Consider the following 66999-nt stretch of genomic DNA (forward strand, 5'->3'; position numbering starts at 1 on the left):
AGGGGCTGTCACTGCCGGCTCCATCTCCTCCAGTGGGGCTGGGAACATCTCTTCCAGCTCGGGAGGACTGTGCCAAGAGGCCACTGGCATTCCTGGCCCTGTATAGGCTGTGGATGTGCTGCTAGCCCCATAACTAACCCTGAGCCTTCGTCATCAGTCCCTACAGGCAGCGTCATCAGTCCCTACAGGCAGCGTGTTGCTGCAGGGGTACCATGGGTGGGAGTTTGTCCCATGCCCTTTGCATGGGAATGGACTGAGGATGAAATTGAAACAGGAAAAGGTCACAACACTGGTCAGGGGCTGGGACTCCTGGTCCTGCTCGTCGGGGAGCCGAGTCCTCAGGGACCCCAGGAGCTGCCATCTCTCCAGCCTCACTCACAGCCCATTCCCCTCTCTCTCTGTGCCTCCACTTCCCCCTTCTCCTGGCAAGATGTGTCATTCCCCTGCCCTGAACCCTGTCTGGGTTTACTGTGCTTATGCAGGTTATTTTGGAGGGACTGTTCAGCACCAGGGTCTGCATGCTGGCATGGAGACCCCAAACCCAACAGGCCTCCTGCCAACACTACTGGGGACTCACGGCTTCCCCTTGGCCGGGCTGCTGGAGCAGCAGAGACCTGCTGGTGTGGACTGGCCACTGAGTCCCAGGCAGGCACAGGGTGGATTTGAGCTGCTCATGCTGTGCCCAGCACCCAACACAAGCCCTCCGGGGGTCACTAAATCCCCAAGGATGGGGACTTGGAAGGCACTGATCCTGGTTTCAGCTCAGCCCTCCGCCAGCGAGCAGTGGCTCCGTCCAGCTGTGGTGCGGAGCCTCTAATGGCATTGCCCCCATGGACTGAGCCAGAGCCGCCACCAGCCCTCCTGCTGCTGCCAGGCCAGTTTTGTTTCCCCAGACTTTTGAGTTTTCCACCTCTCCCCTCCCAGGTCTCCTCTGATGGGACCCAGCTGGGTGTTTATGAGAGTCCCTGCATGGACCTGCACTCGGCTCTGTCTCCTGCCCCAGCTCTCCCAGTTCGGTGGCAATTTAAGATCCGGTGCCCGGAGCCACTTTGCAATGGCCCCTCCAGCGATGGACGTTCCTGTGCCCTCATCCAAGCCCCGCAGCACACCAGCGGTAACTCCCCCTGCACGGTGAGGGGTCCTGTCTCCAGGGTATTTGAGTGGGCTCATCTCTGCCATGGTGGCCTTGCCCTAAGGCTGCGTCTGCCCGGGACATCCCCGGGGCTGGGAGCCTCTGCGGGGATGAGGCAGGATCTGGCTCTTTCCTGCAGCCCACCTGACAGCTGCCAGCACCCACTCATGGCCCCACCATGCTCCCCCCATCCTGGGCCTGGGATCTTGATCTTGCCTAGCCCGTGGCTCTCTGAAAGAGTCAGAGAGTGGACTTTGCTGGGCACAACCCTGGAAAAAAGCCGGGAGCCTTCTAGGGCGTGTCCATCCTGGCTCCTGCAGCCCCGAGCCCCAAGCCCTTCCTGCCCTGAGCGCTGTGGCCCCGGGATGCTGCTGGTAAAGCTGCCTCAGATCTTCAGGGTCCACAAGGTGTGGCTGGGGGAAGGGGGCTCTGCTGCCAGGATTCTTTCCCCAGTTCCCTCATTCGAGGTGGGAAATCATCTGGACTCCCCACCCAGCCTTGCTCCAGCTGGGAGATTACTCCCAGCCCACCCTGCCTCAGTTTCCCCACCCACCATAACCCCACTCATAACCCCACAGCAGATCCTGGGCTGCCCCACCCCCTCGGGATGTTCCCTGACCAGCCCTAATGTCCCCACAGATCTTCTGGGAGAGTGGGATCATGTCAGGATAGCGGCACTCCAAGAACTCAGCCCATGGCTGTGCCCTCAGCTCCTTCTAGATGAAGAACGAGACCGTTGCATCTGGGCACACTTCCTGCTGACCTGGTGGGGATGGGACAGGGAGATGAGGATGGGAATAGGAGTGGTGATGGGTGTGGGAATACAGGATAGTGACAGGGATGAGGATGGAGATGGGATGGGGACAGGGACAAGGACGGGAGTGACGAAAGGATGGAGATGGGAATGGGGGCAAGGGACAGCCATGGAGATGGGGACAGGGCTGGGAAGAGGGCTGGGGGTGAAGAGGGGATGTAGATGGAGATGGGGACAAGGAGGAAGACAGGGACAGAGGTCAGGAGAGGGAACTGGGATGGAGCTCACCCCAAAACATTCTCTGCCCTCATAGGTATTTCCTGTGGCACTTCCTGGTGCTTTCCTCCTCCCTAGAGCTCTGCCAGGAGCCCCACCCTCAGCCCCTGCTCATCTACCTGCTGCTCTGCCTCTACCCCTTCCTCTCCAGCTGCACCCACACCTTCAGCTCCATGTCAGCACCCGCCCGCCACATCTGCCGCTTCTGCAATCACAGAGCCCTCGATCCCTCTAGCCTGGGGGAGCTCTGTGAAGAGGGGCTGGCACAGGGGTGCAGATGGGGCAGGGAGCCTCAGGCCCCTCGATGTTTGCCTACAGTGCCTCCACGATGGTGAACCACTGAGTCAGCAGCTTTTGGCACTGATACTTTGCTTTGAACTCCTTTGTCTGCACTGGCCTCTCCTGCTACTCCTGGTATGTTTGGGGTAAGGAAATTGGGGCTGGAGGTTTCCTCCTTCTCAGCTGTGGGGTCCTCTTGGTGGTTCCCATTGCTTAGGCCCAAAGCCAAGGTGCCAAGCCTCTGGAACATGTCTGTGTGTCTCTGTGACTGTGCCTGTGTGTCCATGTCTTGCTGCAGCATGGCCACTGCTCGGTATCAGCCCCAGGGGCTGCATGCACAGGGCTGGAGGCAGAACTGAGGGTTTTGGGCTCAGGGAAAGGTGTGGAGGACTGGCAGAGGCTGCAAGTGGTGGGAGCAGAGGTTGATGGGGTTCTCCCCAGTGCCCTGGCTGAGCATGGGCCTGTGGTCTTGTCCCACAGGACTCCAGGGGCTGTGGCAGGAGGTGAACTGGGAGATGGGTGCAGGAGGTGGGTGGTGAGGCCCTGGCACAGGTTGCCCAGAGAAGCTGTGGCTGCTCCATCCCTGGAAGTGTCCAAGGCCAGGTTGGATGGGGCTTGGAGCAACTTGGGATAGTGGAAGGTGCTCCTGCCCATGGCAGGGAGAGGTGGAACAAGATGAGCTTTCAGGTCTCTTCCAATACAAACCAGCTGTGATTCCATGAATTTGGGGCAGGGATGATACATCACCCTACATGGGGACTCAGCAGTGTGTGCACATGTGTGTGTGTGTGTGTGTCAGGGTTAATGAGTAATTAGGGTGGTTTGTGACAGAAGCCCCATAGCTGGGTAGGGTGCAGGACCCTGGGGTGCACAGAGAAGCCCTGCTGTCCCCCATAACCCCACGCTTGGGAGAAGCAGCTTTAAAATAAACTGGAATAATGGTGGTGCAGCACTGGGTTCCTCATTGCCAGGGACAGGATCCAGGTGTGGTGACATCACCGTGGAGCCTGGGAGGGGACAAGGAGGGGAGCAGAGGTCCTCAGCCGTGTGGAGTGGGGGGGACATGGGGCACGTCCACTGAAGCCTCCCACCCCTCCACCCCCCCAGCCCGGGAAGGAACTGGCTCCACAATATGCATTTATTTCTTTCCAGGGCTAACAGAGAGGGTGTAAAGAGGGGGGTGAGGGGTGCTCAGAGCTCAGCCCCTGCCCCGCAGCTCGGCCAGAGGGCGGCGGGGGCTACACGAAGCCGTAGTAGTGCCGATACGCCTCCTGCAAACCGACCTGGTCGGCCAGCTCGTCACAGTCGGGGTTGAGCTCGCACACCTCACGCTTCGCCTCCAGCGGGTCCGGCGGGGCTGCATAGACGCTGCTGAGACAGACGGGGGACTCAGGGGAGTGTTGGGGGGTCCCATGGGGGCTGGAGGCTCCTGGAGAGGGGCGGAGCCAGCGGGGACCCCCTCAGTGTCACCCGGGGGCTGTGAGCCCTGGCCCAGGATCGAGCACTACCTGCCATAGCCGTAATTCCGTTTCTGCCTCTGGACCACCTGGGCACTGGCACGCCTGGAGATGAAAGCTGAGGGGACAGCGCAGTGAGTCAGGGGGGTTGTGCCCCCCCGTCCCTGGGACAGCGGGGGCAACATGGCCGTGGTCACTCACCTTCAGAGCTGGGAGAGTCGTCGGCGCTGGTAGAGCGATCGGCAGCTAGAGGTGACAAGGAGCAGTGGGTGGGCTCGGGAAGGTCCCGTGCAAGCTCCTGCCCTCACTTCTCTCCTTTGGAGGCTCAGACCCATCACTGAGACTCCCCAGCCTGTCAAAGGGCAGCCCATCTCTCTGCTCCAGCCCCGTACCCCCGCAGCCCCAGGGCTCAGCAAATCTCTCCCCAGTCCCTTCGCTCCCTCCAGAGCCTTTCCCGGGGCACGGCCCACCCCCAGCCCCATCATCCCCGGACACACGGGTACCTCTGCGGCAGACACCGAGGGTGAGCAGGGCCAGCAGGGTCAGCAGCACGAGGGGCTTCATGGTGCCTCCCTGCACTGGGCTTGCTGCACCCCTGGCTCCCCGAGTGGATTTATAGGGTGCTGCAGCCCCAGCGAGGGGAGGCCACAGCCCCACCAGGGTTATTTCCAGCACATCCGCCGTGGCCGGAGCTGCCGGAACAGATGGTAATTGTGGTTTGGGATGAACTTGGTCCCCTCGTGCCTGGCCAGAGCCCACAAAGGGAGGGAAACACGGCCCCAGGCCAAGGGGGATTTCCTGGTGGGCCCAGCCCTGCCGGCCTGGCAGCACCCTGTGACCCCTGGGACAGGCAATGGGGCACTGGGAAACTCAGTCCCCCACTACCCTGTCCCCCTTCCCACTGCTGGATCCCAGCAGGCTGCTGCCATACCAGTACACTTTCCTGACAAAACCTGTGGGGTTTTCCTCCCTGTGCAGGGCCAGTGGGGACTTGTTGGCCCATTTTTTGGGGACTGGCACATGCTCCTCTTCTGGTAGTGTTGTGCTGTGTCCCAGGAGGAGGGCGAGCAGGCAGGCGCCTGTACCCTTGGTCTCATGCAGCTCCCCCATGCCACATCCTACAGGCTGCATGGTCAGAGCAGCAGCTGGTCTCAAAAGCAGGACCTGAGAGAGGTCCAGCATCTCTAAAAACCCCCAAACGGGGCTTTTCCAGAACAAAATTAGTGGTTCTGGCCCTGTGCAGGGGAGTGGGACAGCTGGACCAGCAGAACTTCTCACATCTATCCATCCTTTCACATACTCCTCCCCCAGACCCCAGCAGTGTCTGGGTGCTCACCCACCCCCAGTTTGCTCCTGTTTAACTCCAGGAGGGCTCTGAGCTGTGAGATTCCTTGGGGCTGCTGGGTGGGATTCCTATTTGGGATCCTGACTGCTTTGTTTCCTATAAATCCCAGCCCTGTCTTGAAAAGCGGAACTGGAGGCTTTGGGGTGGAGGAGGAGAAGGAGAGAAATGCTGACCCTAGAGCCTGTCAGACAAACCCATAAAGTATAGAGTAAGTGGGCCAAGTGAGCCAAGCCACGAACAACAGCCACAATTTATTCAGATTCCAGCGCGGCGAGGGGAAACTGCAGCAGCCGCTCCGTCCAGGGCTCTAATTGCAAAGAGGCCAGGGCGTGGTGCGAGCGGCCGCTGCTGCTCTGGGTTTGTCCCAGGGCACGGCCTCTCCCTGGGGCTGTCCCAGACAGGTGACCTGGAACCTGCTGCCCTCAGTGGCTGCCCCTTCCGTCCTCGGGGGACTTTCCTCATTCCCTGCCCAGCCTCAAGGGATGACCTTTCCTCCACGCTGAAGACACTTTGTCGTTTGTGGGGCTTCACCAGGCAGATCCCGGGAGCCCTCACTTTCCCAGTCAGGCAAACTTCCAGTGAGGCCATAACAGACAACTCCGGATGGGTAAAATCAGTCTGGTTCCAGGAGGTTCCAGAGGGAAACATTAAACCCCCTGTGCCATGAGCCCATGGAACTGAGGCAAGGCCGTTCCAAACCCTGCATGCCAACAGCACATGCCCAGATCCCTCGTGCTGCTGGAAGGGGAGCAGGGCTGGAGAATAACTTGGGAAAACAAAATAAACGGCAAGGAGGGACTTGGAGGAGCAGCTGCTGCCACGTCCGTGAGCACATGGAGACTGAACGAACCGGCAAACACGGGCAAGAACGTCGGCTGCCTCACAGGCTGTGGCAGCTGGAACCTGCCCTGGGCTGCATGTGCTCCTGCTCCCAGGCTCCTCAGGCCTGGCCATAGCCCAGCTTGGGGCACAAGGCACTGTTTTTTGTCTAACATGCAGCTAAAATACCTACAAGGCCCAAAATGTGGCTTTAGTAGCTGGAATCAGGGCTGTCACAGCAGGGAGGGACCAGACGAGCGTACAGACACACTCTTGGGACTCTCCTCCTTGTCGAGCAGAGCAAGGAATAGGGAAATGCCATCTGTTTCCAAAGATCCCAATGTATTTTTGTTTCTTCACCAAATCTGATCAGATTGTGCCAGCTTTTCCAGTCCCTGATGGGGCAGTTCTGAGTTTGGGGGGCTGAGCACATCCCACCTGGCAGACTCCCCACGGCCTCACTGGGGCTCCTGGAATGTCGTGACGAGCTCTCGCTGCTCTTTACCAATTGCCTGGAAGGGAAACAACACGCAGAGCTCAGCAGGATGCGGCTCCCCACCCTGCCAGGCTCAGGGCTGAGTGTATCACACACACTGCTGTCCCCTGCACACACAGAACACAACCCCCTCCTCTCTGGTGGGAACAGCTCATATCCCACTCAGTGCAAAGGGAAAAGCACCTGAGACATCCAGAGAAAATGCCCAGGCCTCCAGTTTCAGCAGGACTTGGCTGCTGGGGAGGCCTTGGAGAAGTGGAGGGTTTAAATGTCGTTCACCAGCTGGGCACCATCGAGCCTCCCTTGGGCTGGTGCTGTGAGGAGAAGGGTTTTATCTGTTTTTACCTGCCACGCTTGTTTGCGAGCCTGGATGAGCTGCTGCAGCTCTGCAATCTTGTCCCGCCCTGCCAGCACGGACTCGGCCACCTTCCTGTTCTCCTCCTCCTTCTCCCTGAGCACCTTGCGCAGGTAGGAGCGGTGCTTCAGCCTGTAGGGCACCAGGGCACTTCGGACATCCTCCTCTGGGATCCCACTGGGGCGCCTGGGGACACACCGGCACCTGGAGCAGCCAGAGAGCAGCGATCCCACCCAGCGGTGCATCCCCCACCCCCAATCTGACCCCGAGCTGCTGCCAGACTGGAGTAGCTCCGCAGCTCCTCCGGCACCAGGAGTCAAGGACAGCCAGAGTGGGAACCCCCTGGGAGGGAATGAGGAGTTTCCCAGACCCAACCAGGAGCAGAGGCCTGGAGCAGGCAGGATGTGATTCACCTCCCCAACAGAAACACAACCCCCTGATGCTGCTGGTTCACAGCCCCGGCCCATTTCCAGGGTGGTATCTGCAGCACCTGCCGAGGCATTGGGCCAGAGACCCAGAGAAGCTCTGCTGTTGGACAGGAGCTGAGCCCAAAACATCCTATCAGCCCTTCGGACCAGCCAGAATTGCGTTTTCCGCAGAGGCACTGACCTCCCTGTGCTGAGGAAGCTCACAGAGATGGATCTCTGACCCAGAGAGGCACAGATTTAACTAATTTTTGGGTGTTTTAGGCCCAGTGATGTTGCTGTGGAGATACAGCAGGCTTCAGACCCTCCCTGCAGCATCCAAATGTCACCCAGGAACCCCACATTGCCCCTGAAGGAACATGGATCCCTCTGCTCCCCATCTGTACCACGCCGGTTCCTCCTGGTCCTTCGCTTCCTCCACGATCTTATCCAGTGAGTTAAAAAGCCCCTCCAGATTCCCTTCGTTCTTTATCTCATGGATCTCCTCCTGCAAAGGAAGGACATGAGAGGCATTCAGCAGGACCCAAACACAGGGTCCACTTGTGAGCCCTCGTTGGGCATGGAACCAGGGAATGGTCTGGGTCAGAAGGAATCTTAGAGCTCATCCAGTTTCACCCCCTGCCATGGGCAGGGACACCTTCCACTAGCCCAGGTTGCTCCAAGCCCATCCAACCTGGCCTTGAACACTTCCAGGGATGGGGCAGCCACAGCTTATCTGAGCAACCTGTGCCAGGGCCTCCCCACGCTCACAGGGAATGATTTCTTCCCAATATTCCATCTAACCCTGCCCTCTGGCAGTGGGAACCATTCCCCCTTGTCCTGGCACTTCCAGCCTTTGTCCAAAGTCTCTCCAGCTTTGCCCTGGATGAGGGCTCCATCCTGGGAATCATCAGGGATTGAGTCTCCATCCCTGGAGGGATTTAACAGACGTATGGATGTGGCACATGGGGATACGGGTGATGGCCCTGGCAGTGCTGGGGGAGCAGCTGGACCTAATGGTCTTCAGGCTCTTTTCTAACCTTAATGATTCTACAGCTCTTTCAGGGGAAGACAGAGAAGTTTGGGGAGCTGCCTCAGCTTTCTACTTTTGCCATTCAAGAAACGCATTTGCTTCCTTTAAAACCGACGCGTTCAGTGCTTTTTTCACAGGGAGTTTGAAGTCCCTTTGGAGGCTCCAATCCCCTCCGCGGCCCCCCTGGGCCCGCTCCCCCCTTCACCTTGATGGACGACTGCAGCTGAGAGATAAACTGATCGTAGATGCTCCTAGTCAGCTGGGGCTGCACCTTGTAGAAGCAGCGGTAGCAGCTGGCGAATCTCTGGTAGCTGCAAGAGCGAGGGGTCAGGGTCAGGGGCAGTGCCGGGGCCGGAGTCCCGGCAGGCGCCTCCCGGCCGTCCGCCGCTCCCGCCTCACCTCCCGGCGGTCACTAGCTTCTCCAGGAACGTGTCCACCACGGTGGAGAACACGTGGGCGCGGCCTGGGGCCGCGGGCACGGCCAGGCCGGCGCCGCCATCGCCATCGCCCTCAGCTGCCGCCACCGCCGCCGCGCCTCCATCGCCGCCCGCTGCCGCCATGGCCGCCCTCTCGCACCGCCGCCGCCGCCTATTGGCTGCTGCCCCCGCCCCCGCCGCTCCCATTGGTCGGGGCGCGGGGCCCCGCCCCCGCCGGCTGCCAGCGCGGGAAGGGGAGCGCGCCCGGGGCAGAGGGCGGGCCCTCTGGCCTGTGGGCGGGGCCCGGCGGTGGGCGGGGCCCGGCGGTGGGCGGTGCCTCCCCATGCCCGGCCCGAGCGGCTCATACCCAAAACGTGTCAAAACCACCCCAATAAAATCACAGAATCACAGAATCAGCTAGGTTAGAAATGGCCTCATCAAGTCCAACCTTTGACCTAACACCACCTTGTCAACGAGACTGTGGAACCGAGTGCCACATCCAGTCTGTTCTTAAACACCTCCAAGGACAGTGACTCTACCACCTCCCTAGGCAGCCCATTGCAGTGTCTGGTCACTCTCTGTAAAGAATTTCCTCCTAATATCCGACCTAAACCTCTCCTGGCACAGCTTAAGGCTGTGCCCTCCTCTCCTACTGCTGGTTGCCTGGGAGAAGAGATGGACCCTCACCTGGCTACAACCTCCTTTCAGCTCTGGGCCTTGAACCAGAGCAGCAAATCCTTCCTCTCTCTCCCAACCACCCTGGAAACACCCTCTTTCCCTGCTCCTGGGTACTCAATCTTTTAATTTAAAACGATCAAGCCTGAAGAATTCAGCGGGAGAAGTAGCCAAGTTCAGCCCAGAGAGAGAGAGAGAGAGAGAGAGAGAAAGTGACATTTCCCTTTGCAAGAGCCAACCAGAACCAACCCTGTGTCATCAGGGGGGGTCTGAGCTGATGTTTCAGGTGCTCCATGTACTCTGGCCTCTCTTTCCATTGTGCAGCCACTGTCACCACTTTCTCAGGCAGGTCAGGTTCCTCCTAGTCCTACTCCAAAGGCAGAGGGCAAAATCCGAGTAAGCACAGCTGTGACACAACAGAAAGCAGCAGAGTCTCCCCTGGCACAAGCATTCACACACTTTTAAACTCAGACTTGGGTCTCAGAAGTTTATTAGTTGTCAAGATCTTTGCTGGTTATGGGAGAAACATTAAGCTCACGAGTGTCTCCCCACGCTGGTGCCACCACCCCTCCACGCTACACACCAGGACTGGCCCCGCTGCCCTTGGCAGGGTCCGACTGTCATTGTTCCTGTTAATATCGGTGTTAGTCCCGCTGTGGTGTGAGAGCAGGGACACCGTCCCCTTGGGTCCCTCCCTGTGAGCTGGGGTGATGCTGTTCTGTTTTTCAGAGCAGAATCTCCTATTACAGCAAGAGCTGACTAGTGTAAACCTTTAACCACCAAACAGGCAACAGGGCAGGTGCAGAAGGTGCTGCTGCAATAGCTTTGCCTGCAGTCCCGGCACCTGCTGCCTTACTGAGCACTGCAGGAAACAAAGGTGGGATGAAGAGGCCTTTGATGACTCACCCAAAGCCCCATCACAGCACTGCACCTTAGAACTCTGTCCTTCAGCAGAGAAGCGTCTCCCACCACAGCACTCGTTCCACCTCCAGCAGACACAGTGGCAAGTCTAGTCCCTGCCGGGCGGAACCACGATGTTAGGATGAAGGGCAGAGCCACGCCCAATGAGTCCCAGGGGAAGAGACAGCCCAGAGGAGCCCAGCAGCAGCCACAGGTCAGCAAGATCAACACTTTGACCAGAATTCCTGGTCACAGCAGCAAGAGGAATGGAGGCAGTGCATGTCTGTGACCAGAGGTGGATTCCACACCTCCTGGACACGGTGAACTGGGACGAGCGCCATGTGTGGGCTGGCAGCATGAGAGGCAAATCCCAACCGCCCAGAGCAGCACAGTGCAGTCAAACAATCCCTTCCCTCACCCTCCCCGAAGAGCAGCCTCTGGTTTTATCCCCCAGAAGCTTTTACCTGGTAAAATATACAGACCATAGCTCAGGATTCTGATCCAGCAAGTGTGCAAAGCATTGTCCTTGCCCTTCCCAAACAGGATGAGCAGGATTTAAACTCTCAAAGTATTAGTGAACTATCACTTCTTATTCAATATGAACATACCAGTCAGGTTTGAACTGGATCAAAAGCCAGCACAAGGTTTTCCTTCCCCACCTTGCATCCAGTTGTAGCTCAAACCACATTCAGTTCTCATCCAGCTGCTGGTAGCACCACAATCGGACACTTCCAAACTGCATTTCTTTGTGCTTAAACTAACTAAAGGTGGGAAGTGGCCACAGCCACCCTGAACATGCAGGACTGACACATCGAACAAGGCCACAGACAACCACTCAGTTCCCCAGAAATCAGAATAAGCTTCCCTAAAATAAAAAAAATTAAATATCAACAGATTAAAAACACAGGTTAGGTGTCAAAACCGCCATCAGCTAATTCCAAACAGTCAGCTGAGCTCCTGACTTGTCTTTGGCCTGCCTGCTGTTTGGAGGATGAGAGACAGGGAACATTTTCGAAGAACATACAAAACAAGTATGTACAGATCTATTCAAAACGCAGGAAATCAGGTCTGAAATGGTTCCGGGTTACTCTTGTCTCACACCTTCTTGAAATAAATGTGGGTAATTGGAGAAGTCATTTGTCTATTCTCTGCTTCCACCTTTCCACAGCATAACTGCCAGCAAAGCCATCCCACTGGAGGACCCTGCTGCAGGCTGTCGGACTCCCCTCCTCAGAAGTTTGGCAAAGATTAAAATAATTTAAAGAGAATAAACTGGCTTTTTGCTTCAGCCAGTAAGTCTTTAATTAAAAAAAAAAGGAATTAATAACCTGCCAGGATGTGTTCACACACACCTGGAATGGACTGTCCCAGGCAAACAGCATTGCCAAAGGTCGCAGTTTGATGGTTTTAAGCAAAACCAGCAACAGAGACTTGTATGACACTCAAACCTAAAGAGGTGAAGTGCAGTTGCTCCTGCGTCTGCCTTGTGCTGCGACACCAGCCAGAGACAAAGGCACAGCAGCTGCGTCTCCTCCTGGGCTCTCCCCCGTGACAGTCCGAGCTCAGAGGGTTCACAAAGGTTCTCTCCCACCAGCTGCCTCTACCAGTGCCTCGAGTCCACCAGCTCCGGGCGGAGGCTCAGCTTCTTCAGCGTCTCGTACCCCACTACGATGACGATGGTGGAAGGAGTGGCTGAGATGATGCGGGCGGAGAGGCCTTTAGTCAGCCCCCAGGGACCTTCCTCTGCAATGAGCTGTTTGAAGGTGAGGATGATGGAGCTCTTGCCTTCCACCTGCAATGCCAGAACAGACATTCACAGAGCTGCCAGACTGCACACTGGGGCTCTGCTGCAACTGAAGACTCTGGAGACTACAGATCTGCCACTCCAACAACCTTTCCAAAGGGAAAGCCCATAGAGCAGGCCAGGCCAGCCCTGCCAGCCCCACTCCCTGGGATGCTCCTGCTATCACTGAGAGCTAATTAAGCGGGTGATACCCAGGATGAAAGGCCCAGGGAGAGCAGAGGAGCAGCTCACCTGAAACCACAGAGATCAGAGCGCCAAGGCCGAGCCCCACCCCACAGACATGCCAGGCAGGCTGAGCTCTTACCTGGACCCGAGCCCTGACCACGTCCATGGGGTTGGTGAGTGTGGAAGCTGTTGCAGCTGCAAGCGGCCCCGATATTGCCTGCAGGAGGAGGTGGGGACAGTCTTTAGGAGTCAAGCTTGAAAGCTGCTCTGGGAACAGGAGAGAGAGGAAAGTTTCAGACTTTCAGTGGCTGCTTATCAGTTCTTTAACTCCACTCCCTAATTCCAACTGGTTTGCAGTGGGCAGAATCCTGATTTACAGCCTGACATCTCCTCCCATGGAATCTCCAAGCGGTGCTTGCTTCCTACAACAATCAGAAAGCCAGCACAGTGCAGGGAGCAGGACTCATCACCCAGGTAGCCATGGGACATTCCCAGTGCTCTGTCCCACAGTGTCCCATCAGCTCCCACACTGGCTCTCAGGCCTATGGGGCAAACCAGTCAGAATGAGCTTCCATCTTCCCAAAACAGGGTATGGAAACACCTATCCCCTTTAGAATGTGGGGGAAGCCTTTAGACAAGGTTCTATTGGAAGGTGTCTGCAAAGATTCACACAGGAAGCTGTCACCACCAAGCACACTGTCCAGGAGACATCCCTAGTATTCCACTGTGAAACCCTAAGGAGAAAAGCGCCATGTAGTGCTCATTCCAGATATCCTCACTCTGCTCCTGCTGCTGGGCCAATGGGATTTGAATCTCTCACACTTGTATTGCTGAAGTTGTACAGAAGACAGTCCAAAAGCCCCGTTATTTTTTGATAATGTGGAGGCTTGTGCCTGTCTGACAGGAGGGAAGGAAGCGGCTCTTTGACCTGGAATGACGACTGGAATCGGGGCCAGCAGTGCACTTTGAGCCCAAGGAGAGTTCAGTGACCCCTGGTGCTGCTCCGTCCAGGGACACAGGATTGGGAAATGTAGCCAAAGCAGAGGCTCATTGACAGCTGGGGCTTTCGCTTCCCAACATCTTTATGTCCACTGAGAAGACCAGGGAAGAGCAAACACCTGCCAGCAGAGAGCTCCAGTCTCTCCATATCAACTGCCCTCCTTTGAGGTCTTTTGGCATGACAATCTTATAATTAATATAGTGGATTTTGGTCTTATAAATTGTTGATGTGGAGAGCGAAGGGAGTGCTCCCCACAAAGTTCAGACTGGACCAACATCCCAAGCTGCCACTGCCTTTTAAATGCAGCAGGGATGCGGAACCAAAGCTCCCTGTAGCTACCATAACTCTGGAAAGCAAATGTGATGTTCAAGACACCTGGATTTTGAAGAACGGGTGATCTCCAAGATAAACTTTAAGCCCAGCACAGCAGAACCTAAGCTACTCATTACCATCACTTTTGGGCAGAAATTAGGTAAATACAAGCCTAAAAACCACAGCAGCAAAGCTGCACTGCAGAAATCTAAAGGATCATCACAGGGGGAAATAACCCTTAGCTGGCCAATACCTTTAGTCTTTGGGAACACCCTAAGGAGTACCATTGCTGAGCCACAGAAAGAGAACATTCTACTAAGTGCAGTTTTTCATCACAAGACTTGGTGCCGGTTTTAAAGCTACACAAACTGAAGCAAGACCTGACAGACACAAACCCACAGAAGACTTCGCCTTTGTCTCTGCCTGTTGTTTGCCTTTGCCATGAGACTTGGGGCTCTCAAAGGCCTTTTGCCACTTCTGAGATCCCTGATTCCCTGTGAACTGAAAGATGGATTATACTTACACGGTGGCTCCAAAACTCTGCCCAACAACAAATGAGGGCCTTCCTCATTTGCAGGAAGCATTATTTGGGATTGGGGGTAGAGAAAGTTAAAGCAGACACATCAAGCCCCTCTTGCCTAGAGCTATCCAGCTTCAAGTCATCTGGCGCTCACACCCCTCATCTTTATCTCTGCATTGAAACACTGCTGCTCTGTTAAACTTCCACCCAACACCTGGAGAATTTCTTCACAGCAGATATAGCTCTCTCTGTTTCATGACAGGTTCTGCTCGCACCCCAAGAGAGAGAAAGCAAATTATGCTGGATTCAGAGTGTCAGAGTTGATCTGAGGGGCTTTTGGGTTGCCTGGGATAAGATACATTACAAGCCTCCTTTCACTTACCAGCATAGAAGTGGTAGAAGGGCCACCAGACTGCACTGTTGGGAATATAAGTGAGCAGCGAGGCCACGTAGCCTCTGTAGAAGCCTCTAAAACCATCGGCCTTGAAAATCTGTACAATGATGTCCTTGGTTTGACCAAAGACCAGAAGCCGTTTACCATCGTGGCTCTGCACCTTGAACCTGCCCATGCTTTCCCCTTTCCTCTGCATCATGAGGTGCTGGGAGACAACATCGATGGGCACTGTGATGCTCTGGGCCACCAGGGAGGCTGAGCCGCCGGCCACCAGCGACTTCACGGCGTTGTTGTTGTTGTAGCGCGATACGTACTTCCGAGTGAGCTCGTATGTTGTCACATAGCACTGCCCCGAGATCAGCGTGAAGGTGTTCACCAAAAAGCCACGGTAGAGCCCGGCCGTCCCTTCTGTCCGCAGGATTTTCACAAAGGCATCGAAAGTCCCGTTGTAGAGGCTCTTGCCCTTCTGAACCTGCAGCCGCGTCCGGATGAGTGTGAAGGGGTAAACGCTCACCCGGATCATCATAGTCATGCAAATCCCAAACACGTAGAATTTCCTCTTGTCCAGGTGCTCCCACTCAATGATAGGGATGTTGCGTTTGTCCTCCATGGCTCCTCGGGGTGGGGGAGGAGAGGTCCAGATCTCCCTCAAAGGTAAAGAGCAGATCCAGGCCTAGCCCTCCAGCCTTGACTGACCAGATAGGAAGTGCCAGCACCTGAAATGAGAGACACCTTGGGTAGAGGACGAAACCCCCGTTTGCTACAGCTGCCCACATCACCTCAGACTGTGCTGACTGTCCTCAAGCACACGAGCCCTCACACAGCACTGTGCCAGCAGAGCAGAGGGACTGTAACCTCGGGAGGCAGGACCCTACCACGTGGCTGGTGGTGACACCTTCTCATGTGGCTCCAGCAGCAGCTCGCACACATAGCAGCTCCCACCACAGCCCACACTGCTCTGTGGCAAAGCAAAGCTCCCAGGCTTTGGGAAGCAGGTTGAGAGCCAGGGGATGAGCACCACTCTAGCAGCACACTCACCTGTCAACGGACACACAGGATCACGGATTGCCAACCAAAGCAGCTTCTCCCCAGTCATTCCGGGTCTGTGATGCTCCCAGCTGTCAGGACATCATTTCAGTTCCAGGCTCTGTACAAAGAAGGAAGCGATAAGTTTCAGTTTGTGTTCCCAGATTCCCTGCACAAATCAGACACGTTTCTTCGGGCATTTCCATTCTGATCTTCCTAAAGCTGGAGGATGATGCAAACCAGGGAAGGGGGATGAGAAAGTTGTGAAAAGAGGAACAACAGCAGGAAAACAAGGCCAATGCAAGGAGCCATGTAGACTCTCCACGTTGATGACCAATACCCTGAAAAGAAAGGGTTAAATCACAGCCTAGGCTCTCTCTGTTGAGCTGCTTGTCAGCTACAGAGCAAAGTTCATCCTCCCGTCCAACACTGCTCCTGGTCTGATAACCCCCCCTCCCCAGACTGCCCCCCCTTCCACCACTGGCCATGCTCAGAGTGCCAGAGGCAGGGGGAGGAGGAGGGAGGTGCTGGCTCAGCCTCCTCCAGCAGACCCTTCCCCTCAGGAAGCCCTAATTCTCTGGAACCCCCACACAGGGCCAGGCAGCAAGAGAAGGGCAGCTCAGAGAGTCACGCAACACGACAGTGATCGTTTCGCTGCCTGCAAGGGTTTTCTTTCCACATCAGAAAAAGTGCCTTGGGGTGTTAGGGAGTAACAGATCACTAAACTTTGCGGAAGGGCTTGACTACAGCTGGATCACAGCTTACATTCCAGGTGCTGGCAAATGGGGTTTTGCCTGTGTGCCCAGGCACGAGCTGAGCTGTCAGAGAGCAGAGCTGCAGTAAGGAGTGGGAACTGGAATGAGGGGCCCACAACCTGACACCTAAAAGCAGATTGACCAAGTGAGAACTCAAAGGGAGGGGCAGTGACCACCACACAGTGCCTAAAGGGGCTCCAAGAGAAGCGGAAAGGGACTTTGGACAAGCTCTTGGGTGACAGGACAAGGAGGAATGGCTTCCCACTGCCATAGGGTAGGGTTACATGGGATATGGGGAAGAAATTCTTCCCTGTGAGGGTGGTGAAGCCCTGGCACAGGTTACCCAGAGAAGCTGTGGCTGCCTCATCCCTGGGAGTGTCCAAGGCCATGCTGGATGGGACTTGAAGCAACCTGGTCTAGTGGAAGGTGTCCTGTAGGATAAGATGAGGTGTAAGGTTCCTTTAAACTCAAACCAGTCCGTGATTCTGTGAGAAATGTCTCCCCACTGCAGTCTCTGTGGAGAGCTCACAGGGTCCAGAGCCCCTCGGTTAAAAAGGCAGTAACAAAACAACTGGAAATTATTTTCCTCTGGCACGGAGAAGAAACTACAGTTATGAAATTACAGCAGGGCAGGGGTGGATGTACCATTAACTGACCATTTCGTTGCCTGTCTGCCAAGAAAATATTTGCTGAACAGCAGCAAACAGCATTACAGGCTGCCACAGACAGGGCAGTTAAAAATACCTAAGGGTACCGGGTCCAACACTTTTACCAATACAAAGAGAACTACTCTTCATCCTTACAAGCAATTGCCTTGGCAGATAAGGTACAACAAACACCATGGCCTGGCTAAAACAAAGTCAGGATTGCTTTAATTACAATTACAGCATTACTGGGTTCACTAAGAGTGCCATGATTAATTCACAAAGCTTCCTGCCCAGGAATTATCTGCAAACAGAACCTATGAAAACAGGACTTGGTTCTTGTTAAGTAAGTTAAGTTAGTCTCACTAACTCAATATTTTATTAAAGAAAAAAATAAAGTCTGGTCAATGCAATTTCCTGGTGAAGCCTGAGGGTTTAGTCCATACTCCAAATTCCTCTGCCATCCAAGGACAGAAACAAGCTCCCCATGGGAAAGTGAAGGACTGCCGGCAAAAAACATTCTCATTGCTGCAATAAGGAAAACAAAATAATAATAATGAAGTATCCTTGATTTTTATGTAGTTTCATGTACTCTGGTGCTTTGGGTTTAGAATTTCAGCCATAACCCCTTGAGGAAATAGCTGCATTTTCTCTGGACTCATTACAAATAACTCCTCTCACTGGGGATCTGAATTAGAAAGACAAAGTCCTAGGGCCCATGGACACCAAAAGCCCCTCCTGTGTGGAAGAGGGAAGGCATGGTGGCATCCCCAGGGATGACCAGCACAGCCACAATTCTTGTTCTGCCAACACGAAAGTTTCTCTCAGAGCATTTAATTCTTACAGAAATTTAGACCAGGGCCTTGCTCAGGGCAGGGATCCAGGGATCCCGTCACATCCATTCAACAACTCTTGGATGATCTTTCAAGTAAATTCTCCCAAGAACTCACCTGCTCTCCAAACCAAAGCACCAGTGCACCAGGTTCCCTCCCAGCTCCCACAGCCAATTCTGCACTTCACCTCTGGAACAGTCCAGACTACCCCTCACTGGTCCCTTCTCACCCTGCACAGAACAGCATTTTTTGAACTTCTGCCTGGAAATCCAAGCAGGGGATACCCAGCAGGCTGTCCCCTGCCCTCTGGTTAGTCTGGGCACAGCCTCAGCCTCCTGAACACAGAACTCAATTTAGCACAATGCTCCAGTTAAGGTCCTTTTAAACGTTGCCCTGTCAGTCCAGTCCCCAAAACCGCTCTGGCTGCAGCTGAAGCTAAAGATGATTCCCTGGCAAACAGAAACAGGGCCTTTGTGTCCCTTGGCCAGGGCTGTGTCCTGCCCAGCATGTTAATGCCTCAGCACCCCCTGGGAACCATCCGGAGCGAGCCCCAGCTGCTCACCAGGGTTGCCTGTGGAGATGCTCCCAAGCGGGAAAGCACGAGATCCACAATCCCACTGCGAGGCTCCAATCCGGAGCCCTTTCCCTGTGCCATGACACCAGCCCCAGCTGGCAGCTCCCCTAGCAAAGTCCTTAAGCGTTCACTTCTTAAATTCACTCCGGGGTGGGAGCAGTGACAAAGCCGAGGAGGGGGCAGTGTTCTGAATACAAACCCGGGGGGAGCTCTGGATACAAACCGAGGGGGGAAAACTGTGGATATAACCCCAGGGGAGGGAAACTGTGGATATAAACCCCGCGGGGGGGGGCTGGATACAAACCTGGGGGGAAGAAAGGATCCGGCTGGCCCCAGCCTCGCCCAGAACTCGCAGCCTCCCGGAGCAGCTGTCGCTCAGTAACCGCTGCGGCACAGACACTTCCTTCTCCAGCACCCCCAGCCCTGCACTCAGGAGTCCCCCCCCACGCTCCTACCCCCCGGGCGAAGGCCCCAGCGCTGGTCCTTCGTCTACAAAAGCTCGGCCGTGCGAATAGGAGCAGAGCTGGGCCTGGGGACCCGCTCAAGGTCACTGCGCGGGCCACACTCGTCCCCAGCCCCGTGTCCCGGGAGTGTCCCCGCCTGGCCCTGGGGCGGCTTCGCTCCCGCAGCCCCGGGGGGGGTCCAGCCACTGCCCCGGGGGGTTCCAGCCCCTGTCCCGGGGCTCCTCCAAAGTCGAGGGGGTCCCGCAGTACCCGGTCCCCTCCCACACCACCCGCGCCCCCCCGATCTCCCTCTGCCCCCCCGTTCCCCACCTGCAGCTCCGCCGTCCCTCCCCACAGCCCCCCCACACCCCCTCGGGGCCTCGCTCAGCCGCCGCCGCCGCCACCACCCACGCCGGCCCCGCACCGGGCAGAGCCACCACGGTCAGACGGCTCTCCCCGGCTCCGCAGGCCCGGCCCCACCGCCCCCTCACCTTCGGCAGCGGGCGGGACCCCCCGCTCGACCGCCAGCACGGCCCGCTCCGGCCTCGCAGCCCCATGGCCGCCCTCCGGCCGGAAGTCACCGGTGGCGTCAGCGCCCGGGCGCCGCCGCCATCTTGGGCAAGGGCTGAGGCCGCGCCGGAAGTACCATGTCCCGGGCCCGCAGTAAAGATGGCGGCGCCGCCCCAGGAGGTGGGAGGGGTGCGCAGGGAGGGGACGCGCGCGCCTTAAAGGGACCGCGCCCAATTCACTGCTCTTAAAGGGTCAGCGCCTGTCAGCCTGCTGCGCGTGGGGCCTGTGCTTCCTGGGGGGAATTCTGGAAGGGCCGGAGGCACGGCGGCAACAGGGGACAACAGCAGGGATGCACGCAAAGGGAGGGAGCGGTGGGCGGGTGTAAGAGAGCCCTCCCTCCCCGTCCTCATGTCATCGCCCCTCATTTCACCCCTTATTTCACGTGCCCACCTCGCACACCTGCACGCATATCCCACATGCTCTGCACACGCATGTGCACATGTGTGCATATGTGTCACGCCCTGCACGTGCCCGAGCTGCACGTGAACACGTGTCCCCCTCACCACACACGTGTCCCTCAAACACGCCTCACACATCCCCCCACGTTGCCCGAAAGGCCTGGGCTGGCGCTGAGCCCGGCGCTCCTCCCTCCCCAGACCCAGCAGTGCCATGCGTTGAGTTTTCCTTTTTTAATAAAAAAAGCAAAGGGCGGGAAAATTTACAGCTGGTTTGGCTTAGAAAGGGCGGATCAAAGGCGTTGGAAATGGGGGGGCAGCTGGGGAGGACTGAGGGGGCTCCACCGCCCCAGGGCCATGCAGTGTCCAGGAAGGGGGTCTGGCAGTGCAGGGTGGGTGCCCGTGGGGTTGGCCCATGGAGCCTGGCAGGCTCAGCCTTCCCTGTGTTGAGGTTTTAATGGATCCTGGGGGTATTTCTCTGGGTGACACCAGTGACAGCATCTGCCATGTCCATCCATCCATTCCCACCCCACATCCTGGCCCCACAGCCATGTTCCTTCTCTGTGCCATGTCCTTTCCCTGTCCTCCTGACCTGCCCTTGCCCCCTGCCCTCTCCCTCTCCCACCACCTTGCCCCATCCTGCCCCTGCTGCTCCTAGGGCCCACCCCACCCCCTGCCCCAGCATGTCACCTTATGCTAAAACACGTGTATTAAATAAAAAAAAACAAAACCAAAAAAACCCCAACACAAACCAAAACAAGCCCCCACCCCCCCCCAAAAAAAAAATCAAACCCCCTTCACATTCACATCCCCTCCCTCCCACCCTCCCCAGGGTGTCCCCTGACAGTGTCACGCCGTGTTCTGCCCCGGCACGTGGAGCCGGTTGTTGTCCACATCGATGTCCCCATCGAGTTGGAGGCAGCAAGCATGGGAGCCTTCGTCCTCCTCCTCCTCCTCAGCGGCAGCTCCGGGCGCCGGGGGCTCTCCAGTGCCCCCGTTGAGGGGCACCTTCTCCCGGTGGCGGGACGGGGGGCTGTGGGGAGCGCTGCAGCCCCGCACCTTGCTGCGGGCCTTGAGCTGGTCGCGGTAGGCGAGCAGGGCCAGGCAGGCAGCCGCGGTCACTGTCACCACCAGCAGCACCGTCACCGTCACAAACTGCGACCAATATGACACGGGGGTGCCAATGGCCGAGGACCCCCAGGCCAGCTCCTCCTCATCCAGCCCATCCCCCAGGGCCACCTCAGCAGAGCCTTTGAGCTGATAGTGAGCCACGGTCCAGGTGTAGCCGTTCTCCATGGCCTGGCACTTGTAGATGCCGGCTGTCCCTGGCTGCATGATGACCACCAGCGTGTGGTCAGGCAGTTGCATCATGTTCTCCTGGGCACTGCTGGGCTGCTGCCAGCTGTAGGTGGCCAGTGCAGAGTGGCGAGGGCACAGCAGGTGGACGATGGTGTTTGGCTGGGGGTTGAGCACTGCGGGTGTTGAGAGTGGGGTGAGGCAGAGCACCCTGTGTGACCCATACCACCCCATGGGCCACATCCCACCCTGTGTGCCCCATCCCACCCCATGGGCCCAATCCCACTCTCTGTGCTCCATCCCGCTCCATGTGCCCCATCCCGCTCCACGTGCCCCATCCCACCCATGCCACCCATCCCACTCTGTGTGATCCGTTCCATCCCATGTGCCCCATCCCATTCTGTGTGCCCCATCCCAACCCATGCGCCCCACCCTGCCACGCTCCCGTACTCAACCCTGTATGGTGGAATCCTCTGGTGGCCCCCAGGCCCGGGGCATGGCCACGCTCCTCCCACGGTGGCATGTGGTGGCCGGGCTCCCCGTCTCGATGTCCTGCAGCCACATGCTCCTGCAGCCGGGAGAGCGGGGTCAGCACCCCAGTCCCCTCTGCATCCTCCTTCCCATCCTCATCCTGGTGCTCACCTGTCCTCAGTGGCCATGTGGGTGGGCTGGCAGGAGCCCTCGGGGCTATGCCAGGCGCAGTAGGGGTCCCGTGCCAGCACACACTCGGCGCAGCTCCGGTGCAGGCTGCAGTTGGCCAGTGGGACCTGGAGGACACCTCTGGAGTAGCCCACATAGATGGTGCCCTGTGGAGAGAGAGGTGTGTGGCTGAGCCACCCCCCAGCCCCCACGCCAGGGTTGGGGTGGCTGTTGGTTGGTCCCATTTCTTACCTTCCCTGGGGCCAGCAGCAGGTTCTTCACTGGCTCCGGCGTCCGGAAGAGCTCAATGCTCTCCACGATGTGGGGACCCTCGGGCAGCTCCACTGCCTTATGCAGGAGACCCTTCGCTGCGGGGCACAGGGGACATCACCAGGGCTTTGGAGCCAAGGGAAGGGTCAAAGGGGTGGCCCTGTGTGCACCCCCCATAAACCCACCTGTGGCCAGGAACAGGACACGGTAGGTGGTCCCTGAGATGCCACGAGTCTCATCCACTGCAATGCGTGTGTAGGTGACATCTGACTTCACCAGGAGTGGCCTCCCCTGGATGGGTGACACCTTCTCATCCATCAGGAAATGGTCTTTCATGAAGGTGAGGGCTTTGTCTGAGGAGGGAGCCACGGAGCACTGCAGGGAGAGAGGGGTCAGTGCTCTGAAACTGAGGGGAAACTGAGGCACAGGGAGGGGAGGGTGTGCTGTGTCACAGCGCTGCCCTGTGCCAGCATCCTGCTTGCAGTGTGAGCACACTGGGCAAACTGTGACACACAAACCCCTTCCCTTGGGAACCAGCATTGTCCCTGGAAGGGTCGAGTCCCCCAAGGTGGGCAGTACTCACACTGCCAGGCCGGGGACTCATGTCAGGGCCACTGTAGACAGTCCAACGGGAGCTCTCCTTGTTCAGCTCCTTGTACTTGCCCTCGAAGACCTTCTCCAGATCCTTCTGGCTGTAGGCACAGACGGCGGCGCTGCCCGCCCTGCCTGCCTGCCTGTGGGGACATCCAGGTGGGCACCAGAAGGCTGCAGGACCCCAGGCACCCATCACACCCCTGGGCACTCACCACTGCGAGGTGAAGACGGCATAGAAGTCGGCGCCGCCACCATGGCGGGGCAGGGCAAAGGCATGGTGGATGACGTTGAAGGGGAAGTGGCCGGGCTGGGAGCACACGAGCTGTGCCTTCAGGAATGTCGTCCACTTCTTCTGCAACACCTTGTCCCCCCCCACATCGCTCTGTGGGAGTCAGAGGGTGCTCAGGAACAGGAGCTGGATACCCCCATTTATCCCCTGTCATTGTCCCCCATCATCCTGCCCTGTCTTCATCCCTTGTCATCATCCCCCATCACTGTACCCTCCATGGTTCCTGTCATCTTTATGATCCCCCATCATCATCCCCTGTCATCGTCCCCCATCATCGTCCAACTATTGTCCCTCATCATCACCATCTCCATCATTGTCCGTGTCTTTCTCCCCTGTCATCACGCCCCATCATTGTGCCCCCATCGTTCCCCACCATCACCCCTCATCATTGTCCCCTGTCATTTTCCCTCATCATCATCATCTTCCCCCATCTCTGTACCCTCATCGTCCCCTGTCGTCATCCCCTGCCATCGTCCCCTGCCATCACCCCTGCACCTACCTTGCAGACACGGGCCACCCGCGGCACCAGGAGCCGCTCGAAGAAGTCGAACTCTTCGGCCGTCTCCTCGAAGAAGAAGTAGACCTTGTCGTCCCCAGGGATGCTGAAGGAGGCCACGAAGGCAGCGTCATCTACAGGCATAGCCGGGGCAGGTGGGTGAGGAGCTGGAGTCGAGGGGGCTGCAGGCACCCCCGGCACAGGTGTGTCCTTCCCAGGACCGACCCTCTGCTCACCTGAGAGCCAGCGCAGGAAGGCGTCTGTCTTGAGCAGGGTGCGGGTGCCCAGCGAGCGGGAGATGATGGGCTCGTTGCCCTGGAAGTTGTTCATGGTGCCAGTGTAGAGCTCACCATCTGCTCGGGGACAGGGCAGAGGGGTGAGCCATGTGGGGACACTGTCACCCTCCGCTCCATCCCAGGGGTGTGCCCACCCGTGGGGCCACTGGCCCCGTACTCACCCACCAGCAGGGCCGTGTAGTTGTGCTGGGGGTCAAAGGGGCACTGGCCCTTCCCATCCAGGAAGGGTTGTCCTCTGCTGCTGGACACCAATGTGAAGTTCTCCAGGTGCTGTGGGAAGGGGAGAAAAATCAGCCAAAGGAGCGAAAACAACCTCAAATCTGCAGGGAATGGATGTGGAATCCCTTGCAGACATGGGGTGGCCTGTGTCTTCAAGGTGAGTGCAGGGATGATGACAGGGGACGACGGGGGGTACCCAGCTCCTGTCACCTTTCCCCACTTTCCTGTTGGGGAGTGATGGTCCCCATCACGTCCTCAGCCAGGGGGAAACTGAGGCAGGGACAGGGAGCCTGGTGTCACCTGAGGGGACCAGAACCCAAAATCAGAGTTTCCCTGCCAGGGGAAGAGTCACTGGCAGCTGAGTGAGAATCACTGGGTGCTCCTTTATGGAATACAAAGATGCCCCTTGTGGGGGGACACCCAGCACTCCCCATCCCGGGGACACCTCGTGATGTAATTCACTCCTGGGGCTGTATTTTGTGGGTCCTCAACAAACACAACCTGCCCAGAGACCCCCCCAGGCCCTGTCTTGGGAGGGACACTCACGATGTAGGTGCATGCAGGGCTGAAGGCATAGGTCCCACAGACGTAGAGGTGAGTCTGGTTCAGGGCCACCAGGACTCGGATGAAGTTGAAGCACTCGGTCTGGGGGGGAAGAGCAAAGTGGAGGCTGAGCACCCCGGCAGCTCTGTGGGACCCCCTGAGCCCCCACAGAGCCATCTCACCTCTTGGCTCTTCTTCTTAAAAGCACACTCAGAGGTTTTCTCAGCCGTGGGTCCCCACATTATCTGCAAAAGGAATGGAAATGGTCCTGGGCTGTTGAGCCCAGCCCCAGTAGGGGAACTGAGGGAGGAGGGGAACCCCTCCGCTTCCCCGAAAGTGACGGCTGCTCACCGAGGCTCTTGCACGGATGCTGCCGGGGGTGACAGTGAGGGCCAGCACCCGGTCACGTGCCCCCACATACAGCTCCTCCTCACTCTCATCCAGGAGGAAGATGTCATAGTGTGAGACGTTGTCCTGGCTGAAGTGGGTGAGGGTCCGCCGTGGGTCCTCTGGCAGGAACAAAGGGGGTGACGGGGGCCAGGGGACACACACACCTCCCACGCCCACCATCACCCCCGGGCGGATGTGGTAGCAGCTGCCACCATGGCTTGTGTCACCTCTAATGCAGGAAATGGGGTGCAGTGCTTGCCCCGCAGCTCCCACATCACAGTCTCCACTTCCCACATCCAGGTCCCCACCTCCCCCTGCCTTCTCCAGGTCCTGCTGCAAGAGCTGGATGTCTCAGACCCCAGAAATGGGGTGCGTTTTCCCCCAGGCTGTGCCTGTGATGCTTTGGGGCCAAGGCCAAGGGCAGTGCTCCATTTGGGGGATGCACTGCCCTGGGATGCCAGCCTGGGCGGGGGTCACAAGCCCCCTGGGTGGCCCCAGACACAGACAGGGACTGCAGCTTCTTATTTGCCCCCACCAGGCACCGAAACGGGGGGGGGATTTTGTAATTCTGATCATGGCTGTGTGGGAAATGGGAAGTGACAGCTGGAAGGGCACAGCCCCGCCATGGGGCACAGACCCTCCTGCTGCCCAACCATCACCCCACAGCCCCCCAAACCCCTACTTTGCCACCTGCCTTTCAGCTGGACACACTGTGCCTTGTCCCTTTTCCTCTCCTAAGGGTGACCCTGAGCAGACCCTCAGTGCCAAGTGAGTGACAAAATGGCTCTGCTGGGTCTGGCACCCTGGGGTGAGTCCCCAGCTCCCCCTCCCACAGTTGCTGGGGTGCCAACCAGCCTAATCAGATCCCCTCACCCACTGCATCACCTGTGGTCACTGGCACAGTCCCCAGCCCCACATGGGGGTGAGGAGAGGGGTGATGAGGCTGTGATGGGGAGCAGCCCACAGCTCCTGATTCTGGATACTCAACCCTGCGGATGGACACTCCCCCAGGCCAATGCTGTGTGTCCCCCTCCCCAGCTGTCCCAGCCCTTCCCAGCCCTCCCCCTCCTCCCCGGTGTCCTACTCACCGCTGGGGAAGGTGATGCGGGGCAGGGGCTCGGTGCACAGCATGGCAGCCGGCACCACCACCCCGCAGAGCAGGCGGAGGGCGGCGGGCATGGCGGGGGGCGGCAGGGATGTGCCCCGAGAGGGTCCCAGCACCATCCCTGTGGGGAGGGAGAGGGTGAGGGCACGCGCTGCTGGGCTGCGTGGCGCCTCAAACCAGCGGAAACAAGACGGGGAAGCAGCACCCGGAACAGAGGGGGAGGATGAGGGGGTGCCTCAGTGCCTCGAGCCTCGTGTAGCCCCCCAGTACGGGTGAGAATTTCCCACTGCTGCACCAGTACAGTCAGAGATGTCCCCTTGCCCTATGGGGCTCCTGCACCAGGACCGCCCGCACAGGGGTGTCCAGATGCTCCAACCTTTGCCCCCGCAGAGCCCCACGGTGCCCATCCCTGTCAGGGGTTCCTCTGTCCAGCTCCATCATTGGCCAGAGGATCCACAAAAAGGAGCGGGGAATACACGGGGTACCCCCCTGTTGCAGCTCTTTCTGCAGCAGAAGCGATGGGGAAAGAGCTGCATCTCAAGAACCTCACAGCCCCCAGGACCCCTTGCTCGTGGCCACTGTGTGCCCAGCGAGCAGCATTACCTCTCCGGCGGGCGCCAGCAGAGCGGCTCACCTCCACCCCTGGAGCACCGGCACCCGGCGGGAGCCTGAGCCCTGGGGGCTGCGGGCACAGGACCCCCGCGGGCCCATGCCCCGCGTCCAGCTGAAGTGTGGTCCCGCTGCTGGACCCCCAGTGCGGCTCGTGCTGGGCTCGCTGTAGCCCAGCCCAGCCCCGCGTGGCCCTGCCAGGACTGTGGGAACCTGAAAGTCCTGCTGGAAGAGGACGAGCCTCGGCAGGTTGGGGCAGAGGGTGCCTGCGCCCGCCTCCCTGGCCTCGCACCCCCACGGGGACGGCAGCGAAGCCTGGTGGAGGCAGCTGGGATGGGAACTCGGGGTGCTCTGCTCCTCCAGCTACGTGCCCAGTGGGTGGCAGGGGGTACATGGGGTGCCCAGATGCCTGGATTCACTTCATACTTTGGGAAAATCTTTGGAGTGAGAAAAATAATGGCATTTTTCCTGTGGGCTGTGAAGATCGACAGCGGGCCTGAGCATCACCCTGAAAAACAGCCCCCCAGGGCTGAGTATTGCTCCCCACAAACTGCCCCCTGGGGCCAAGCATCACCCCCACAAGTAGCCCCCCAGGGCCGAGCATTACCCCCATAAACAGCTCCAGGGACCAGGAATCCATCGCCCCCATGAACAGCTCCATGGGGCTATTACCCCCACAAACAGCTTGCCACGCCTGAGCACTGCTCCCACAAACAATCCCTTGGGGCGAAGCATTGCCCCCACAGACAGCCCCCCCAGGCCCAAGCATTTCCCCCACAAAGCTCCTGCAGCTGTCCCAGGAACCTGCCTCTCTGGGGTCTCCATCCTCCACTCCAAGCTGCAGGCAAGAAACCCACCAAAGCCAAATCCCTGGGGTCCCCTGAACAGCACAGCCACACCTGAGGTGCTGCAATGTCCCTCTCCAGCTGAGGCTGAGGAGCATCCTGCTCTGTTGGGGCCTCCTTACCTGCCTCCCCCGGTGCCCACACCGGCCCGCCGGGACACGGAGCCCCGGGAGGGCAGTGCTGTCCCCACCACCTTGCTTGGCTGGGACAGAAGCTCCTTGTGAGCACAGAAAGTAGGTTACTCTGCCCCGGATTTCCCACTTGGCGAAGGGCTGGCTGAGGGACGGGGCCACACGGAGCCTTGGACCGGCCGCATTGTTTTGCCCTGGGCCAGAGCCATCGGGGCCGCAGAGGGGGAGGAGGGAGTGGGAAAGGGAGCAGAGGCTCCTCGGTAAGGCTGAAGGCTCGGGGAGGGGGCTGGGGGAAACACCCAGTGTTCTCCCAGTGTTCCCCAGCACAAGCCAGTGCTGACAGGATGTGAGGCAGGAGCAGCCTCAAGACTGCTTTGTCAGACTGGGAAACCGAATCCCTTCATAGCCCTGAACCTTCTCTTTTCTGGGTCCCCTGGCCACAGTGGTCTGGGGATGTCATGGGTGTTGTCATTACAGCCTCCCCGTATGGGATTTGGCACATGGGAGCAAGTGTCACCAAGGGCCTCTCAACACTGGGGTGGTTTAGTTTACCCCTCATGCTTATGGGCTGACCACGGCCGTGGCTCTGTGGATCTCAGCCCTGCTTGGATCTCTTCTTGGAGGATTCCCTGTAAGCCAGGGGCAGAGCCAGGCCCAGCCCATGTGCTCAGCAAGGTGAGCTGTGACAGTGTGGGGCAGCTGTGCAGCTGGTGGCACTGATCTCCTGGCTGCCCAGACCTTCCCAGTGCCTCAGTTTCTCACAGCAGGGTCCTTCTCTCCTGCTGGTCTCCAATTCCCTGCCCATGTCACCTCCCAGGAGCATCCCTGTGGCATGGGGGCTGGTGCAGAGATGCTCCCAACACCCAGAAGGGGCTGGGACAGCTCAGCTTGGAGGAGGCTCCTTTGATCCACCCCCCTCCCAGACCTGGAGCAGGGTGTGTGTGTTTAGGGAGATGGAAAGCAAGGGAGGAGGAGGGGTGGACTAGAGACATGAGAAGATGAAAGGGAGGAATCTGGGGGGTGAGAGTGCAAGGGGAGATGGGAGAGGATTCGTGGGGGGGGTGATACAAAGGGTGGGGAGAGCTGGGGGGGTGCAGGTTAGAGAGAGAAGGATGCACAGGAAGGAGCTGGGGGTAAGAGGGGGTGTGAAGGGGTGCACAGGACCTGGGGGAGGCAGAGAGGGGAATGTAGAAGGGATGTGAGGGCAGAGTGCAGGGGAGTCCGGGAGGGTGCGAGGGGGGGCGGGGGACTCTCTCCGGGGCCAGGATCTCAGCCCCTTTGTCGCTGTCTGGCAGCATCAGCCCTGGGGGTCCCCAAAGCCCAGCCCCTTTATGGCCACTGCCCCCGCCCCGCTCGGCCCCCAGCCCCTGCGGAGCCCCCCCGGACACTCCCGGCCGCCCCGGCCGCCCCCGGCCCCGGTCCCGGTGCGGAGGTACCGACCTGCGGCGGGCGGGCGGGAGCAGCATCCCCCGGCCCCGCATCCGGCTCACGTCGCCATGGCTACGGCAGTACCTCGGCCGGCCGCGGCCCCCCCGCGCCGACAGACCGACGGACACCCCGACAGACGGACACGGGGCTGCACAGCTCGAACCCGCCCCGCATCGACAGAGCGACGCACACCCTGACAGACGCACCCCACGCCCCGTGTGGGCAGGGTGGGTGCCCACCAGCACACGCGTGGGCACCCCCCTCACCACCCCACGCGCACCACTGACACCCTCATCCCCTTGAGGTGCAGGGACACGCCTCTGCCCCCACACGTGTCCCGTGCAACCCCTCTCCTGACACACTCCTGTGCCACCATAACTACATTGGGGCCCTTCACCCCAGTTTTGCTCTCTGCTATCGGCAACAAGTCCCTGCACCCCCATCTCAACACCTCCAAATCCACACTCCATCCCTGCGCCCCCATTTTTGCACCTCATGCCAGCACTCCGATATCCACATCCTGTCCCTGTAACCCCACCCTTGTCTCAGCCCCCCCATTCCCACTCACCCATCCCAGACGAGTGCTGCTGGCTCTGGCTTCCTGCACTACCCGCCTTTGGGGTGTCCCAGAAGGGGGTTTGGGGCACAGCAGTGGCACCAGGCCTCCAGTGTGTCCCCCCCCAACAGCACCCACAAATTTTGGTTGATGACACTTTGCCCCTTGGAACTTCCCTTTCCAGGAAATCTGACCCTGCTGGTGCCAGCAGATCCCACTTCTGCTTTGGAACTTGCCCCCTTCTCCTTCCCAGAAGTGTGAGAGTGGGGTGCCCTGAGCCCCAAAAGAGGATCCTCAGTCCCCACTTCCTCCCTCTGCAGCCATCGTCCCGACACGACTCCGCAAGTGACTTTGCCCCCAGACCCCACTGCACAAGCACACACGAGGCACTGGGAGGTGCCAGTCTCTGCACAAGCTGGGGTGCAGTACCAGCACCCCCAAAAACAGCAAGCCTGGAACAGGCCCATCGATGGGGGTACCTGCCCTGCTGGGGCTGGGGAGCAGAGCCAAGTGCCCCCCCAGTGGCTCCCTGGTTCCCGTGGTGTTCGGGAGCCTTTCCCAGGGAAATGTAAGGAGCTTGTGCCTCGTGCCTGCCAGCACTGGAGGCTTATCTGGAGTCTGGTGTAGGGACCTCTCCCACCTCACGGCTGAGCCACAGGCCCTGAGCCCTCCCTGGTTCCCTCAGGGGGGTAGGGGTCCCACAACATGCAGCACCTTGGGGTGCAGCCTCAGGGAGTGGCAGCAGGCACAAGCTCAAATCTTAACTCCCCTTTGGGATTAGTGGGGCAGCCTGACCTTAATCCCCCCCAGTACGCAGGGGCCTGGAGGGGCCGGCATGGGACTGGCGGGGCCCCCAGCACTTGCTTGGCCATGCCCCGGCTGGTAAACTGGTGGCTGCCAGACACTGGGGTCAGTCCCAGCTCTACCCCATCCCAGTGATTGCTCCAAGGCTCCCTGTGCTAGACTTTCCCCCAAAAAACCTGGTGGTCCTCAGTGTGTACCCAAACCCGGGTGCTCCCACCCAACCACGCACCCCAGGGCACCTCTGCAGAGACTGTGACACTCAGTGCACAAGTGAGCAAGGCCAGGCCATGGCTCCTGCTCTGGGCTCCCATCTGCCTCCTAACAGACTCTGGGAGAACCTGGAGCAGGGCTCAGCCCCATGGGACTGAGAAGCAGGAGAAACCCCACATTGACTCAGTGCTTTTGCTGGAATGGGGCTGGAGCTCTGTCACGGGCTCTGTCACAGTCCCCATAGGGGTGTGTGAGGTCTCTGTGGGCTGTACATGCTCCCCACGGGGCTGTGCAAGGTCCTTGTGGGGTATGTATGGTCCCCATGTGGCTCTGTAAGCTCCTCATAGTGTGTCTATCATCCCTATGGGGCTCTGCACTGTCCCTGTCCCTGTCTGTGCAGGGACCCCACAGGTCTCCAGCTCAGCCCTTCCCCAGTGTGACCCAGCCCAGGGGTGTCGGGACACTGGGGTCCCGTGGGGGGTGCAGGAAGGACCCGGGGCATTATTTCCTTGTTGCATTTCCCCATGGCAGTTCCCCATGGCAGTTCCTGTGTCTCCTGGCTTGTCTCCTCCTGACAGCATGGCCAGGCAGCAGCACAAGGTCCCGGCTTCTCCGTGGGGCTTCTCCCTGCCGTTCCAGAACCTGCTATTCTTGGCACAACCTCATAACTTTTGGGGCCTGGCAATGCCAGGCTAAGAGCTGGGATGGATCTCCATGGAGGGGATGGGCTGCAGCATTCTGGGGGTACCTGCCCCAGGCATGCCTGAGCTGGCAGAGACAGGGGGCCAACGGGGCACAGGCAGGGGGCCAGTGTGTCCCCTGCCAACCTGTGAGAACCCACCTCTGAGAACTCCTTGTACCCCTCTCCTGGGAGGGGACATGGCATCTCACTGCATCCCCACAAGCCCACCTGAAGCTGGGAGGTGGCAGCCATGCCCCAGAGACCCCCTGACACCCCCTACCCTTGTGAGCCTCAGCCCTGCTGCACCCAAACCCGGGATGATGTGGCCCCGTGTGGCTCGGGGGGACCCAGGTGTCCGAGCGCTGGGGTAGGGGGTACCCCCAGGATGGGCACCCCAGGCACCTACCTGGCTGTGCCTGCGCCCCGGCCGCCCGCCCGCGTCCCCTCACATCGCGGCTCCCCAGCGCTGTGCCTGGTAAAGCCGATTATGTGCCGGCTTTAAGGCTCTCCTTCTCCCCGGCATCGCCTCCCACCTCGCTCCAGTGCCTGGCACGGCCTGGGGGCAAAGGGGATCCCCCTGGCTGAGTGTGGGGGTCATCCCTACGGTAGGAGGAAACCTTCAGTCAGGGGCTTGCTCAGGTTCTGCCCCCTCCCCAGGCCATCCCATCCTGGGAAATATCTGGTCCCCAAAACCCCAAGGTACGGCAGGTCTGAGCCCTCACCGCAAATTCCATCTCCTCCCCACCAGTCCCTCTCCTGGGGCTGCCCGAGATCTCAGCATCCCACCCTTGGATAAGTCAGGGTGTGGGGGGCCACCTGCTTCCCCCCATCCACAGTACCTGCTGAGCCCCCACCCTGGCTGTGGGGCTAAAAGAGATCCTGGGGGGATTCCTGTGCAGCACCTCCAAATTCCCCCTGGGCAGTAATGATGACAGCACACAGCGTGGGAAGGGTTTGGCTGTATTTTGACTTTGGAAGGAGATACAGGCAGTAATACAGAAGCTTTGCAAGCATGAATACAATACACGGCCTCCCCAGATCCCGCTGGAGCGGGGGGTTTGTCCTGGGACCCTGATCCTGCCCTCCCCTGCACTTGAGGCTGGGGGGGCTGCAGGCATTCTTCAATCAAGGCAAGAAGCCAAGATCTCTGTCAATGGCTGGATGGACTTCTGCAGAGGGGGAAGCTGCTCCTGCCAGATCCCAAACTCCCCCTTGCTCAAACAAAACACCTTCCTTGGTGCCTTCCTGGCAAACCAGCCCTGCCTGGACTAAGCATCCTTCACCTCATCCCTGAAACAGTTCCTGAACTCTGGCCACCAGAGACGAGTCCAACTAACCACAGTCGAGAAAAACTGGGGTGAACCCTGTCAGATGCAGTGGCCCCCAAAGAGAGGGACCTGGAGGGTCCTCCTGGTGCTGAGCCTGCAGGAGCAAGGTCCATCACCCCAGCTGCCAAATCCATCTGGTCCTGGGATGCAGCTCTGGTGGGTTTTCACTTCCCCTACTCCATTTCCACTTGATGCCATGCGGGGTCCAGCGGCGTTCCCAGCCTGGCCCCTGCCTCGGCTAAGGCACAACTCGGCTGCTTAAAAAAAAAGAAAGGGAACCCAAAGGGCACAAGGTGCCTGGGATAGGGAATATGGGGAATACAGCACGTGGAGCGCTGGGAGTGCAGGCAGGCAGGGGGCTGGGGAGGGGCAATGGCCACGGAGATACATGGGCATTGCCTGCAAGCTGCCAGGAGCCCCCACGCCAGCACCACCGGGAATCATAACTCAAAAAAAAAAAAAAAAAGAAAAAAGGGAATTTTGGCTTCAGATCCCAAGAAAAAGGGTTGTAAAGGCACTGTGCTCCACTCGAGACAAGACAGCAGCCCCGGTGGGGATGGCTGCACTTCTCCCAGTCCTATGTAAAAAGCTTTGGCAAAAAAGGTACGATCTAAAGAGCATTTCAGCTGTGATCTCCTCCTGCATGGCTGCTCCGTAAACACGATTCCTTGCTGTCTTTGGCTGAAGTTTTAAAAAAATTGTGAAGCTGAGGAGCTTTTTTTTGGTTTGGATTTTTTTTATATAGAAATAGATTTTTTCTTTACAAAAAAAAAATCAAAGCATCTTTTAGCACTTTTAATATATATATATATATAAAATTCCTGCTATAGAAAACAAAAATCCCCAAACTTGGGTTTCGATATCTTTTTTTTTTAAGGGAGAAAAAAATCTTTCTTTTGCTTTGGGGGAAAAAAAAACACCTAGCTGGAGACGGGCAGGAACCACAGGAATGCGCCACAGGGTTACATGATGCTGCAGTTCTGCACAGCCTGAGCCTGGGAGGGAGAAGGAAAAAGAAGAGGGTTAAGAAAAATCCAGTGTCACTGTTTGCTCTGGCTGTGAAGTGTCAAGTGGGATCCTCCGCACGCCTGCAGTGTCTGGACTGTGCGTGCCCAGGGCTCGCCTCCTCCCTGGCCCTTGGGGTGCAATAAATAAACCCCCCCAGGCTGGGGTGTTCATAGTGGACAGGATGGGATGGGACAGGATGGGATGGTGGGGGGAGCCACTATGGCCACATCCCTTTCCAATCCCTCTCAGAATCTCCGGTCCCTTACAAAGAGGCTTGTGCAAGGCCAAAGAGGAAGAGCAAAAGCAGGGTGAAGGACAGGAGGGAGGGGATGAGACCCCTACAGCGCTGCCCTGTTGAGAACGGACAGCCTGGACCCGGGGTCTGGGAATGGCACTGACCTGCCTGCGGGGACTGGAGTTCCCCAGGAGGTAGTTCCTGGTCACCAGGCTGTCCCCGAGGCCAATGCCAGAGTCGCCCATGCTGCGGTAGCTGCGGGTGACGGTCACGCTGGAGGTGGAGGAGCCCGAGGACATGGTGTTGATGCCGGCGTTCTGGGTGCCTGACTTGTCAGCGGGCTGACCACACGTGCCGCACACGATCGTGCGGGAGCGCAGGTTGTATTCACCGGGGTCCCCAGAGCCGCTGCAGCTCCCCTAGACATGAGGGGGGACAAACAAAATGACCTTGAGCCCCTGCCCAAGTATCCTCTGCACTGAACCCCTGCTCTGAGGATGATGGTGTGACCCCGGGGGGACCTCTTCATGTTAGTCCTCGAAGAGGGTCCGCACTCGCCCATCCTCTTCATCGTGTGGTTTAAAAACAATAAAACAGAATTGTTATTTTTGTATTTCTAATCCCAAGTGACTGGGGCTGGTGTGATGCCAGTGGGTGACCTGCCCCGCTGCCCTGTCCTCACACCCCAGGCTCTCAGCACACCTGAACTGTGCTCCTCTGAAAGCATCCTCTTTTTCACCGCCTGGTGAGCTGGCAGCTGTCCACAGGGAAACTTGCTCTTGGAAAAGATTCAGCCTTCAGATGAATGGGCAGCACTGCCTGCAGGAGCTTGGCTCCTCTGTCCAGGGATAATCAATGTAGAAGAGAATCACAGAATCATGGAATGGCTTCGGTTGGAATGGACCTTGAAGCTCATCTCGTTCCACCCCCTGCCACAGACAGGGACACCTTCCACTAGACCAGGTTGCTCCAAGCTTTGTCCAACCTGGCCTTGAACACTTGCAGGGATGGAGCAGCCACAGCTTCTCTGGGCAACATGAGCCAGTGTCTCACAGCCCTCATAGAGAATTTCTTCCCAATATCCCATCTAACCCTGCCCTCTGTCAGTGGGAAGCCATTTTGCCTTGTCCAAGGTCCCTCTCCATCTTTCTTGGAGCCCCTTTAGGCACTGGAAGGGGTTCTAAGGTCTCTCAGGAGCCTTCTCTTCTCCAGGCTGAACACCTCCAGCTCTCCCAGCCTGTCTCCAGAGCAGAGGGGCTCCAGCCCTCAGAGCATCTTCACGGTTACTTCTGGATTTGCTCCAGCAGCTTCATGTCCTTCTTCTGTTGGGGGCCGAGAACTGGACTCTGCACTGCAGGTGGGTCTCACAAGGGCAGAGCAGAGTAGGACAATGCAGTAGCTCAACTCGCTGATACAGCAGCACTCTTCATATCCAGAGAACTCAAAGGAAAGAGGATGATGGATTCCACATTCTGCTCCTGCAGAGACCCTGGGGCAGCATCCAGCAGATCTCTTGCCACCTCTTCATGCATGATTCCTGTGGGCATCTCATGTGCAGGACACACACATCCTGTGCGATGGGCTGGTGGGGGCTCCTGGGCTGCAGCCAGGGATGTTTCTTTGGGAGAATTGGCTGCAGCTCTGTTCCTGGCATGCTGCCTACTCTCTGCCTGCTGCCTGTTCCTCTGTCTGCTGCCTGCTCTGCTCGCTGATCCTCCTGGTGCATATTTCAGCTCCATGAGGGTAATAATGGGCTGAGAAGAAGGACAAAGCCACCCCTGGATTTGTTCCAGCACCCTTGTGAAGCACAGAGGACGGAGCAGCTGCTGCCGAGAAGTGTCATCCATCAACTTTTGTCCATCCCGTCCTCCCGGTGACACGGGGTACCAGCTCAGCCTCCCTCCGGCTCCTCCAACACCTTTCACGGCATGTCAAGGTTGCTTAGGGTTGGAGGCACCTTTCAGCAGGGCTTTAAGACCTTTTTTGGTGAGCAGAGATCTCCTCCAGGTGCCAGAGGTCTGTTGCCTTCTCTCAAGTTGTTGTTTCCACAACAGACTCCCTGCTACCTTCTCCCATACGCCTGACCCTGCATGATGCTGAGCTGCCTCCCACCTTGACTGGGACCAGAACTGCATCCCCCATTGCCCCCCTGGGATTACTGGCATTCCCAGTGCCCTACTTACGTGGTGATGGCGGTGGTGGATGCTCATTTCATCATCGTCCTCATCCTCATCATCGTTGATGATCACAGTGCGGACCAGTTTCCGCATGGCTACCTCCTGTGGGGGACAGGAAGGGAGTTGGGGGGTTCAGTGCCTGCTGACTCCCCATGCCCCAGCCCAATCGTGCCATCGGCTCTCACCTCCCCGTTGGAGTTGATGAGGGCGGTGCGCAGGCTGTCCCCGGAGCCCCAGCTGCTCTGGGCTTTCCACACCACGTTGCTGGGGGGGCTGTGGGTCGCTCCAGCTCCTGAGGCCCAGATCTGGGGAGAAAAGCAATAGGAAAGTAACCTCTCAGATCTGCAGAGCACAGAGCCCAGGAACATGGGTCTGTCACTGCAAAAAGCACACCCCAACTGCTCTGCATCACCAGCGGCCCAGCAGGACTTGCGATCTCGGCTGGATCCTCCACTGGGCAGTGACTCACCGTGACCACCTGGCCAGCCTTCAGGGTGAACTTCGGGGGGAAGCGGTAGGTGATGGGGGGATCATCCCCATTCTGCCGCTTGATCTGCCAGTTCCCCATTGCCTGGTCCTTCGAGAGAGAGAGAGAGCAGTGACCCTCAGAACCCCAGTTCCTCCCCAGCTTGTCCCATTCACCTGCCCATGGAGCAGGGCTGAACTTCACCCCAGGGATCCCCCTCAAGGAAACTCACCTCGTTGGACTTGTTCCTGAGACGGACAAACTTGCCCTCCAAGTCCACCTCCTCCACTCCGACCCGGCCGCTGGTCCGGGCATGGTGGGAGAAGCTGGTCCGGCTCTCACCATCCTCCAACTTCCGCTTCTTGGAGGAGCCTGGGGTGGACAAGTGGCTTCGGGATGCACCTTTGTGGGAGGAAGGGCTGGGGGACAGCCTCAGCCTGGTAGGGGTAGAAGGGGAGATGAAGCCAGTGAGGACATGAGGGCTGGGACCCACATAGCTCAGAGGTGGGTGCAGCGCCTCATGCTCACCGCTCCTCCTCGCCCTCCAGCAGCTTGCGGTAGGCGTTGATCTCCATATCTAGAGCCAGCTTGATGTCCAGCAGCTCCTGGTACTCATCCAGCTGCTGCTGCATGCGTGCCCGCATCTCGGCCATCTCCCGCTCCTTCTCGGAGAGCAGGCGCCGGTTGGTCTCACGTTCCCTGGCCAGAATATCCTCCAAATCATGTAGCTTCGCTTCCTTGGCAGCCAACTGTGGGGAGGGAAGGTGAGAGTGGCCACTCCATCCAGGACCATGCCTAGAAGGGGATCATCCCCAGGAGAGGACCATCTCCAGGGCAGATGCCCCAAGGAAGCCCCGCTCACCTGCTTCTGCAGCTGGCTCACTTCTGAGGAGAGGTTGTCGATGCGGATGCGGGTCTGCTGCAGCTCCTCATGGGCAGCACCCACCATGTTGCTGTTCCTCTCAGCCGACTGCTTGGCGTTCTCCAGCTGGGGGACAGGACAGGGAGATCAGCATCCCCAGCACCCGCTGCCCACCAGTGCTCTGTGCAGCCGGGGGGAGAGGAGGGTATTGTGGGGGGGCTTCTCACCTTCGCCCCATAGGTCTTCTCCAGTTCCTCCTTGTAAAGCCTGATCTGGGCTTCGTGCTGGCTCCGCAGCTCCTGCAGGGCCTCGGACAGCTTGCTCTCAAACTCCCGCTGCCGCCCATTGTCGATCTCCACCAGCCGGGTCTCGTGGCGGCGCTTGGTCTCCCGCAGCTCCTGGGGACAGGTCAGGGGACAGTGTCACCTCAGGAAGGGGACACAACTGCGCAGAGCAGGGGTTCTCCCAAGTGACCCCAGCACCGTGGCAGCACGTTGCAGCTCACCTCGCTGTAGATGTTTTTCTGGAATTCAAGCTCTTCCTTCAGTGTCTGCAGCCGGTTCTCGGCATCCACGCGGCGCAGCATCTCGTCCTGCAGCTGCTTCTTGGCTTCGTTCAAGGCACTTTCCAGCTGGCAGGGAATTGAGAAGGAACATCACAGTGGGCTCTGGACACCCCAGCATCCGGTATGGCTGGGGACCCACCATCCAACTGCATCTGCCCCACAGCCCCCTGGCACAGCAGGGACCTGGCAGCCCCCAGGTAGAGGGGGACAGACGGGTCTCTGGGGAAGCTGGAGACAGGGCTGCCACTGCTCACCTTGGCCACCTGTCCCCTCAGATCACGCACTTCAGTCTCCAGATTCCTCTTCTCGCCCAGGGCTGTGGAGAGCGCGGCTTCCTTGGAATTAAGCAAAGCCTCCACATCCTTGAGGCGCGCCTGGGCAGTGAGCAGGTCCCCTTCCTTCTTGGCATTCCTGCGGGGCAAAGGATGGCACAGGTTATCTGCATGGCAGGGAGAATCATAGTCATCAGGAAATGATAGAACGGTTTGGGCTCAAAGGGACCTTAGAACTCATCCAGTCCCACCCCCCCTGCCATAGGCAGGGACACCTTCCACTATCCCAGGTTGCTCAAGCCCCATCCAACCTGGCCTTGGACACTTCCAGGGATGGGGCAGTCACAGCTTCTCTGGGCAGGGGCCCTGTGCCAGGGCCTCATCATCCTCACAGCCAGAAATTTCTTCCCAAGATCCCATCTAACCCTGCCCTCTAGCAGTGGGAAGCCATTCCCCCTTGTCCTGTCACTCCAGCCCCTTGTCCAAAGTCCTTCTCCAGTTTTTAAGGGCCCTTTAGGTACTGGAAGGTGCTCTAAGGTCATGTCAAGCTTCTCATCCACCAACACCTCCAAGTCCTTCTCCTCATGGTTGCTATCAGAAACTCCCCCCTGAACTGTAACTCAAGCACACAGAGAATCATGTCCACAGCCCTCTGATCACCCCCAAAAGAGTTGCAGGATCACCCCTAACACCCACTCGCCAAGGAGACTGGCAGGCCCCAGCCATCCAGCCCCAGTGTGGATACTGGAAAGCAGGAAGGGCTGGGGAGGACTGGGGGAACAAGAGGTGTCTCAGGATGCAGCCCCTGTGTGTGATACGCACACCCACAGCACAGCTGCACCATGAGAGACCGGTGCTGACCAGGTTGGGGCCAGAGTGGCACAATGTGACACGGTGGGACATGATGCAGCGTGGTGGGGACACCAGAGCACGTTGTGGTGTGACACAGTGGGGCACGGTGGGACACGGTGCAGCATGGTGTGGTGTGGCAGAGCATGTGATATTGTCATGTGTGGCACAGTGTGGTGTGGCACAGTGTGGCATCATGTGACACAGGGCTGGATGGCACAGCAGCAGCTGGGGAGGAGCTGGAGATGCCCTGTAGCCAGCACTGCCCTACTGAGGCGAGTGGGCAGAGGAGCTTGTGGCACCCTGCCAGTGCCAGGAGGCTGGTGCCTCTCCTGGAGCAGATGGGGGGCACCGGCTGATAAGCAGGGGCCGGGGGCTGCACTGGGGTAGCCAGACCTCACCACGAGCTCAGCTGTTGCTTGGTGGGTGCAGAGCTGTGGCACCTCAGCCACCCAGCACAGGGCTGTGGACAGGTCTCCCGACCTCCAACATCACCGTCCAGACTCCCACGCCATCCTGGCTCCCACTGCCCTCCTCACTTTTCCAGCCCTCTGACAGCAGGTCAAGGCCATTCCTTACAGTCCCGATGTGTGACCAGGGAATCTGATCTCACTGTACCACCAAAATGCAGCCTGGTGCTATTTTGGTAGGTCCTATAAAAAGAAAAGATCCAAACGGCCCCCAGCAGCCACCAACCCCAGAGTGTGATTGTCATCCCACCTCCCTCAAAATGGGGTGTGGGACAGGTGGAGGTGGGATGTGCCCCGGGACCAGTTGTGGAGCCCCTGGGCTGTGGGTGAGCACTGGCCAAGCACTGGCTGCTCGCCAGCCCCAGGGCACATTCCTGGGGTGGGGAGTGCACACCCACGCCATGAGATCATGGGTCACAAATACCAGGGAGCGGGCGGCGGCACCACTGGCACTCAGCCCGTCCCAGGGCAAGGTCCAGAACACCAGGAATGGGACCTCAGGACCACCAGGAATGGGACCCCAGGACCAGCAGAGAAAGCGTTCCCTGACTCGCAGGGATGTGGGAAGATCCTGCCTTGGCCAATAGCAGATTTTCCTGCATTTCTTTCTGTTTCCTGACCTGAGCCAGCACGGAAAAGTCATTCTGTTATTTTGCAGACTAAACCAAAGGTTTCAAAATCCCAGGCTACTGTTTTTAAGCATAAACTCCACTTTGTATCTCAGGATGAATTCTATATTAAAAGAGCAGGAATTCAGTTTGAGGAAGGACAGTTTAAAAAAATCACTATTCCTACATGTACAGTAACAAAATTCAGAACCACTTTAAGTGTCGCTGTCAGGAAAAGCAGAGCCCAAGAGCCTCTGGGAATCCAGAAGCAGCTTGAAGACTTTCTTGGAAGTGTGTGAAGATCCATCTTCTGCCTTTGTTTCCATTTCTGAAAGTTCCTTTCCCAGCCCAGAACACTTTCTGTTGTGGTGCAAAGGGCTCAGTGTAACATGCTGGATCTGTGATAAATTATATGATGTTTTTGTGGTCAGATTTTCATATCATATTTAATGATGTGCACAGAGTATGATTTCATAGTCCATGAATTCCATAAAATAGCCTGGTTTGTGCCTAAATAGCATTTAAGCAATCTTGAGAATTTGGAATTTAGCCTGCAGTGGAATAACTGACCAAGAAATGGTGCTGGTCCCCGTTTTCCAGAGAACTACAGTCCCACTTGCTGGAGCTGCTGCTGGAGCTCTGTGCTGGGTCCTTCCTGCACAACCCACTCCTTTCATACCACTGACTCATAGGACAAGAATGCCAACTGGGAGCAGCTCCGAGGCTCCAAGGCTCACTGCAACCAGTGTTTGAGGGGAGTGTTCCCACGTGGCCGTGACTCGTCCCCACAGTCAGTGTGGCCACTCTGGCACTGCCGGCGGGGTCCAATCCTGCCGTCCCTGATGGAGTGAACTGCCCTGTGACTCCAGGAAGGGCTTGTCCTGGGCGTTTTGCTGCTGCAGCTCTTTGCTCGCCGTGTTGTCTGTGGAGGTTTGGTACAGCCAGGGGGCACCGGCTCTTCAGGATGGGGCTCTGGAACGTCCTGAATCCTCCAACTCTTTCAGGGACAGCAGTTTCATTAAGTGACAAACAGAGGGGAAAATGCTGATAGTTACACTTGTGTCTCCATCAGATTGTCCTTCACCAGGGAACAGAGGGATCCAGGACTCTGGGCATTGATGTCTGGAAAGCCCCATGGTAAATCCCAGATGACTCAAGGACAAATCACTTTGCCTTAGAAGCTCCCATGCTCAGCTCTGGGTTCCACCATGAGGAGCAGAGCCGGGAGCTCAGAGCTCACCAGCCGTGGGGCTGAGCTTGGGGGCAGTTCTGCAGGAGGGAGAGAGGTGAGGAGTCCTGTCCTGTCCTCTGCTCCGGCAGGTCCAGTGGTCTGTGTGACTCGGCTCCCTAGGACCTGAGCATCTCCCCCTCTATTCTTTCCAAACACACCATGACCCTGAATGTGGCAGCAGCTTCCAGATGAGCTGTCAGTCCACAGGTGAGTCCTCTCTGGTGCCAGGGACCCCAGTGCCCACTGCTCCATGCCAGCCCTGTTGCTCCCCACTTCAGCCCAGCCAGCGCTTTGAGTTTTCCCTTCTCCTCCCCTCAGGTCCTGCTTTTATTCCCCAGCAACCTCCCAGGCTCCAGCTGGCGCTCGGCTAAAAATAAAAACTTCCATGGCAGCTGTGTCGCTTCCACTTCCATGGAGTAGGGGACAAAGCCAGACCTTCCTCCTCCCCCCTGAGGGTTCCACTGGCCTCCCCATCCTGCCTGCTAGAGCCTTAGGATCTTGTGATCCCAAATCCCCCAGGGAAAAGGGAAGCAGAAACTCACCCCAGAGGGCTGGGTGCCTGCAGGCAAGAGACATGGGCTCAGTGTCCTACAGGATTTGATCCCCTGGGCTGGGACAGCCATGGGTAAAAACAATCCAAGAGGAGAAAACACAACAGAAGCATCAAATCCTCAAGAAACAAATGTCTCAAGAGAAAAGATGGAGGGAAAAGGGGCCTCAAGACGTTTTATTTTTAGCTTTTAAAAGCAGGAAGGAGGAAAAAAAAAAAGAATGAAAATTGCAACTGAGCTGCCAGAAAATCCAAATGTTAATGGAAAGTTGGATCTGCTCTGGCTGCGCTCAGCACTGACAGACACATTGACTGCGAAGCCAGTGCAACAGATTCAGAGAGGGCTCAGGGACAGCCCCACAGAGTACGATCTGCTACTGCTTGCCCCCACTCTGCCCCAAAATTCCAGCCCAGAAACCTGGCAGGTCTGGGCTCTCCCCCTGAAAAAGTCAAGACAGGACAGAATCATCAGAGCTCATTGAAGCAGCTTCAGGCACAAGCCCACCAGGCTGCTGGAAAGATGCCAACCCTCTCTGAGACGCCAGAGCCCACTCCATGCATTTTTAGGAAACACCCTTTGGTTTCCGCCCTCCACTATTAATCCCTGTGAGTGTTGCTGAAGCTTGGGCAGCAGCGGGCTTCACATGCTGGAAGGGGACAAACGGATGGGCTGGAGCCAATGGAGGTGCAGGCATTCCCCTCCTTCCCTGCTCCAAATTGCAGCTGCCCCACCCTGGAGAATGTGCCAACTCAGGGAACTCGCCGGCTCATGCCCCATCCATAAATCTTTACGCACATCTGCAAATCCCCTGGGACTGCAGGTTTCGGACCCACCTAGCTGCCAGGGCCCACGTCCACCTGCTCCTGGCCATGCTACTGTAGGACCGAGAACGCTATCCCAGGAAAGGCTCTTGGCACGTTTACAGCTTGGGAGTCCAAGGTAGAAGAGGCAGCGTGTGTCCTCGGAGGTCTGTCATTGCTGGGAGGACCCAGAAAACCTGCTCTGCCCCACCTTGAACTGGCTGCTCCGCATGGCACTGCCTTCAGCGCCATGGATAGGTCCCAGGATCACTGCATGTATCCCAGGGATCACTGTCCTACCGCAGGGATCGCCCCACTATACCAGGGACTGTTTCTCCATCAAGGATTGTTCCCCCATCCCAGGGACCAGGGCCCCACAGGATCTCAGGGACCAGGGCCCCACAGGAACAAGCAGCAGGGACAGCACGAGGAGGGGAGGACTTGGAAAACCTCTGTGGTGGGGCAATGGGAATGTGGTGAAGCAGCTTCTCCCAGCTCCTGACTCATCTGTGCCGCAGCGCCTCTGCCAAATCACCAGGATAAACACAGGCTGGTCTCCTAGCAGGGGAGCTGGAAATAGCCAGCGTGATGTATAGCAAGGACAACGTCCGCACGGAGCCGGCATCCTGTGGGGCACCAAACCCCTGCCAAAGGGAGTTGGGGATGCCAGCGTCAGTCGTGCTCATGGATGCACGGAAACAGCTCCCACCCTCATGTGTCAGCGGTGCCAACGCCCCTTCCTGGTGCCAGGGTCAGTGCTGGCCCCGATGCATGTTCCTGGCATGCTCATCCCTGGGGCTGAGGGGCTTGTTCAGCCACATGGGACCCCAGAGGGATGAAAACAGCTCATTGGCATCTCCCAAGAGCTGGACTTCCCCCTCCTGGAATTGGGATCTGGCCTTTCCTTGCCTCCTTAAAATGAACCAAAACCGCTGCTTCATTGGAAACTAGGAAAAAGCATTTAATGCAGATGCAAATGGACCCCCCAGGCTGGCATTCCACAAATCCAAGTAATTTCTGTCCCTCCACAAGCCCCATCACCAGGAGCTTCACTGGGAGCTGTGGCGCACACAAACTCCAGCCCGATGGGACCTGACCACAGCAGTACCTCCAGGGATTGGCCACACATGCCCCTCCTGAAGGCTTGAAGGAGCTTTTCCCCTTTCCCTGGATGCATCAGAGCAAACGCCCTGTGCCCACTCACCATCACCCCACAGCCTCTCCCCTCATGATGGGAGAAGCACTTTGGCTTCAGCAGCACCACAACCAACGGATGCAGGAGGTGGCTGCAGCATGGGCCAACAGCCCCGCAACTGCTGAAAAGCTGGAAACACATTTCCGAGAATAAATAGTATATTAATTGTTTAGAATTAATGGTGTTGTAGCTCGGTGCTGGCTGGAGAGCCCCACTGTTGCTTGTTCCCTGTCCAGGCTGTCATGCCAGCTGGTGACTCATCCCAGCCTCCGCCAGCAGCTTGGAATGGAAATCCCAAGTCACCAAGTGACACCGCTGTTTGGGCTGAGTCCCCCCTAGTAACAGGAGGGCCCATGGTTTTGGATAGTGGATGGCATTACCAGGGGGGTTTTGGAGCTGGAAGAGGGGGTTTTGCCCTTTTGCCATGTTGGAGTCACCAGGGGAATGTGCAGGACTTGGCTTTCCACTGCCCACATTGCATTTTTGGGAGGAGGTTTGCGTCAGGCATAAATATGTGTGTCTGCATGGACAAAGGGCAGGATTTAGACCCCATGGACATGTGTCCCAGCTTGGAGCAGGCATCACAACGTCCCACCAGGTCTGCCAGTGCCTGGCTGCCTGTGAAACCTCTCTGTCACCTGTGGGACCCCCCACTGCTGCCTGTGGAACTCCCTTTCCCAGCTGCCTGTAGCTTTTCCAGGGAGCAGCAAGCCCCAGGAGACAGATGCAAAGAGGATGCAAAGTGCACGGGAGGATCAGCCGCTGGAGTCTCCAGTGCCGGGAGCGCACGGAGCCTGGCACCACAAAATGAGGGCAGGATTTCCCTATGGAACCCCTCCACCACCAAACCATGGGTTACCTGGAACAAGCCTCTAGGCTGGGGTGACATGCAAAGTCCCACCAGTTGAAATTTGGTTTAGTAACTGGGAATTGTCTGCATGGCACCAGGAAAACCTGGCCAGTGTCTGTGCAGGTCTGGGGGAGATGGGCTGAGCCTGGGGTTTCCAGAGGGAGGGCTGGTTCCTCCCTTCCAAAAACTACGTTTTCCACTGAAAAAAAAAAATCACCAAAGACTTGAACAGGCTGTGCAGGGCAGAGGTGGAGTCACCATTCCTGCGGGGATTTAACAGACATGTGGATGTGCTACTTGGGGACAGGGGTTAGCGGTGGCCTTGGCAGTGCTGAGGGAACAGCCAAACTCAATGATCTCAGAAGACTTTTCCAACCTAAATTATATGATTCTATCTCTTCATAAACCTGAACATCTCAACTGCTTAGAACGCCATGATCAAACACTGGGCAATCCCCACCAAACCCCTCCATTCCAAACACACCAGCCTGCCTTTCCCTGGCTTCCCATGGAATTTGAATCAGGTTATCTAAAAGACATTTGATTGAATTAAACCATCTTAAATATAGATTAAAGCAATAATGCCCTTCATCAGGAAAAAGGAACTTGCTAAAAAAAGCCTGGAATTGTGCTGGAAAGAGAATTTAGAGACATTATTCAAATATGTGAATACACCACCTTCCAAGCCACTCAATTCCACCTTCTGAGTTTCAGTAGGAAAGGCACAAGAAGAAAGCTTGGAATCGTGGAATATCCTGAGTTGGAAGGGACCCACAAGGATTGGCGATTCGAACTCCTTCAGAGGACATCCCCAAAAATCCCACCAAGAGTGTTGTCGGTTTGTTTTTCCAATCCAGAATTTCCTAACAATTTGTAGGCAGTATATGATACAAAAGCCTGACTAAAGCTTTTGGGAAGAGAAGAGAAGAAGGAAATTCCAAATCTCACCATTGTGAGAAGTGAGTTTATCATTAATATAAGTATATATCATTAATATAAGATATATTATTAATATAACTGTATTATATTTAATGTAACAACAAATTAACAATTACACTTTGGACTGGATGAAATCGAAGGGAGTTTTGGCCAGCCTTGACTATCTCACTGTGACACCGCAAAAACCAGTTTTGCGATAACTGGGCTAAATCTCAATGGGATAGTTGTGGGTCTTTTTTCGTCTTTTTTTTTTCCCCCCTAAAACAGCTCCGATTGTTGCACCTCCATGGAAACCCCAGAACTTTCCATTCACTTCAATACATCCTTCTCCAGATGAACGAGAAACGCAAAGCCCGTAAACCTCCACCTCAAAGGATGAAGACAAAGCACAGATTCCTGGTGTTTCCTTGGGGGATTGGGCATGGCCGGAGATTTACAAACAGAGTTAAAAACAAGGAGCTTAGTCACTCGTATTAGTCATGTCTTCAGGAGCACTGGGGGGAAACAGCCGCAAGCTCCTGTTTCACTGGGAACTGGTAACGTGGCCAGGACATGGGGCAGTGGAGAAGAAGCAGGGATGCAATCCCAGCCCCAGGAGCAGGAAAACATGCTGCCATGGAACAGACATTGATTTCTTTCCCTCTGCTCACACATGCGGTCCCTGAATGCAAAGGGGTGATGGGAAGGGATGAGATCGCTTTGTATCTGCTGCATCCTGACCCACAGTGGGAACACAATCCCTGCACAAGGTGGGACAAGGTGGAGAGGAGCCAAGAGAGGCAAAACACGGAACAAGCTCAAGGCCTTCTTTTTTCTCTCCAGTAGCAGCAGCTCATGTCGTTTTCCATAAGATCGGGTACGCAAAGCTTCCGGCCAGCAACATTTGCTTAAGAAACAAAGTGGGAGATTGTTGGATCCAGCTGCCACCCATCTTCCTGGGAACAAAAGGGTTTGCTATCCCGGCTCCAGCAGTGCAGATAAAGGCAGGCGAGGTGTTTACATTGCCACAAGGTCTGTTTGCGTGTGGCGGTGGCAGCGAGGCCGGTGCGAGCTGCGCTGGAGCTGCTTTGTTTGTGCGCTCCGACGGCCACTGTGAGTCAGCGCCGGCACTGTGAGCTCCAACCGCTGTCAGGGCGGCTGCTGGGATGGGATGCGATGCAGGGATGAGCAGCGGCCAAGGTGAACGCCAATATTTTGCTGTGCTCTGCCATACGCTCTGCCCACTCTCCCCTCCAGCCTGCATGTGCCGGGACGGAGCCCAGACCTGCTCTGGCACGTGGGCAGGAAATAACCACTTCCCCAGAGTAAGGACTGCAGACGTGGCATCCCTAGAAAGCACAATTCAGCCCCAATTGCTGCTTGCACAGAACTACCCTGCAAACAGGGCCACTGTGAGAGGCTCTGGTCTCCCCACCACCTCCCTCCTGCTCAGCCCCACGTGCCCACATCACGCTCACCACTGGGCAAACACAATCCAGCTTTTTCCACAGGAATGGCACAGCTAAGGCTGGGCTGCGAAAAGTGGCGTCTCTGCCCTGCAAATGGAGGGTCTGGGGGCCATCTAGATGGTAAAGCACGATGCCAAGGGGCAAGGCTGCTCTCCACAACGCTCCTGTTCCCTCCTAAAGCCCACAGCATGAAGGCTCAGCTTGGAACACTCTAATTTCTCGCCGCTCAACACGATGCCCTGCAGCAGAGCATCCTCACACCCCACAGATGCTGCTGGGGAGCATGTCATCCACTGTCCTGCCAGGAAGGCGAGCGTGACTGCCGGAGCAGCGGGAGCCCCCCGAAACGCGGCCCCACAGTGCCACACCCTGCTCCAGCCCAGAGACATGTGGCTGAGCGTGACTCATCCCCCTGCTCTGCCAGGGCTGCTCCAGAGCCCTTCCACAGCCACGGCGAGCCCACTGCACTGCAAGGAGAGGGGGACATGCAGCTCTTCCCAGTGGGGACTGGCAGCTGCAGTGGGGCAACTGGCCACCCTCAGTGCCCATGGGCACTGGGGCCAAGTTTCCTTTGGGTTCCCATGCCTTTGAAGCCCACGTGTTACACATCCACACCAAGAGCTTGGATGTTTATTTGGGCTCACATAACTCAGAGATGGGGTTTTAAGGGAGAAAGTGTGTCCTTACACTGTTATTAAATAAACCCCCCAACAAAGTGGAAGTTCTGAGCTCCAGTCAAGCACCGCAGCAGGGAGACACCAACTCTTCCTGACCAGGATGGGGGCACTAAACTGGATGGCAGGAGGATGCCAGTGTGGAAAGAAGGAGCCAGAGCAAGTGGCTGGAAGTGGCTCCTGTTCAGGAGGGTGGAGAGACCTGTGCTATCAGAACCTTGCTCCTACAGAGGTGCTTCTGAACCACTCATAGCCCTGACACAAAAATTCAACAGCTTCAGGAGAGCCCATATTTGCTCCTACCCTGGCTCTGTCACCTCTCTGCAGGTTCATGGCGCCAATACCTGTAGTTGTGCAACCCTGTTAGTAAGGAAGGTAAAGTACAGGTAGGGCAGCACCCATCTTGCACCCTGGGTGCTGGGGAACTGTGTCCCTGCTGCTGTCACAACTCCTGGCTCTACTCACCATGGGAAGGCAGAAATGGGGCATAAGGGCTGTCTGCAGCTTGTGGAGGACACTAAGGGCATCTTCACCTTCCTCGTAAAGATGAAATTGGTTTATGATCGAGAACATGCAATGTTGACTCAGCCTCGCCCAGGAACGGAGGTGTCCCAACCCCAGCTGGGTTTTGTGGTATCTCTGCGGGTTGGGTTCACTGTACTTCATTAACCAACTTCCACACCCTTTGGCTCTCCTCAACACCCACAGTGCTGGATCACACCATGGGTTCACAGACATGCTGTGATATCCTTCACACACAGGAACTAGGACATATATACATATTTTATGGAGTGACAGGGCAAAGAGGAACGGCTTTAAAATGAGAAGGCAGATTTAGATTAGATATTAGGAGGAAATTCTTCCCTGTGAGGGTGGTGAGACCCTGGCACAGGTTGCCCAGAGAAGCTGTGGCTGCCTGTCCCTCAAAGTGTTCAAGGCCAGGTTAGGGCTTGGAGCAACCTGGTCTAGTGGAAAGTGTCTCTGTCCATGACAGGGAGGTAGAATAAGATGAGCTTTAAGGTCCCTTTCAAACTAAACCATTCCATGACTCCATAAACTTGGGCTTCTCCTGGATGGCTGAGAGCCTGGCTGTCATACAGAGGTCTCTGTACTCAGGGCTGCTGCTTCCACTACACCAAGTGGGGGAGGGGGGCTGTGCCAGCCCCCCACAGTTGTTCAACTTCACACTGGAGCTATTCAACCCCGGGCAATGAGGGGAAGGGAGCAGAGGCAGGTGGGCACCCAGCCCCGACACCCCAGTGAGTGGCTGCGGGTGTCTGACGGCAGCTGCAGACAGAGACAGGTTTCACATGGCACCAGCCTCAGCTGTTTGGGAACGTGCTGAGCTTGTCACAGAGGAACAGGCTCAGCACACAGCCTCACAAAGAGCAGGATGGTGAAACAGGTAACGCAGCCAGTGGCAGGACAGCGGGAGGTAATTCCCAGCTCATCCCAAACCCACTGGGCTGACTCTTCTCGGGCAATCCTCTGTGTCAGCCCTAATTTTGTACAGGACCAGGGGTGAGCTCTGGTGGCTTCCTCCTCTGCTGGTTGCCAGAAGCAGGGGAGGAAATTGCAGCTCCCAGAGGGCACAAATTCAGCAGAACACGGACCTGGCAGCCACCCTGTGTGTCCCACCCCAGCCACGCCACCCTCTCCATCTGCCTCCCTGAGCACCAGGCCAGGAACAACTCCCGGTTCTCTGGGCTCCAGAGTCTGAATGTTGATGGCATTCAGACAAGTGAAGTGACACGTGCGAGGCTGAAAAACACTTGTGGCAGCACACGGGACCAGAGCAGGCTGGGACAGGATGTTGGGGATGGATCCCTTCCCACAGTAAACCCAGCCCTGATTCTCTTTGCAATCGTTTCTCTTTAAGTTCCAGCTCCAAGGATAAGATCCTTAATTTGAAGAGTGGATCCTACTGACATAAAAATGTTTAGGGCAGCAGGATTTTCTCTCACTCCCCTCATCCCCCAGAACAGCAAAGGAAAGAGCCGTGGCTGGAAGACGCTGGCAAACGCAGCAATGGGAGTGGGGCCACAAACCTAAAGTGCTGGAGCCTGTTCCTCTGTTGAGGTTGTCCTTGGGAAAAAGAGGGGCTGGATGTTTGCACGGGCAAGAATTCCTCCCTCCCAGGAGCCCAGCCATCCTGAGCTGTTGCCTGCAGATGTCAAGGGAAAACCAATGTTTCTGAGGTGCTGGAGACTCATGGTGGCACGTTTAAGAGGGTCCCATAGGGGTACGGGGGTCCAGCCCAGCGCTGTGTCACTGACTCCCCCAAAGCATCCCCAGCTGTACAAGCTGCTCTTTGTTTGCTCCAAAAGGGCAAAGCCTCCTCCCAGCTGAAGCATTCCCTCCCTGGCAGGGATTCCACGAGGCAGAGGGGGGGAACAGCCCAGGAGCTGGAGGTTTCACCCCACGCAAAATGTTCCAGCACAAGCTCCTTGCTGCTAAAAGAAGGGCCTGGCCTCATGGCAGCACTGAGTCCTAGTTTCCACCCCCTCCTCTTTTTCAGCTAAATGGGTCCTGTTCACCTGCTCCTGCCTGGAGGGTCTTCACTGAAACCAGCACAGGGCAAAACCCCCTGGGCTGGGGAAGGGCTGTGGGGTTCACCTCCGGGCACCCCACTGTTGCCACCCTTGCTCTGCCCCTGGGTGAGCTTCCTCCCTCCACAACAACCTTTGGGAAACAGGAGATTTGTCCTCATTAGGTCCAGGGATGAGGTCTGGGCCCCGGGAGGAAGAGGCGCTGCCAAGGCACTGGCTTAATCGTGTTAGGGGCTGCAATTCAGGAAGACATCGCTCATCAGCCGCGGTGCTAACAAGGGCTGGTTCCTGCCTTGGAGGAGGGAGCTGGTCCCTGCATGGCCAACCCTCACCCATGGAGCAGGCACTGAACCCCCCAGGGGGCCTCTCCTGGTGATGGAGGTGCCCAAGGGCCGCATCCTACAGCCCTTGCACTGACAAACGCATCACACATCTGGTATGGGGCGAACCCTCATGTAGCAAGGTAAGAGCTGTGGATCCTGTTCACCCCGTGAGTCAGGAGTCAGCTCAAGGAGAGGGGGTGATGGGCAGAACTGAGCACAGAGCATCTCTCCAACCGCCCAGTGCTGCTCTGGAATCCAAGTGTCCTCCAAGAAAGGGGACAGAAGCTCGAGGACACCAGAGACAAGGGCATTTCAGACTGGTCCTGTCTCTCCCCACGGTCTGGGAGTGGATGATGCTGGCGCTGCCAGCACCCCTGAGTCACCAGCCACCCTCACCGCACCCTCTGCTTTGCCTCAAGCACAGCTCCAGCATATCCACAGGCCATCGAGAGTTGGGGACACACGTGGAACAGGGCCAGGCAGCGCTGCCTGGAGGTGTCCCTTGTCCTGGGGCACAGCCAGCACCAGGCTGCACAGGATCCCTGTGCAAGGAGCCGGGTGGGCACTCTGGGATCACCACTGGGAGAAGCCAAACAGGCAGTGGAAAGGTCCAGCCCAAAGGCAAAGCAGCTGGCCAGGGACAGAGGAGTGGCAGGAGGGAGAGAGCAGGCAGCTGCCTGCACCTCCCAACTCAGCTCTACCCAGACCCTCCTCCACCCATGCAGCTCTTGCAGCAGTGCGTCGGTACTGGTTAGACTGGTCCCCTGTTTGCACAACCTCTCCCCCTCCAGCCAGCATCTCTTCCCCCACCCCAAACAGAGAACCCAGCACCCAGCACTGTGCCACATTCAGACACATCATGCAGTGGCAACCCCCGCCCCCCACCCTCCCTCTGTGCTGGCGAGACAACCCCTGTGGCGAGCAGCGGTGATGCTGTGGGTGCTGATAACACCGCCCCGAGTGCCTGCCCTGCGGGAGATACCCGGTGCTTCCCCAGGGCTGACAGGCACAGTGAGGGATGCAGAGGGCTGCCAGTTACTTATTAGCCAAAGTGTCACCGTGTCAAGGTCAGACCAGGTGCTGACCCAAGGGCTTAGGGTGGGCAGAAGAGCCGGTAGAGCAGGCACATCCCTATGCAACTGGATGTCAGGGAGCAGAACAAAACCTGAGCAGGTCCTTCCTGATCCCACCAACAGTTCCAACCCCTCCAGAGAGTCAGTCTTGTGGCTGCCCCATTCCCCATGCCCCAAAGACTTGGGACACCACAGCCAAACTGAGCCCGACAAGCAGCATCACGGCGCGGCAGGCGATCATGCCCTTCTCTGAGCAGCACTGCCACATCAAGCGGGTCCCCACGAACACGAGATGAGCTGCAGCCCCTTTGCAAAGGCTGTGGGGACTTTACTAGGGTTTTGGGGGTTGGAGAGCAGCCCTGATACCGCGCCCAAGAATGGGGACACATCAGATGCAGGAATGAATAGCACCGGCTTCCCCCGCAGAACCGCTCTTCCACCTCACCGACCGTGACTCAGAGACGACTCAACACAGAAACACCCCTGTCCCCCAGAGCCCCACGCACCAACCGCTCTCCAAAACGCACCGAAACCCACCTCCCAGCCACGAGCTGCTCTTTGGGAACCCCCTCGAATCACAGAACTTTTTTCAGGGGTTTGTCAACGCTCAGGAACACGCACACAAGCTCCCGGAGCACAGCCCATCGCAGGGAAAAACTCCACACCCATTTTCCACTCTGCAGCTCCCCGCCAGCCAAGGCTGCGGGCTGGGCATTTTTTGCAGCCCTCGAAAGATCGTGGCCAAGATAGTTCTGGGTTTGCATAAGGCAGAAAAAGCCTTTAGACAGCTCAGCTCCTCCTCCCACCAGCACCCGGATCCTTGGGATCTGGCGAGCGGCAAGTGGGACAAGTGAAGCTGGCTTATCTGAGGATGGAGCTGCAGCGGTGCATGAGAAATAGAAAGTTAAATATAAATAAAACCCTGCACAGCTTCTGGAGACGTTTGTAACAGGCAGCACGTTCTCTCCCTCCCAGTAGGTAGAATATTTATGGCATCTTCTGAGGAAAGCTAATTTTAGCCTCATTTGGTGCAGACTCAAAATGAGGCGTCCAGAATAAGAGGCGAAAGATCAAATGGAGGAAGAGGGGGTTGTCCCGACACTGCCCAGCCCGGATCCGGCCGCGAGCCAAAGCTGATGACGGAAAGGGATCCGCTTGCTCCTTCCACGGAGCAGGACTCAGGGAGCTCTGAGTGCTACAGGGACACATCCTGACACTGCATGGGCTGGCAGAGCCTGGGGGAAGCCCAGTGCCAGCCCCTGCCTGGCCAGCAGCGACACTGGCCAGCGAGCCTCGTGTCCTCAGGGGACCTGCACTGGTCACCGGTAACAGCCCTGAGGAGGGGAGGGCAGAGGCACCCAGTGGCAGCAGGGAGGGGCCCAGGAGGGGAGCATTTCTGATGGCAGGGAGGGAAAGAGATGAATCCAATGGGAAGCAGCTGGGGGGATTTGAGACTCAGTGTGGACTGGGAGCACATCACTCAGCAACAGCTGGTGCTGCCCCTGCACTGCTTCCCCCAAAGCTGGAGACCCCACAGAGTGGGAGCAGCTCGGCACAAGGAGGGTTAAGGCAAACAAAACCCGAGCAGGTTCTTTAACTGGTGCCAAAGACAGCAGAGGAAAATAGGACGAGCAGGCAAGATCTGTGGGCAGGACAGAGCCAGCTGGCTGGCACCACTTCCCGGGCTGTGCCGGAGCGTGTTTAGGAATAGCTCCAGAATGACGAAGGCAGAGGGGCTGCCAGCCCGGTGCTCGTGCCCCGCGTCGCATGGACCCTCCCGGGGGCCCAGGGCATGTCTGCTCAACCCCGGCCCTGAGCCTTCACAGCTCTGCTCCCCGATACTCCCCCCAAGGGCATCCTGGCCAAAGATGGCGCTTGGAGGGAGAGCAGGAATGCTGAGAGAGCTTCTCTCCTCTCCTCTCCTCTCCTCTCTCTGTCCTCACCGTGGACACTCCTGCGCCAGCTGGGTCACGGATTTTTCCTCTCCCTGCCTCCTCCAGGTTGCTCCTTCTTCCCTCCCGGCTCCTTGCCAAGCATGACGACAGCGCCAATCCCGCTGCGGTCCCCCCTGTTCCCAGGGCACTCACCACTGGGGGACCCCCCATTCCCAGGGCACTCACCGGGCTTTCAGCTCCTTGTGCTCCTCCCGGACTTTGCTGAGCTCCAGCTGCAGCCGAGCTCTCTCCTTGGCCACCGAATCCAAGGTCTTGCGGGCATCTGCCAGCTCCGACTCGTAGGCAGCCTTGATGCCCGAGACCTCTCGGCTCACCACCTCCTCGGACTCGGTGATCCGGAGCCTCAGGCCGGCGTTCTCCAGCTCCAGCGAGCGCACCTTGTCGATGTAGACGGCCAAGCGGTCATTGAGCTCCTGCAGGTCCTCCTTCTCCTGCAGGCGGGTGATGCGGGTAGGGGACAAGGGGGTCCCCGAAGCCCCGCTGCGGGTGCTCCTCTTCTGCGAAGGCGTCGCCATGGGGTCCGGTGTCGAGGCGAAGGACACGGCACAGGTCACGGCGCGATGTCCCACGCCACCCGCCCAGCTGTCGCGGCAGCTCCTGGTGTCTGAGTGACTTGCTTATATCCCAGCTGGGCTGTAACCGGGAGGAGGAGCTGCGAGGCAGCGGCGGGTGGAGTTATCCAGAACTTGGGTGGAGACAACTCACATCAGTCACGGCCCTTCCTTGGGAAAGGCATCCCTGGGAAAAGGGGGCTTGGCAGGGCAGCTGTGGGGGCACATCCCGGGGTGACTCCTGGTACATCCCCCCCCCCCCCCTTTTATAGGGTGATTCCCCTCACGGAGGCTGGCTTGAAGCTTGGGGGGATTTGGCAAGGGCAAAGTGCACCCTGAGAGGGGCTGCAGTAATGAGCGCCCCCGGGACATGGCTGCCCCACACGACAGGGGGGTGCATCTCAGCAGCTGCTGACCCCAGGATGTGTGGGGTCCCGGAACACCCTGAATGCAGGAGCCACAGGCTGCACAGGACCCTGGGGTAGCCCAAACTCTAGGGTGCAGGGACCCAAATACAGTCCCAGGTCACCCAAAACACCCTGGCCTGGGGTCCCCCTGAATCCTGAGGCATCACAGAGCCCTGGGGCACCAGAGGATTCCCCCTCTCCCCCCCACTGGCTTTGCCCAGTTCTCTCAGCACTAGCTATCCCCCTTTCCCAGCTATCCCCAGTACTAGCTGTGGCCAGTTTTATCCTTCCTCCCAGTTTCTTGTGCCAGCTATGCCAGTTTGTAACTCCACAAATCCTGAGCACCAGTTGAGCCCAGTTTCCCCCCACCCCAATTCTCTGCACTGTTTCCTGCTCTCCTAACTCCAGCCATTCCCAGTCCCACCAGCACTCAGGCATCCTTTCAGTATGTCCAGTTCCCAGAATGGGTGATTCCAGGTCCTCTCAGGTGCTGGGAGCAGAGTCTGGGGTGCTCTGCCTCCCTTGAAGTGCTGCTAAGACTCAGGCGGTTCATGATTTCCAGATCTGCCACACACTTCCTGGCACCCCCAAGTGCTGCCACAGAGAGGGGGCCCTCTCGGACTTCACCCGTGTTTCCTTGTGTTGTGCTGTGAAGCTAATCCCTCCCATGTCAGAGAAATGGGAGTGAAATGACAAAGGGAACAGAAAAGCAACCTTTTTACACCCTAGAAATGAGCGGTGGGCGGGGGTCCTGGGGGCTCCCGCTTCCTCCTTGTGAGCCCCTGCTTGGGAAGCTGGGCTCTGTGGCATTGAAAGCAAGAAAGGGAGATGCCCTCTGCAGCTGGGGACACTGGCGAGAGCCAGGGCACCCCAAAACCAACCTCCCCCAACCGCTCCCTGAGGACAGAGGGGTCCAAGGTCAAGGGCACAGGCAACATGCCGCTTCCTGAGCCACGGCTGCCTGGCTCCTCCTGTCCCTGCTGCAATCCAAGCTCAGTTTGCTTCCCGGCTCGGGGAGTGCAGCAGAGCCCCAGGCAGGCTGGGAATGACTCACACAGCAACGGAACAACACATGCGAACACGCAGCGCACACAGAGACACACACGCGTGTGTGCGCGCTCCGGCAATGATTAACACGCTGGCAGCTCGTCAGTCCCGCCGGCCAGCGCACAGTAGTGGGATGGGGAAGGGACCCCATCAAGCTTTTAAAAAGCAAAAATCAAACTTTCAAAAAGCAACAATCAAACTTCCAAAAAGCAACAGCCCTATGCCAGGAATCTGCCCCAGCGCCATGACAGAGATGGGGGTCCGAGGGGGAGGTGGCCGGGCACAGCCCTCCTGGCACGGCCATGGGAGGGGTTTGGGAGGTGGTTGGGGTGCTCGTGCCAACCCCCCCCCCCACTCCCCCCCCCGCCCTCCTTGCACCTCCTTCCCCATCCCGGCTCACAGGAAGACCCTCTTGGCATACAAAGTGCTGTGGGCAGAGGGTGACTGTGCCCACCCAGGGCTGGTCTCCCTGTGGCCCCGGGGGGGTCTCGATAGGAGAAATAGAAACTCTCTTTCACCCCTCTCCTTTGTTCAGTCCCAGATGAATTCCCCTTTTCCTCCTTCCTCCTGCCTTCTCTGCTGTCCCAGGCTGCATTTCCTTCCCCATATCCTCCCATGCACATAGCCCCTTCCCTGCTGCAGAGACACCACAGCCCTGGGGTCCCCCATGCACGTCACATCCCCAAGGCAGGCGAGAGTGGCAGGACTGTGCCGTGGGGCAGAGGACACAGATGGAATGATGGTGGTGGTGGCCCTGGCCCCATGGTGAGCCCTGCCGGGGCCATGGGCCCCCCAGCGCTCCTGCCACAGAGTCTCGCTGCCGAAGGCGGGTCTGGCCTGCGCTCGGCTGGGCTGTGGCTGCCAAGCCGCGGGGCACTGTGGGACGTGTGGGCCGCCTGCCACTGCGCAGCTCTGTTTTGTTTTAAAAAGTAACCCCTGGGCGGGAGGGAAAGCGCTTGTGTTCTTTGCCTGACAGTGCTCCCTGAGTGGGAGGTGTCTGCCGGGGTCCGGAGCGTCCACAGGGATGCGGATCAGAGCACCCCCAGGGACATGGACAGCGGGGCCAAAGCTTCCTTGCTTAGTGTGGGAAACAGCATCCAGGGCAAAGGCAGGGAGGGACCAGCTTGGGCAATAGCTGAAAATCACAGCTAAGGGGCATTGGCAGAGGCGGTCCCTGCTCTGGCACCCCCATGAAGCTCCTGCCGTGCACAGGACCCTGGCTCACAGTCCCACGCTTCACTGCCTGGGGGGCTGAGCCTGAGGGCTCCCCCGGGCTGGGGGAGGACAAGACCTGAGGGAACCTGAGGGAACGTGCTGGCTCCAGAGCCTGCAGTGGTTGTTGGCAGCCCAGAGTGAAGAGCCCCTGGGGAGGGTCAGACTTTGGCTCCTTTGCAGAAGTTGCTGCACGTAGAGCTCCCCAGGATGGGATTGCTATTGATGCTCCCACACCACACCTCTGCAAACCCTCTTCTTCTGGACACAGACAGCCCCACACCGCTCTGTTCCCCACCACCCCCTGGGGGCTGCAGGGGTGATGTCCTCAGCTCCACTGCAGAGCAGGGCAGGCAAGAGCATCCTGACCCAGCACAGGCACAGGGGGATGGGGAACCCATCACCAGCACAGCCCTGAGCTGGTCACTGGGTCTGGCAAAGAGGCACTTGGCACTTGTGCGAGGAAGGAGGGTTTAACTCAAACCAGATGAGCCAGGAGGACAGTCTGTGCTCCACAGCTCCAGTATGGGCAGGGTGCCACGCTTCAGCCCACAAATATGGATTTCTCCAGGTTCCATGGGCACTGAAGGAACTCAGGGTGCAGGACCCTGCAACAGAGCAACAGAAGGGTGAGGGATGAGGGGTGGACAGGAGTCTGGGGCTTGAGGAGAGGCTCTCAGCTTGGGCTGTATCTTCCTCATGTGACTCAGAAGGCAGAAAGCAGTCACATCCCTGGAATTTCAACCCCCTTCCAGCTCTTTAGCCTCCAAAATATTCCAGGAATATCACAAATGTGGTGCAAACACTTGTGCATATGTGGGCAGTGATGGAGCTGGGGGTGGGGGCAGCAAGAGGAGCTGCAGCTCCAGGGACCCCCACACCATGCAGCTGCTCCGGCACAGAGGGGTGAGGAAGGGGACATGCCATGGTGCCAGGCAGTGCCTCTCAGGGGAGCCCTGTGGGCTGCTTTTCCAGTGGCTTTTCAGCTCTTTTAGGTTCTTAGCAAGGATCCTGCTAAGAATCACTTCCCAGACTGCACAGCTTTTGGCATCAGAGCAACCCAGGGCTGAGCCATCCTGGTCCCCCCACACCTTCCAAGTGCTCTCCCCAGCTGATGCACTCCCCTCACTCTTGGCCCTAGCACAGGGCCATTTCTCCAGCTATTTCCTTTCTAGGGCAGATACACCCCATCTCCAGGATTTTCTCTTTCCAACCCTCTTTTCTGGCCAAAAAGATGTAGCATCCTAAGCCCTTCACCCCCACCCACCCTACTACCAGGAGGAGGAGATCCCAGCCTCCAAATTTTTTCCCATCTTTGACCCAAGAGAGTTGAAAATTGCTGGGTTGGGTGCACGCAGCAGTCCATTAGCCCCATAGACCTGCCGAAGTGCCATGCCCAAGGATGAAGAAAGAGATGGTGGCAGAGGCCAGGGTGGGACCTGGAGAAGGAGGAATGGCTTTAAACTGAAAAAGAGTAGGTTTAGATGAGCTCTTAGGGAGGACATTCTTCCCTGTGAGGACAGTGAGGCCCTGGCACAGGTCACCCAGAGAAGCTGTGGCTGCCCCATCCCTGGAAGTGTTCCAGGCCAGGTTGAACAGGGCTTGGAACAACCTGGTCTAGTGAAAGGAGCCCCTGCCCATGGCAGGGGGTTGGAACGAGATGAGCTTTAAGGTCCCTTCCAATACAAACCATCCTGTGATTCCCTGATCTCCCCATCCAGCACCCTGACCCATCACATCATGCCACACTGACCTCAAAGCTCTGACTGCAATGGGTTTCCAGTTCCACACCCCCCCCTCAACAATCTGTGCACATAAGGAGGTTGGGGTGTGTGTACAGAGGAGTTTTAATTAGCTAATAATCTTTAATAGGGTTTAATTGCCTTGTTATAAAAGGTAATTACAGCAATACATCAATTAGAGATGTAAAATGAATAGATTTACCAGTTGTATTTATTGAGGAGCTGTGACTGGCAGCACACAACAGCCAGGACAGTGCCAGTGGTTCTGCTCTGATATCCAACAGTGGGAAGGAGAGCAGCCCCCAGGCTGCTCTGGCATGGATCCTGTCCAAGCCCCTCCACCCAGGACAGTCTGGAAACCACCAGCAGCAGCAAACTGCCCCATGAGCAGCAGCCAGGCAGAGCAGATGGACAGACAACAGGCCTAATGGGAGGATGACACTCTGTGGGTGCAGGCTCAGGCTCATGGGGCACCTGTCGTGTCCCCTGGGGACACTGGAACAAGTCACCTCTTCTCTGCTGGAGCTCCTGAGATGGGAACAGCTCTGTCTGCCTGTGCTGGGGCAGATGTCTGCCCACAGCAACCACCATGAGGATGCCCACGTCCCCCCACATTCCCATGCTTCACTCTTAAGAAAAAAAATCCCTAAAATTCAGTGTCTGAATCCCTCTTTAGAAGACAGCAGGGACCCATTTGTGCAGGGCCTTATGGGTACAGCAGCAGAGACAGAAGCCCACCCACACTGCCGAGTGTGCTCTGGGGTGTGCAGCCTGCTCCACGCTCCCCCAGACCCTCCCAAACCCTGAGCACAGGTACTGTGGCTGGGCTGCCACATGGAAAGAGGTGACCCAATGGAAAATGCGTCTCATGGTTTCCCGTGAGGGGAGAGCTATAAAGGAAAAGCTGATCTGGTGCCCTGTTGCTTTGTGGCTCTGTTATCCAACCCCTGAGTTAAGTACATGGGGGATCAGAGGTGGGATGCTGAGCCCTCCTGCCCCTTTTCCAGCTTTGCTGGGGGTTGCTTCTATCGAGTAGGGTCAGCCTATTTTCCATAAAGTCAGTAGACCATGCAAACATCCGCTCGAAATATTCCATTTCACTGAAAGGAATGAGTGTAAGGTACCAAACAAGCCAGTTTTCTGCTCCCCACAGCCCCCGGTGCTGTGGGGTTGGGGTCACACATCCTCATGACCAGTTTTCCCAAAGCAGCAAGCTTGGCATGCACAGGAAAAGCCAAAAGACAATGGGCTGGCACCAGCCCAGGCCAGCATGGGGCAGAGGATGGGGGCTCACACACACACATACACACCCACCATCCAGGGATGTGTTCCACTAAATGCCACCTTGGAACAGCCCCCCAAAGCACAGTGACTGGCAGGACCCTGGCTCACCCACATCGATTCTGAGGGGGAGACCTGAAGAAGTTAAAAATCCCTTTGTGCTTTGCAAGACAAAGGGGCACCTGGGGCAAATCAGGGGAACCTCAGCACTGGTGGAAATTAGTCTCTGCTTCCCACAGTGCAGCAGCAGAGTCATCTCAGCCATGAGAGAGCTGAAGGTCTCTGGCAGTGGGTGATCTCAGTGGGCATGCAGTGCCTCAAGGCAGAGCAGGGACCGGGGACTTCACAAATAAACCAGCAGAGCTGCCTGTGGTGATTCCTACCCACTCTCACTGTTTGTGCTATAAAAGGATCCAAAGCAGGGATGTCCCTTAAGATACTGCCAGGAAGGGATGGGATGCCCCTTAGGATACCCCAGACAGGAATGGGCTGCACTCTGGATGGGCTGGAAAGGGAAAATCCCCCCTTGGAGATGGGGTGTGTCTGCCCTCTAGCCTAAATGCAGTGCTCTGGAGCTCCCTGGCCAGTCCCATGGCATTGCCTCTCCAGCCTGTGGCACAGCCAGGGGTGCCAGGGCAGGGATGTGGTTGGCAGGGCAGCGGAGGTTTTCCTGCCACGCGGTCTGTGCCAGCTCACCCTGGCACGCAGAAAGCCAGAGCCTCCGAGCCCCAGTCAGCACCGCGGGCAGAACGTGGGTGTGCCAGTCCTCATCCCGGGCCAGAGGAATCCCCGGCTGTGTCAGTGGGCAGCAGCTCTCCAGTTTCCTCACAGGGCAGTGGAGGTGCCGAAGGGAGGTTTGTGCAGGATGGAGCTGTAGAGGATCCAGACTGTTGGCAGGGCTCAGACCTCCCCAGTGCCACGCTGAAGGTGGATAAAAGGCATCTTGCCTCCAGGGCTCACCACAGCCCTGCTAAGCTTCCTCAGCATCCTCCACGATGCCAACCCAGCCCCACACTTGGGCCTCAGGGCCCAAGTCCCGGAGTGGGCAGGGCTCCTGGCACCTTCACTCTGTCCTGGGGAATCCCCAGGATGGGTGTTTGCCAGTGCAAGAAACTGCAGCCCAGGGCTGCTGCAGCTCCCACAGTAAAACAGCCATGTGCTCAAGGGTGTTCACTGCTTGGGACTTTAAGGATCCCACAAGACAAATATCTCCAGGAGTGGCTTCAGGATGAACTATTCCAACCTGTAGAGTGGCATCTCCCACTTCTGCACTTTGCCCATGTACACAACATCCAGCCCTGCCCCTCTGCTCCAACTGCAGTGATTAAACCCCACCTTTGACTGGGGGCTGTGGCAGAGAGCAACCCCCAGACATCACTCCCGCAGTCCTGTAGCCCTGGGAAAGGGATGGGGACAAGGACAAGGCACATGAGCAGGGACAGTGCCAGGACAAACACCCAGAGCCCCACACTGACTGTGCAGATATTCACATCCCTTTCACTGCCTTTAAAAGGGAGAAGCAGGGAGAGGCCAGAGATGGCCTGGGAATGACATGGCCTCAGCACATCCCTCCTGGCATCCTCAGTGCAGAAGGGACAGAGTGGATGCACCTCATGTTTCCAAATAGCATCCCACCTCCTTGGCAGACCTCATGCTGTTCCAGTTCCTCAGGTAGTGCCACCATCTCACAGCTGGGGATGGCTCTGTCCCTCTTTGGCAGCTTCCCAGGGAAGCAGTCATGTCTCCAGATGTCTGTGACCACCTGGGAGCAGAGCAGATGGCCCATCCCACACTGGCAGAAGGAAATCAAGCCCCAGCACATCCAGCTGCTGGTAAGCAGCTTGAGGTCTTCTTATGCCAGAGATGTTTTATAAATTCACTGCTCCTCCAAACCCTCCATCTCATCCCTGTCTTGAGCCTGTTTGTCCTTTTAGCCACCCTGGATCTGACAGCAACAAACCCCTCGGTGACAGTACATCCTGCCAGAAACATCCCAGACATTTTCTCATATAAAATATCATGTTGGCTTCTTTCAGCTCAAAATTGCAGGGACATGGAAATCTCCATTCTTCCATTCTTTCCTCCTAAATCTACAACCTTTTGCTGCTGCAGAGGCAACTCTGAGCAATGCTGACAATCTCAGAGAGCAGGATCTGACAGGAAAAACCATAGAAACATAGAATATCCTGAGTTAGAAGGGACCCACAAAGATCGCGGAGTCCAACTCCCGGCCCTGCACAGGACACCCCAAAATCCCCCCAAGTGCCTGACACGTTGTCCAAACAGTCCTTGAGCTGTGTCAGGCTTGATGCTGTGACCACTGCCCTGGGGAGTGTGGTCAGTGCCCAACCACCCTCTGGGGGAAGAACCTTTTTCTGCATATTCAGCTTAAATCCCCGCTGACACAGATCTACACTGTTCCTTCAGGGACTTCTTGCCCAGTCCGGAGGCCTGACTCATTCTCCGCCTGCACTTGGCATGTTGAGCCTCCACAGGCTCCTCCTGCAGTGGAGAGCTGCTGGGAGCAGCCAGCTCTCAGCACCGGGGCTGCAGCCTCCAGGGAGGGAACATGGGCACTGATGGGCACTGATGGGCACTGATGGGCACCAGCCCAGGGCCTGGGCCGTGGGGGGCTGCCGAACACCTTCCCTCCTCTGCACTCTCCCCGTATCCGTCACCAGGGGAAGCTGCCCCGGCCAAATCACGCCAGCCCCGACGGGCGTGTCCACAGCCGTTTCCATTCATTTCCCTCCACAGAGCATTCTGCACCAGGGCTGTTTTCCTGCTGTTTTACTACACCTCTCCCTCCCGGTCTCCTCAGCTTTCCCGGCGGGGCGCATGGGAGCAGGATGGGTAAAGATGGTTGGCTTTACCACATTTAGTGCTGAAAAAGCAAACAAACAAACAAACAAACCAACCAAAACCAACCAACCAAACAAAAAAATTTGCACTCAAAATAGTGCAAAACGGAAGCGCTGGGAGAGTCCCGCAGGTTAAAGGAGAAAACGAAACGGGTTCAGTCACAGAAATGAGAGCAGGACGTCCCACGAAGCCGCGCTCATGGCACGGCACTGAGGGGGGGATGGGGGACTCACCCTCCGCTTTCTCCTGCCCCTGCACAGTTCGAACACTCCCGAGGCCGCTCTCATCTGTGCTGGGGGGGAAAGATCTTGCCCCAAGGGATGGTGGACAAATCTGCCCCGTGGGGGGAAGCTTTGGATATTGGCTCTGGGGAAGAGCCTGGAGCCCCACAGTGGCCGCGGGGAGACCCCAGGATGTGGTTTGCAGGGGGAACCAGGGACTCGCAGGGGTGAAGCTGGAGCAGCCCCACAGCCGAGGCTCACCCGCATCGGAGCTGCTCCTGCAGCACCCCCAGACGCGTGGGTGGAGGAGCAGTGGGAGTTTTCTTAATGGGGTTTGGACGTAAAAGGCAAGGGAGACTGGAGACGAACAGATTGACATCAAAGGAAAAATGTGATGAAAAAACGCCTCATGCCGGTTTGTCCCAGGCAGGAGAGGCTGAGTGGCTGAACGAGCCCTCCCGGCCTCACCATGAATCACGCCAGTGACGGAGCCAGCGACAGGGCTGTTTGTTTGCCTGTTGCCAAGGGCTCCGCGGCTGCGGGTTGGGAGCTGTGAGCCCTGTGGTTCAGCCACTGTTTCAAGGGGGTTTGGGATGGGGAAGCCAGGGAGATCCCCGCTGTGATCTGAGGGCAGAGCCGAGACCAAAGGGTTGGGTTGGACAGGGCAGGATGGAGCCTGGAAAGGGGGCTGTGCTGGCTGGAGACTCCGATTGCTGCAGAGAGCAGGAGAATGGAAGATGTGGGGGCCAACGGCAGCTGGAGCACAAGGTGCTGTAACACAAGCCCCAAGAGCCACTGCATGAGAGGAGTTGGAGGACAGACCCTACTGGGAATGACTCACGGACAGTCAGGAAACACCCTCGGCTCCACCGACAGAGAGCACCAAACTGCCTGAACTGTTCCATGCTGGAGGTGAGTTCCTCCTTCCACTGCCTCTGCTTCTACCTTTGCACTTCTCAGTGCAATGCCTGGTCCCCCTCACTGGCCACTCAGATCTGCCTGGTCTGTAGTGCTCAATCCACCCCCTAAAACATCCCCTCTACCCTCCAGTGGGGCGTGGGGTCCTCAAAGCTGATCTGTTCAAGATGCACAGGTCTGTGCCTCAGTTTCTCCATTTGCCAGGCTGGGTTCAGCACATTCTTCCAGCCTTTTTCCATCTTAACATCTGCGGGTTTCTCTGTATAGAGATGGTCTCTTCAAACATATAGAATCTCAGAATCACAGACTGCTTTGGGGTGGAAGGGACTTCAAAGCCCATCTCATTCCATCCTCCTGCCATAGGCAGGGACACCTTCCATTAGACCAGGTTGCTCCAAGCCCCATCCAACCTCGTCTTGGATGCTTTCAGGGATGGGGCAGCCACAGCTTCTCTGGGTAACCTGTGCCAGGGCCTCACCACCATCACAGGGAGGATTTTCTTCCTAATATCTAATCTAAACCCACTGGTTTTCAGTTTAAAGCCATTGCCCCTCCTCCTCTTTCCATGATCCCTGCTCCCACTTGCCTGTCCATTTCCTTCTTGCCCTTTGGTTTGAGCAGCAGGTCTTGACTCAGACATGCCAGTCTCTTGTCTTCTTTCCTGATTCCTTACTCACATGGATTGAGAGCTTTTGCACTCTGTGGAAAGTGTCCTTAAAGACCTGCCAACCCTGTTCTTACCCGCTTGTCCCCAGGGGCAGTTTCCCAGCGGATCCCACTGACCAACTCCTTGAGTAGCTCACAGTTTTTTTCCTAAAATTCAGGGCCCTAACTTGGCTCTGCCTGTCCCACATCCCTCAGGGCTGCGAACTCTACTGGCGTGTGGCCACTGCAGCCCAGGCTGCCTCCAATCTTGATGTCACCAGTGAGTTCACTTGCTTTGGTGACCAACAGGTCCAGTGACACATCCCCTCTGGTAAGACATCCATACATGGCCCCTTGCAAATCCAAGCCCTGCTCTCCTATGAGGATGCTGGAAACTACCATAATGCAAATAAACCCACATATTATTCATGATTATACAGCATCATCCACATGACGGGCTCTGCACAGACCTTTGCTCTCTCAGGCATGAGGGTGGTGAGGCACAGGTCGCCCAGAGAAGCTGTGGTTGCCCCATCCCTGGAAGTGTTCAAGGCCAGGTTGGACAGGGCTTGGAGCAACCTGGGATAGAGGAAGGTGTCCCTGCCCATGACAGGGGGTGGAACAAGCTGGGCTTTAAAATCCCTTCCAACTCAAACCAGTTGTGATTCTGTAATCCCCAGGGCCTGAGCAGCTGCATGCTTTTGCTGACACGCGGCCAGGTCCATCCTTGTTCCCTTCCCCCGGGCAGTGAGGGACCAGCAGAGCCGTGGTCCTCGTGGGGCTCTGCATCAGCAAAGACGGCACCAAACCCCTCTCACCGTGCGGACCCGCACTCCCAGGCCCTGCGCCCGCCTGCCCGCACCCTCAGACGCGCGGCCAAGGCGGGCCAACAGCCCCCGAAGGCGATAGCAGACCCCCGGGAGGGTCACTCCGGCTGTGCTCAGCAGCGGGGTCGTCCGGCCGGACAGGGGCCAAAGTCAGCTCAGCACAGCCCGGCTCCCGGCAGGGCACAGGAGGGATCGGCAGCTCCATCTCGTGTCTGACGCCCGCAGTACAGAGCGGGGAGCCCAGACCCGGGACAACGCTGTCCACGGCGGCTCCTCTCCCCGTGTCCCGGCGGGTGGGCTCGGGTGCGCCAGCGCCACGGTCAGCTTCACCCTGTGGCTCCTGCAGGAGGCTGGGACTCAGAAATGTCACTCGTCTCTGAGAAGTCCCAGCCTGGAGACCCAGGATGGCGTGGGGACCGTCCGGCTGCCATCCAGAGCCCTCAGGCTCCCAGCAGCCCGGGGGTGCTCGCCCCCAGGGATGCCACCCTCTCGCTGGCCGGTGCCACACGGCTCCACAGACCCCTGCTCTGGCCGCAGAGCACGTGGCACCGAAAGCACAGGCACGGCTTCGTTTTTACAGGCACGGGGCCAGAGCTGAGAGACTGCTTCTCATTAGGGCAGCAGAGCTGGGAATAAATGGTCCCGAGATCCCATACCAGGCTGGTGTCTTCCCAAGGGGATGAGGAGAGAAAACATCCCTCTCTGAAGTCTGCGCTGCCGGCAGCGCTTGTCCCTGAGCACCCAGTGCAGCGCTGGGTTGTGGGGAGCATCCCCTTGACACCAGTGTGGGAAGGAACAACCACGTCCTGACCCCAGTGGTGGAACAGCACCGGCAGCACAGCCCTCGCCTCCCTCAATCACCCTACTCCGACCCGGTTCTCTATCCAGGCCGTTTGCCAGCAGCAAAGAGAAGGGAAAAAGGCTCCCGGACAGCAGATAGTCCCGGTGAGCCCACCAGGAGACGGGACATGCTGCCAACAGCGTTGCTGGGTGGAAGCAGGAATTGGAAACCAGCTCCAGCCCCCGCATGGAGCAAGAAAACATGGTGCCACCAGGGAGCAGGTGGGACAGGGATGGAGATGAACACGGTGTCGTGAGCAGGGGACCATTGGAGCAGCATACACAGTCCCTTGGAGACATGGAGATATGCATGTGAGAGCTCCTGCACCCCGGCCTCTCCGCACAGAGCATGCCGGCTCCCCGCTTCTGGGATGGACCTTCCTGCCTCCCGCTGTCCTTCCAGCCCAGCTGCACGGCCCCAGCATCCTTCACCGAGCACAAAACAATCCTCCGCTCTTGCCGGCACATCACTGGCGCCGGGATCTCGTTGCTCCCACGGCAGAGCGCCAAGCGATCCAGACGGGAACAGTCGCCGACTGAGCCTGCAGGTGTTGGGCTGACGGCAGCACCTCCTGCTGCTCGGGGACCTGCCGGGGCAGCGCCAAGGCTGCTCCGATTTCCAGAAACAAGATCTCCAGGGAGGCTGCCTGGCCCAGGCACCAACTGGCAGACGTGGCAAACAGGGCTGTGGGGATGGCCTGGCAGTGAGGTGATGCTCTGCTGCTCCATGACCCTGCCTGCCACAGGACCACCGCCTTTTCAGCACCAGCAAGGACCATGTGGAACACGGATGGAAAGGGGATGGCAGCCTTTTTAGTGTTGGCTCAGCAAGCCTGATCC

At 57.7% G+C, this 66999-nt stretch overlaps 5 protein-coding genes across 8 annotated transcripts; all 5 read right to left on the minus strand.

Annotated features, from left to right (window-relative positions):
- Positions 1 to 3608: 3608 nt before the first annotated feature.
- BGLAP (bone gamma-carboxyglutamate protein) lies at positions 3609 to 5394 on the minus strand. 2 transcript variants are annotated; one of them, XM_017808371.1, is made up of 4 exons: positions 4402 to 5394; positions 4100 to 4144; positions 3950 to 4016; positions 3609 to 3809 (listed from the first exon to the last, which is right to left on the minus strand). In XM_017808371.1, the coding sequence occupies exons 1-4, from the start codon at positions 4460 to 4462 to the stop codon at positions 3680 to 3682; spliced, it is 303 nt and encodes a 100-aa protein (XP_017663860.1). In that variant the 5' UTR covers positions 4463 to 5394; the 3' UTR covers positions 3609 to 3679. The 2 variants fall into 2 exon arrangements, with proteins under 2 accessions (XP_017663860.1, XP_017663859.1); XM_017808370.1 differs by having other exon boundaries at positions 3609 to 3812.
- Positions 5395 to 5475: 81 nt separating this feature from the next.
- Positions 5476 to 8910, minus strand: PMF1 (polyamine-modulated factor 1). Its single transcript, XM_017808388.1, has 5 exons — positions 8750 to 8910; positions 8556 to 8661; positions 7725 to 7825; positions 6904 to 7099; positions 5476 to 6574 (listed from the first exon to the last, which is right to left on the minus strand). Exons 1-5 carry the CDS (start codon positions 8908 to 8910, stop codon positions 6521 to 6523), a joined length of 618 nt encoding a protein of 205 aa, XP_017663877.1. The 3' UTR covers positions 5476 to 6520.
- Positions 8911 to 9914: 1004 nt separating this feature from the next.
- On the minus strand, positions 9915 to 19404 carry SLC25A44 (solute carrier family 25 member 44). Of its 2 annotated transcripts, none has more exons than XM_017808629.1 (5): positions 19303 to 19404; positions 15575 to 15683; positions 14525 to 15252; positions 12450 to 12577; positions 9915 to 12133 (listed from the first exon to the last, which is right to left on the minus strand). In XM_017808629.1, exons 3-5 carry the CDS (start codon positions 15144 to 15146, stop codon positions 11942 to 11944), a joined length of 942 nt encoding a protein of 313 aa, XP_017664118.1. In that variant the 5' UTR covers positions 15147 to 15252; positions 15575 to 15683; positions 19303 to 19404; the 3' UTR covers positions 9915 to 11941. The 2 variants fall into 2 exon arrangements, with proteins under 2 accessions (XP_017664118.1, XP_017664119.1); XM_017808630.1 differs by having other exon boundaries at positions 11946 to 12133; positions 12450 to 12527.
- A 1212-nt stretch (positions 19405 to 20616) lies between these two features.
- On the minus strand, positions 20617 to 29612 carry SEMA4A (semaphorin 4A). 2 transcript variants are annotated; one of them, XM_017808421.1, is made up of 15 exons: positions 29495 to 29612; positions 25897 to 26034; positions 24770 to 24927; positions 24601 to 24663; positions 24422 to 24520; positions 23818 to 23926; positions 23597 to 23713; positions 23364 to 23494; positions 22788 to 22957; positions 22565 to 22715; positions 22167 to 22356; positions 21964 to 22079; positions 21715 to 21878; positions 21528 to 21640; positions 20617 to 21248 (listed from the first exon to the last, which is right to left on the minus strand). In XM_017808421.1, exons 1-15 carry the CDS (start codon positions 29496 to 29498, stop codon positions 20626 to 20628), a joined length of 2346 nt encoding a protein of 781 aa, XP_017663910.1. In that variant the 5' UTR covers positions 29499 to 29612; the 3' UTR covers positions 20617 to 20625. The 2 variants fall into 2 exon arrangements, with proteins under 2 accessions (XP_017663910.1, XP_017663911.1); XM_017808422.1 differs by lacking the exon at positions 29495 to 29612 and adding an exon at positions 27490 to 27565.
- A 3719-nt stretch (positions 29613 to 33331) lies between these two features.
- On the minus strand, positions 33332 to 54220 carry LMNA (lamin A/C). The gene is made up of 12 exons (XM_017808628.1): positions 53772 to 54220; positions 38074 to 38230; positions 37760 to 37885; positions 37482 to 37652; positions 37255 to 37380; positions 36921 to 37141; positions 36625 to 36829; positions 36396 to 36503; positions 36112 to 36231; positions 35933 to 36028; positions 33914 to 34168; positions 33332 to 33501 (listed from the first exon to the last, which is right to left on the minus strand). Exons 1-12 carry the CDS (start codon positions 54119 to 54121, stop codon positions 33469 to 33471), a joined length of 1968 nt encoding a protein of 655 aa, XP_017664117.1. The 5' UTR covers positions 54122 to 54220; the 3' UTR covers positions 33332 to 33468.
- Positions 54221 to 66999: the final 12779 nt, after the last annotated feature.

The sequence above is a fragment of the Lepidothrix coronata genome, unplaced genomic scaffold (genome assembly GCF_001604755.1).
Source record: "Lepidothrix coronata isolate B3197 unplaced genomic scaffold, Lepidothrix_coronata-1.0 Scaffold23, whole genome shotgun sequence".
NCBI classification, from domain to species: domain Eukaryota; kingdom Metazoa; phylum Chordata; class Aves; order Passeriformes; family Pipridae; genus Lepidothrix; species Lepidothrix coronata.

Bases quoted from the DNA above. Each gene is read 5' to 3' on its own strand.
- SEMA4A (XM_017808421.1), bottom strand. The intron at 23,495-23,596 runs GTGAGCAGAGGG...CTATGCCTGTAG, and splicing joins CTTCCTGCGCTGGCTCTCAG to ATGACGCTGCCTTCGTGGCC. The intron at 22,958-23,363 runs GTAGGTGCAGGG...TGACTCCCACAG, and splicing joins GGGTGGCCCGTGTCTGCAAG to AGCGATGTGGGGGGGGACAA.
- PMF1 (XM_017808388.1), bottom strand. From the start codon at position 8,910: ATGGCGGCAGCGGGCGGCGATGGAGGCGCGGCGGCGGTGGCGGCAGCT. The intron at 8,662-8,749 runs GTGAGGCGGGAG...TCGCTCTTGCAG, and splicing joins AAGCTAGTGACCGCCGGGAG to CTACCAGAGATTCGCCAGCT. The intron at 7,826-8,555 runs GTGAAGGGGGGA...CTTCCTTTGCAG, and splicing joins AGCTGCAGTCGTCCATCAAG to GAGGAGATCCATGAGATAAA.
- BGLAP (XM_017808370.1), bottom strand. From the start codon at position 4,462: ATGAAGCCCCTCGTGCTGCTGACCCTGCTGGCCCTGCTCACCCTCGGT. The intron at 4,017-4,099 runs GTGAGTGACCAC...CTGTCCCCTCAG, and splicing joins CGACTCTCCCAGCTCTGAAG to CTTTCATCTCCAGGCGTGCC. The intron at 3,813-3,949 runs GTAGTGCTCGAT...CGTCTGTCTCAG, and splicing joins CGGAATTACGGCTATGGCAG to CAGCGTCTATGCAGCCCCGC.
- LMNA (XM_017808628.1), bottom strand. From the start codon at position 54,121: ATGGCGACGCCTTCGCAGAAGAGGAGCACCCGCAGCGGGGCTTCGGGG. The intron at 37,886-38,073 runs GTGAGCAGTGGC...ATTCCCTGCCAG, and splicing joins TGAGGGGACAGGTGGCCAAG to CTGGAAAGTGCCTTGAACGA. The intron at 37,381-37,481 runs GTGAGAAGCCCC...CCTGTCCCCCAG, and splicing joins AGAAGACCTATGGGGCGAAG to CTGGAGAACGCCAAGCAGTC.
- SLC25A44 (XM_017808629.1), bottom strand. From the start codon at position 15,146: ATGGAGGACAAACGCAACATCCCTATCATTGAGTGGGAGCACCTGGAC. The intron at 12,578-14,524 runs GTAAGTGAAAGG...TCCTGTTCCCAG, and splicing joins CTTCTACCACTTCTATGCTG to AGCAGCTTTCAAGCTTGACT. The intron at 12,134-12,449 runs GTAAGAGCTCAG...CTGGCATTGCAG, and splicing joins TGGTCAGGGCTCGGGTCCAG to GTGGAAGGCAAGAGCTCCAT.